The sequence below is a fragment of the Myxocyprinus asiaticus genome, chromosome 38 (assembly GCF_019703515.2).
Source record: "Myxocyprinus asiaticus isolate MX2 ecotype Aquarium Trade chromosome 38, UBuf_Myxa_2, whole genome shotgun sequence".
NCBI classification, from domain to species: domain Eukaryota; kingdom Metazoa; phylum Chordata; class Actinopteri; order Cypriniformes; family Catostomidae; genus Myxocyprinus; species Myxocyprinus asiaticus.
This window is the reverse complement of record NC_059381.1, coordinates 7,003,939-7,076,027: the sequence shown is the minus strand read 5'-3', so window position 1 is coordinate 7,076,027 and position 72,089 is coordinate 7,003,939. Positions and strand designations below refer to the sequence as shown.

The window sequence follows — 72,089 nt, the reverse complement described above, 5'->3', positions numbered from 1 at the left end:
TCTATGTTTAAGTTGATTTATGTCATTAAAGTTATGTTGACCATCTGTGAACCCTGTTACATTGGTGCCGAAACCCGGGAAGGAGGAGGGATGCACTATCGTGGAGTTCTCGCTGCTGCCGGCCGCCGGTAGTTAGTAAATAATAAAGAAAAGCAGCCAGTAAGTGCCCAACATAGATGGGAACTCCTTCAATACAGTTTAAAAAGCATCCCAGGGTGATACCTCAAGAAGTTGGTTGAGAAAATGTCAAGAGTACATGTCTGCAAATTCTAGGCAAAGAGTGACTACTTTGAAGATGCTAAAATATAACACAGTTTTGATTTATTTTGGATTTTGTTGTCACAACATAATTCCCATAGTTCCATTTATTTTATTCCATAGTTTTGATGACTTTACTATTATTCTAAAATGTGAAAAAAAAACAAAACAAAAAAAAAAAAAAATTATAATAAAGAATGAGTAAGTGTTTCAAAACTTTTGACTGGTAGCTGGGGTCCAAAAGTCAGACTACTAGTGAAAATGCTTCTATTCTGTATGTTTTCTAATTTAATACCAACTTCAGTACAACAATATATCATCAACATAACAATTTGAATGAGAAGTTTAATGAAACGTCAACATCAATTTCGAAGTAGCCTATTTGTTACACCATGACCCCTTTTTGTTTTAATGGCAGAATGCCTGCATGGCCAAACTGACGTAAGCCAAAAAGGAAAGGTGAACTAGGTTTTTCTTTATTTGTAGTAACATCCATTAATGAATTAGTCACAACTGAACGAAAAGCATTAATTAAATCGTGTAGATTTTGATTTCATGTTGACTTCAAACAGAACCATTTTATGATTATCCTGTTTGTGATTAAAGAAACTTACAGAAACAAAAGAAAGGTGTTGTAATATGCTACTTTATTTAGATAGATAGATAGATATGTCATATTTCCAGCTTTGGCATATCATTTATGATATTTGCATATCTCGTGTAGAATGTAGTCTTATATGGCTTATCTTGATAACAGCTGTTTAGTGTCTACAAAACATAACCAGAGATTTACAAACCCAATATCTAGATAGTTTGGGCATTAATACAGGTGAAGTACTTTCTATACAATTTTATTCTCTGTTCTTGCTTTTATAGAATTACCATGATATACCAAGACTATCAAGCATTTTCTATTATCTAACATACAATCTTGCCTAACTATACTGTTATCATGCATTTTGACTTGATGCAGTTGATTGAGATTTAGCATTTGGTGTCCTATGTTCATACCAAGTGTTTGAATTGAAGAGGTCAAGAAAGATATGTTTGGATGGTCCCCAAATATTTTTGTAGTAAATATTATAATGACAAAATAACTTTTTGTCTTGCTTTAAGCGCTAAAAGACACTGTACATTTTTTGAATGTTACAATAATTTATGTGTCTTGACAGGGTACATATTCTGTCCCTTTAAAATCCTCAAAGAAAAAATTAAAAGCGCCCCACGCAACCCTGCACAGAGGATGTTGTTACAGAACCCTGTTAGCCATGCAATAATGTTATTGGAAGAAGTATTAAAGGAATAGTCCACCCACAAATGAAAATTCTCTCATTATTCACTTACCCTGATGGCATCCAGATGTGTATGACTGTCTTTCTTCAGCAGAACACAAATGAAGATTTTTAGAAGAAGATAGAGCTCTGTCAGGTCCTTATAATGGAAGTACATGGGTACCAGCACTTTGACGGTTCAAATGTTGTGTTTAGGCAGCATAAAAGTAATCTACACATCTCCAGTCGAACAATGAATGTCTCCTGAAGCAAATTGATATGTTTGTGTAAAAAATAAATAGATAATTAAAACGGTATTAACTTTTAAAAAGCGCTTCCTACCAGCAGCTGACGCATATTGTAGCTGTTGCATGACTTAAGCGTATTGGTGAGTTCACGCAAGAATTCGGAAGCAGTGCTTATTTGCAACAGAAGAACGAATGTCACACGAGTGTTCGGCCATTTCAAACAGCATCAGAGCACTGAATGGAAGTTTTTTTACATAAGCCTATCGATTCGCTTCTGAAGAAATTCGTTTATTGACAGGAGTCGCTTGAATTACTTTTATGCTGCCTAAATAGGACGCATATCCTATGCAAATAGGACTGTCAAAGTGCTGGGACCCGTTTACTTCCATTATAAGGACCTGACAGAGCACTTTCTTCTTCTAAAAATCTTCATTTGTGTTCTGCTGAAGAAAGACAGTCATACACATTTGGGATGGCATCAGGATAAGTGAATAATGAGAGAATTTTAATTTTTGGGTGAACTATTCTTTTAAAGTATTTTGAAAAATTACAAGGAAAATCTAGGGAGGCAATGCCCCCACCAGCCCCCCTTTAGACACAGCCATGTGAGTGTACCATATTACTGTCAGCTGTTTAGAATCAGCTCTAGCAATGCCCAGTTCACAATTCAGTCTGAATTATTCGGATGGCTCACACACGCACTGAATCATAACGGAATACTTTACAACACAGAGAACAAACAGCGCAGGATGAAGTGAAATATTTACATTCAATCAATTAAAACTGATTAAAGAGATAGTCCACCCATTTACTTACCCTAATGCTATCCAAGATGTGAAGGACTTTCTTTCTTCTGCTGAGCACAAACAAAGATTTTTAGAAGAATATTTCAGTTCTGTAGGTCCTTACAGTGCAAGTGAATGGTGGCCAGAACTTTGTAGCTCCAAAAATCACATAAAGGAAACATAAATGTCCCCACGGACCGCCCACTCCACGGTACGCTCGTTTGCACCCGTCCAGTTCTGGGATGAGACAGGCAGCTCGCCTCAGTGCCAGCCTAATGATTATAGCGCAATCTCGAGAGTTACTGTGTGCTCACGCACCTCAGCCGTTTAGGGCTTCGGGTCAACTGGTAAAAGAGCAAGCATCTCTTTTCTCGGCATGGAGTTAGACTCGGTGTCAATAATAGCGCAATGAATGCTAGCAGACATCTGTAGAGCAGCGGGCTGGGCAACACCCAATACCTTCGCGAGATTTTACAATCTCTGGGTTGAGCCGGTTTCGTCCTGTGTTCTTTCAGGTACGGACAGGTAAGTTTCATTACGCGGGGCAGCTTACCGGGTGTACAGCTTGTGTATAGCGCCTTTCCCCTCCACGAAGTGAAGCCGTGAGCTCTTCTCTCCCATGCGTGTTCACGACCTGTGAACCCTGGATTTCCTTCCTCCTAGCCCTCTGGCTCATGAATTCAGTGGAGGAATTCGTAGTCAGACCTAGTACATGTGCTAATGTGCCCTGTACTGGGGTAAGTGCTCCACAGGTCTCGGTTACCCCGGTAACCTCCTTTGATGTATCTTCCGTGGTACGGTCTCCCTTTTTCAGTAGACCTGCGTCTCCCTTTGCAGAGCCTTCTCTGCCCCAGTCGCTGTGTTTGTAGAGCTCCTCCCCTACAAAGGGCAGGACCTACCACCGCGCATCTTCCATGTGCGGCCTTAGGCCCAAATGATGTATTCGCCACTTTTTTACCCTCCCCTTCAGGGCAGGGTGTGGCCTCCGTGGGGTCTTTTCCCCCTGAAAGAATAGGAATGGAAAAGAACGCCTTCCCCAGTGCATTTTATAAGCATTTAAAGGCCCCAGCCGAATCGTCATGGTTACTTGTGTAACCTCCATTTCCTGATTCCCACTTGGGCATGCAGTGCAATTAAATGCAAAAGGTAACAAAAAGATGGAGAGATCTGCTTACCAGCTCCAGAGCAGCGGGTTTTGTTGTCCCTGGTTGGCCCGTCTCAAGGGCACTTTGAGGCCTTTCACGGGTTCTGGGCGGCCACAAGACGGGTGGCGTCTGCTTCCTGCGGTGGGCTCCACGCCGGGGCCGGGCCGAAGGGGCGGGCTGCGGCGGAGCTGGTGCAGTCACCGCAGGGGGATGCCCTTGGCGATGAGTAGACCGGGTGTGGGATCTTGAGCCACGCCGGGGTAGGATATGCTGGCTAGCATCCGTCTACTGCTCTACCATCGAGAACTGCTGGGCAAAGTCCTCGACGGTGTCACCGAATAGGCCCGCCTGGGAAATGGGGGCAGCAAGGAACCGTGTCTTGTCGGCCTCGCCCATCTCGACCAGGTTGAGCCAAAGTTGGCACTCCTGGACCACTAGTGTGGCCATCGTCCGCCCGAGAGACCGTGCCGTGACCTCTGTTGCTCGGAGAGCGAGGTCGGTCGCTGAGTGCAGTTCCTGCATCAATCCCAGGGCGGAACTACCCTTGTGCAGTTCCTTTAGCGCCTTGGTGGACTTGCAGGAGAGCCATGGCATGCAGGGCAGAGGCGGCTTGTCCAGCGGCACCATAGGCCTTGGCCGTCAGAGGTGACGTAAACCTACAGGCCTTGGATGGGGGCTTTGGGCACCTGCGCCAGGTGGCGGCGCTCTGCAGGCATAGGTGCACCGCGAGCACCTTTATCCACCGGGGGATTGCCGAATAGCCCTTGGCCGCCCCACCATCGAGGGTAGTGAGGGCGGGGAAGCTGAAAAGATCGGGACCGGGCAGTAAAAATTGCCTCCCGCGACCTTGTCAGCTCTTCATGCACTTCCGGGAAGAAAGGAACGGGGGCGGGGCATGGCTTTGAGTGGCGCCGTGAGCCCAGGAACCAATCACCGAGCCGCGAGGGTTCAGGGAAGAGCAGAGGGTTTCACTTTAGCCAACACTCGCGGCTGCCCGGGAAAGCATGTCCGTCAGCCTGTGACTGGGCAATTGTCCCCAAAGGGAGGAGCCCAGCTGAGGCTTCCGACTGGACGAGCCCGCTCTCCGATGCTGCGCTCGAGAGCTCATCACTTTCGCGGGCTCCGATTAAGAGGTCGAACTCGCTGTGAGACGAGCCGGTGGACACATCCGGAAGCCCGATCGGGACAGACGAGCGTGCTGGGGAATGGGAGGTCCGCGGGGGGATACCCGGTGGAGGCGGTCCCATTGAGGTCCCCAAATCACCCCCAGTGCTAGCCGCGCTGGCCTCATACCCGTGGGTAAAAGGACCGAGGCGGGGAGCCTCTGGGGTGGCTTGCTTTCTTACGAAGGCGAGCTGCAACCGCAACGTTGCCATGGACGTGTCCTCGCAATGAGAACATGACCATCCACGAACGCTGTCTCCACGTGAGCAGTGCCCAGACATGAAAGACAGTGATCGTGACCGTCAGAAGGCGAGAGATAATGAGCGCAACCAGGAATAACACACAATCGGAAAAGCATCTTTAGAAAGACACGTCTTTAAAAAGACGTTCCGTGTGTGCCGCTCTTTTAGAGAAATATACTCTTTTATTTCTGCCGAAGCGCCCAGGGGCATTCTCTGCAGTGCACCAGTGCAGAGGGGGGTGAAGCCGCTGAAATGCGCCATCAGATCCAGCAGAGATGAATGAACAGTCGTGGGAATTCAGCTCAGTAAGCATGACCGTTCGGCTCCAAAGAGAAAATCTGAATGAGTGGTTGCATACCAGCTCCTTTTATACCCGTATGTCTGGGGGAGTGGCATGCAAATACTACTCGCCAATTTTCATTGGCCTTTTATCAAAGACCAGAGGTGTCTCGGGCTCCCAAGAGTGACCCCTAGTGTCACTACATCGACACAACGTCGAGTGAGTGACAGATAGGGAACTCATTTTCTGTGGAGAGAAAAACTTAGAGAGAAAAGGCCGCGGCTGGTGCGGCCTGCTCCCATACTAGATATGTCTCCTTCCCCCCTCAGGGTTGTTGGGAATTACATGACGTTTTGGGGCATCTGGGGAGGCTACGTGCAGTCCGAGTGCATCTGTTCCTACGCTCACAGTAGCTTGCCTACACATGCATCAGCAGTTCACGTAACACAGTTCAGCCATTGTGGTGTTTCATATAGGGACCACTAGTGTCACTACATCGACACAACGTCAAGTGAGTGACCGAAGGGGAACATCTCGGTTACTGAGACGTTGTGTCCCTCTTGCCACAGGCTGAACTACATTGCTGTAATGGCCGGGACCTTGTCTCAGCTCCTCAGTGCAAAAACCTGAATGAATCCACATTCCAGCCTCCCTTTTATACCCGTATGTCGGGGGGAGTGGCATGCAAATTCTACTCGCCAATTCTCATTGGCCTTTTCTCAAAGATCTGAAGGTGACTCAGGCTCTCAAGATTGACTACTAATGTCACTACATCGACACAATGTCTCGTTCCCTCCATCAGGGAACGGAGGTTCTGACAGTAACTGAGATGTTTTTCTTGGGCAACAACAGTGGACATGTTTAATAGCTGTTTTGTAACCAAAACTTTAAACCAAACTGTAAGGGGGTTTAGTGGAAAGGAGGAGGTGAGAACCGGCTTGACAACTTAAATAATAATTTATTAACCCAAAAACCCACCCAAAAACACACAACTAAAAACACAGCACAGCTGTCTGTAATTCTCTCTCTCTCGAACTGTCGTCCCCGGCCGCCTTTATCCCTCGCGCGCCCCATCAGGCTGATTGGGGACCGGGTGTGTCTCATTCCAGCCCGGCCCCGCCCTCCTCAGCTCTACACAAACATAAACCTAACCATAAAGTCTAACCCCTTATCCTAAACCTAATGTAAAACCTGTGTGTCACTAATGTAGTTCTTAAGGTAAAAGTGTAACAGTAGATAGCACCACACTAAAAAACATTTACCTATGGGCCATCAGAAGATTAGGTCAAGTGGAGGAAGAAGGAAGGAAAATGAATTGATATTGACAGAACAATAAATGTTAACAAATATAAAATGTTTCCCTGTACAGTCTGTTTCTCTGAATGCAATGTAATAAAATGAAATACAAAAGGAAAATAAAGTTTCAAATAGTTCAATAGATAATTAGTAATAATCCTCTTTGTTATTTAAACTTTGTTTTCATTCCCATTTAAGTATTTGTTTGGTTTGAACTATTTTAGGTCCTATTTTTAGTTCCTATTTAGTTTAGTTTTAATTTGACTAAATCCAGTTTTTCAGTATTTTTGTATCTCTAGTTTATACAGCTAGTGTTTTAACTTGTTTCAGTGTTTTTTCACCTTGGTGCAGTAAATTTCAGGCAATCATCTTACAGCAAAATCAATAGAAATGAAGAATGAACATTAATTTAATACAGTCACAGAAAGAACAAAAGTACAAAAATGTTTCCACGCTTCTCAAGACTCAGTCTCTGGTGTGAATGTATAAATCACTCAAAAATAGTTCAAATGCTTATTAAAATAATTTTTAAGATACTTTTTCAGTTCAGTTTCAAGTTCAACTCTTGTACCAAGAGGGAAAGAAAAACCCAAAATATCCAAACCATTAAAGCAGGGGTGGGCAACTACTTTGGTAAAGGGACCACTTCGGGCTTTAAGTAGTGCATAGGGGGTCACATTGTATTCCTTTTGAGATACAATGTTCCGCATTGATTTGGTTTTTGTGTCTTTTAAGCCCAGAAATAGTTGTGTACTCACTTTTCTGAAGTGTATATGTGACTAATGAGACTATTCTGCAATTGCCTGAAGTATTTTATTGCTCTACAAAGGTAGATATTTTTCTATCAGGCATTAAAAAACTGAATAAAAGCTTATTATAAATTATTTATTTTAATCTACTTCCAAGTTAATTTATTATTCAGTTTAACACTCTCTACATCAGGGGTCTGTTTTAATAAAAACAAATGGAAAATTATAGAACTTTTAATGTTTATCGCAAAGTGGGTGAGTTTACTTATTTTATTCTCAAAACATTACCCGTACACACGCTAAAATGGTCATGATGCGGGTCTCATCAATGGTTTGACATTCCATTCTGCACACAACTGAATAAAACAGGCTGCATGATTATGATAAATGATTACTGCAAGAGTTAGATTAACATACAGGTGTGAGGGGACTTCAGATGCACAAATAAAAAATACATATACATATTAATCTCTCGCTTGCTTTTGCTCGCGTGTCAGTGATTACCCCTCCACGTCAATGATGCCGAGATATAGTTTTATATTTAATTTTATCACTGAGAAGTTTTATCTGCAAACGTAATAGCACCAAACATCACAAGCAGCCTCAAGAGTAGCCGTGTAACACTTAACCTTGCAGTGCAGTTCAGTTGTTCTATTGGTAAACTTTTGCTGCAATATTTTACAAGTTAAATTAATTTGAATAAAATATATATGCGGGGGTCATGTGTCTGTCTGTGGGAGAGGGAGAGCGGTAAGGCTCGTCACCTGGGTTGTGATTACTCTAACACCTGTCTCTCATTATAGTGATGGTGGAGGGAGACTTGATAAGGCACGCCAGAGGGTCAGTGTGGAGGAGAGACAGCAGATAGATTTGTGGCTGCATGTACTCGCTTGACTAAAGACTCGTTTGTGTGTATTTGGCCACAAAGTGCCCTTTTTTGTTAAAGATTTTGTGTGAAGCTGAAGAGTAATAAAATACTCATGCTGATAGTTTGCTGGCATTTCCAGGTGGCAGCGAAGCAGTGATTTTTTTCTTCTTCTCCCTCTTCTCTCTCTTCTCTTTCTCCAACCCCTGTGTCTCATTCACCACCCCCCCCATCCCTGGGAGGTGCACTCAACTACGCGAATTCGCACAGGGAGATAGAGTGCTTGTATTGCTGCACATTAGAGCTCCAAATTACTCGCCAAATGGCAAGGACCCTTTGAGGTCACACGATGAGTTGGAGATCTCGATAATGAGGTTAAGCGAATGGATAGGGGAGGGGCACATCAAATCTACCACCTCAACCCCCTCAAACCATGGATGGAGGTGGTGCCTGTAGCTTTGGCGATGGTAGTTAAAGCAAAGGCGGAGCTCGGGCCGGAGGTGACTCCCAAACCAAATTCATTCACCCTGATCCCTTGTGGAGACCACCTTTCACCATTGCAGCTTACAGACATAGCCCGGTTGCAAGCGGAATTTGCTGATGTGTTGTCACCCCTTCCCGGCTGCACAAACCTCGTAGAGCACCATATCGAGACCACCCCGGGGGTGGTGGTTCGTAGCCACCCCTATTGTCTTCCTGAACACAAGAAACAGGTTGTTAAGGAAGAATTAGAGGCAATGCTCCAGATGGGCGTACTACAAGAGTCTCACAGCAATTGGGCCAGCTGGTGGTTTTGGTTCCTAAAAGCATCGGGTCGGTCCTGTTCTGTGTGGACTACCGGAAAGTGAACATGGTGTCCAAATTTGATGCTTACCCAATGCCGCGAATTGACGAGTTACTTGATCAGTTGGGTGCGGTTCAATTTTACTTGATGCTGGACTTGACCAAGGGTTATTGGCAGATCCCTTTAACTCCAATATCCCAAAAAAAAAATATTTTTACACTCCGTTCGGATTACACCAATTCGTGACTCTTCTGTTCGGTTTGTTCGGGGCCCCAGCCACGTTTCAGCACCTCACTGACAAGATCCTCAGACCGCATACAGCATATGCCGCCGCATATCTAGATGACATTATTATTTATAGCAATGAATGGCGGAGGCATATGCAACGTCTGAGGGCTGTCCTGAGAGCACTGCAACAGGCGGAAGTCACGGCCATCCCGAAGAAGTGCGCAATTAGGCGGGTGGAAGTTAGGTATCTGGGGTTCCACTTGGGTCATGGGTAGGTGCGATCACGGCCTGCCTGATGCCAAACACCAAAAAGGATGTAAGGCAGTTTCTGGGGCTGGCTGACTTCTACCAGATGTTTGTGCCTAGCTATTCTGATGTCACCAGCCCACTGACTGACCTTGCTAAAAAGGGGGCCCCCGATCCGGTCCAGTGGACAGAGTCGTGCCGACAGGCTTTCCTTAAGGTAAAGTCCGCACTTTTGGGGGCCGTTTTTACATGCTCCTGACTTCACTTTCCCCTTTATTTTGCAGACGGATGCATCTGACAGGGGGCTGGGGGCGGTGCTCTCACAGGAGGTGGGAGGGGAGGAAAGGCCAGTGCTGTTTATTAGTCTCAAACTCTCCTTCAGTGAGACACAGACTGGGGCGCAAATGGTTGTGGCTGACTTTCTCTCCAGAAACTGGGGGGGTGGGGGTTGGCAGGCCGGATGTTGCCCCAGCCTGAGTCGGCAGTGGGGGTATGTGGCATGGGGGTGTGTGGTCATGTGTCTGTCTGACGCTGAAGAGTAATAAAATACTCACACTGACAATTCATTGCCTCCTGACTCCTCCATTGCCCACAAACTTAAAAATATCACAATAGGATAATAGCATTTTTGTACCATGGAAGAAAGAGAAAAATCTGAGTTTGGAACATGAGAGAAGCATATTACTTTTTTTTTTTTTTTTTTTTTTTAAATAAAGGATAGTCTGTATCAAATATGTATTGATTTGTTGGTGTTTTTGGGAATCAAATTTGTATGATATCTTACGATTTTGCCATCTCTAACAAACTGTCATGAGAAAAGTAATTTTGATAAATGTTGCTTAAAATGGCAATTTCAAAATCAAGTCATCTCAAATAAGCCGGTCAACTTTTCTACTCTTCACTGTTTTGATTTGTGGCCATTCTATCAAATTGATTTTCAAAATTACATGTTTTGCACTCATGTAAATTAAGGATCATGAGCTGTCAAATGAAAATTTTCCACATAAAAGTGACACTTATTTTTCTCTATTAATATGACTCAGATTAGACTGACTTTATTTATGAAGCTCCTGTTTTGTATTTTAAACATTTGCATATTTGGTGATTTATGACATACAGTATTGCATATAAAGCCATTCATATATATCCAGACCACAAAATACAACACAGACATTTTTTATACATCCAGAGTGACTGGACATTTAATTTTCAGGTAACAAACTACTCTTTGACATTGTATTAATTTTCTTTCTTTTTTTTCTGCTGCATGATATACCAATTTTACTGTGGATATTTGACATAACATAAGGCTTAGAGGCAGAGCTTTATTTCTTTTATTAAATACAATAAGCAGTACAGTTAAACTGAAACCCATTTAAAGTTTCCATATGAATTTAAATTATGCATGTAAACACTACTTTATTTGATTTAGTGGAAGTCTGTGTAGACCTACACACTGCAGTGTATTAAAATTGTATTTGTTAATATCACCTGTGCATGTAAGTCATTTAATGTTGGAGTGTTCTGGTTATTTGAATTTAACCTAAGAATGTTAAAATACAGCCTAGAACGGATACCTTTAAACCTGGCTTGTATTGACATGTTTCATGCAGTCTGATTTACCTGCAAATGTACACTTTTCACTTCCAATAGATCACAGTTGCAATATAATTTATGCTTTTGTGAGCTTCGAGAAGATGATCAAAGAGGAAATGAATAACTTTACAGTAAACTTTACATCTGAAGCATCCACCAACTCCACGACACATTAACTTCACTAGGCAATCTGGAAATTTGTATGATGATCATCAGTTTCCTATTTGGTTTTCCTACACACTCCTATGTTACATGGCTCATTGTCACCGGAACAGAAAGTGGAATTGCATCAGGATTTTTAAACCTCAATCTCTCTTTCTGTGAAACTGGTATCTGTCTGCTTGGTTTTTTCTTTGTACTGACAGTTTGGTTTTCACATCTTGTAGCATTGGCACCATTTTTACAAGGACTAGCCCTCACTGGTCGTCCTTTGTTTCAGTGTCTGATCTGTGTCGAGCGTTACCTGGCAGTGGTTCATCCTGTAACCTTTCTGAAATTCAAACCTCTCAGATATAGAGTTCCCTATCTGTCACTCACTCGACGTTGGTGTCGATGTAGTGACACTAGGGGTCACTCTTGGGAGCCCGAGACACCTCTGGTCTTTGATAAAAGGCCAATGAAAATTGGCGAGTGGTATTTGCATGCCACTCCCCCGAACATATGGGTATAAAAGGAGCTGGTATGCAACCACTCATTCAGATTTTCTCTTCGGAGCTGAACGGTCATGCTTATTGAGCTGAATACTACTGTTCATTCACCTCTGCTGGATCTGATGGCGCATTTCAGTGGCTTCTCCCTCCTCTGCACTGGTGCACTGCAGAGAACGCCCCTGGGCGCTTCGGCAAAAAAACTAGAGTGTATTTTTTCTGAAAGAGCATTTTTCCCCTCTAAAAAAGTATATATTTCTCTAAAAGAGCGCACACACGGAACGTCTTTTTAAAGACGCGTCTTTTTAAAGATGCTTTTCCGATTGTGTGTTATTCCTGGTTGTGCTCGTTATCACTCGCTTTCTAACAGTCACGATCACTGTCTTTCGTGTCTGGGCACTGCTCACGCAGAGACAGCGTTCGTGGATGGTCATATTCTCATTGCGAGAATATGTCCGTGGCAACGTTGCGGTCGCGGCTCGCCTTCGTAAGAAATCGAGCCACCCCAGAGGCTCCCGCCTCGGTCCTTTTACCCACGGGTTTGAGGCCAGCGCGGTTAGCACTGGGGGCGATTTGAGGACCCCCAATGGGACCGCCACCGCCGGGTATCCCCCCGCAGACCTCCCATTCCCCAGCACGCTCGTCTGCCCCGATCGGGCTTCCGGGTGAGTCCGCCAGCTCGTCTCACGGGGAGTTCGATCTCTTATTTGGAGCCCGCGAAAGTGATGAGCTCTCGAGCGCAGCATCGGAGAGCAGGCTCGTCCAGTCGGAAGTCTCAGCTGGGCTCCTCCCTTCGGGGTCGATTGGCCAGTCACACAACGTGGAGATGATGACATGCTTCCCCGGGCAGCCACGAGCGTCGGTTAGAATGGATTTCACCGCTCTTCCCTGAACCCTCGCGGCTCGGTGATTGGTTCCTGGGCTCGCGCTGCCGCTCAAAGCCACGCCCCGCCCCCGTTCCTTTCTTCCCGGAAGTGCATGAAGAGCTGACAAGGTCGCGGGAGGCAATTTTTACTGCCCGGTCCTGATCTTTTCAGCTTTCCTGCCCTCACTACCCTCGATGGTGGGGCGGCCAAGGGCTATTCGGCAATCCCCCGGTGGATAAAGGCGCTCACGGTGCACCTATGCCTGCAGAGCACACCCGTCCAAGGCCTGTAGGTTTACGTCGTCTCTGACGGCCAAGGCCTACGGTGCCGCTGGACAAGACGCCTCTGCCCTGCACACCATGGCTCTCCTGCAAGTCCACCAAGGTGCTAAAGGAACTGCACGAGGGTAGTTCCGCCCCGGGATTGATGCAGGAACTGCACTCTGCAACCGACCTCGCTCTCCGAGCGACGGAGGTCACGGCGCGGTCTCTCGGACGGACGATGGCCACACTAGTGGTCCAGAAGCGCCACCTTTGGCTCAACCTGGTCGAGATGGGTGAGGCCGACAAGACACGATTCCTTGCTGCCCCCATTTCCCAGGCGGGCCTATTCGGCGACACCGTCGAGGACTTTGCCCAGCAGTTCTCGATGGTAGAGCAGTAGATGGATGCTAGCCGGCATATCCTGCCCTGGCGCGGCTCAAGATCCTGCACCCCGTCTACTCATCGCCAAGGGCGTCCCCCTGTGGTGACTGCACCGGCTCCGCCGCAGCTCGCCCCTTCGGCCCGGCCCCGGCGTGCAGCCCACTGCAGGAAGCAGACGCCACCCGTCTCACGGCCGCCCAGAACCCGTGACAGGCTTCAAAACGCCCTTGAGACAGGTGACCCAGGGACAACGCAACCCGCTGCTCTGGAGCTGGTAAGCAGATCTTCATCTTTTTGTTACCTTCTGCATTTAATTGCGCTGCATGCCCAAGTGGATGCAGTACTCAAGAGCTCAGCAAGAGTGGTTTCCTTATTCCCTGGGTCACGTATCCGGTGTGTACGGCTGGCATCACGACCACCGTCCACCACTCCATTTGGCAGGTTGGCGCTCCAGTGGTGTTGTCCCGCCCCTGAGCGCCCAGCTGTGGCACAAATCCGCCCCCGATGTGACAGTCTCCACAGGTCACGAGGACAGGCCTCTTCCTCCCCCGTCCCAGGCTGTTCCGGGGGTGGTCACAAGGAACCAGGTAAGTGCTTCGATGTCCTTAGACTCAGCACAGACACGACGTGGTGTGGCACCCCGAGCTCCACCCCGCTGCAAGGCCCCACCTGCCGGTACATCCAATGACATTGTCCCTTTGGTCCCCCTTGCGCATAACTTGGACGCATGGCTTGCGCCTTCCAATCCGTCACGAGGGCTGGTCCGGACCATCCAACTCAGCTCCTCTGGAGTCAGCAGCACCTCAAGTCGCTGCAAGCCACTCACATCTCTGGCAACCTCAACACTATGGTGGACACGCCGTCACAACAGGTTACCCTCAAGGAAGAGTGGAGACTCCACCTTCAGGTGGTCCAGCTGATCTGGAGTCAATTTGACAGGCACAGGTGCACCTGTTCGCCTCCCAAGAATCCTCCCAACTGCCCGCCTTGGCATAGACGTGCTGGCACACAGCTGGCCCCCTGGCATTTGCAAATATGCGTTTCCCCCAGTGAGCCTGCTTGCACAGACCCTGTGCAAGGTCAGGGAGGATGAGGAGCAGGTCGTCCTGGTAGCACCCTACTGGCCCGCCCAAACGTGGTGCTCGGACCTCACGCTCCTTGCAACAGCTCCCCCCTGGCAAATTCCCCTGAGGAAGGACCTTCTTTCTCAGGGAAGGGGCACCATCCGGCACCCGCGCCCAGACCTCTGGTATCTCCATGTCTGGCCCCTGGATGGGACGCGGAAGACCTAAGCTGTCTCCCACCTGCGATGTTAGACACGATCCCTCAGGCTAGGGCTTCCTCTACGAGGCACCTGTATGCCTTTAAGTGGTGTCTGTTCGCTAAGTGGTGTTCTTCCCGTCGGGAAGACCCCCAGAGATGCGCAGTCAGATCAGTGCTTTCCTTCCTGCAAGAGAGGTTGGAAGGTAGGCTGTCCCATTCCACCTTGAAGGTGTACGTTGCTGCCATAGCAGCACACCACGATGCAGTCGACGGTAAGTCCTTAAGGAAGCATGACCTGATCATCAGATTCCTAAGAGGCGGCAGGAGGCTGAATCCCTCCAGGCCATGCCTCGTTCCCTCATTGGACCTCTGTAGTGCTTCAGGGTCTACAGAGAGCCCCCTCTGAGCCTTTGCAGTCAGCCGAGCTTAAGGCACTCTCCTTGAAGACTGCCCTCCTGACTGCGCTCACTTCCATCAAGAGGGTAGGTGACATGCAAGGGTTCTCTGTCAGCGAAACGTGCCTGGAGTTTGGTCCAGGTTACTCTCACGTGATCCTGAGACCCTGACCGGGCTACGTGCCCAAGGTTCCCACCACCCCTTTAGGGACCAGGTGGTGAACCTGCAAGTGCTGCCCCAGGAGGAGGCAGACCTAGCCCTGTCATTGCAGTGTCCGGTGCGTGCTTTACGCATCTATTTGGATCGCACGCAGAGCTTTAGAATCTCTGAGCAGCTCTTTGTCTGCTTTTGGTGCACAGCGGAAAGGAAGCGCTGTCTCCAAGCAGAGGATTGCCCACTGGCTCGTTGATGCCATAACTATGGCATATCTCGTCCAAAACATGCCGCCCCCGGTAGGGCTACGAGCCCATTCTACCCGTGGTGTAGCGGCTTCTTGGGCCTTGGCCAGAGGTGCCTCTCTAACAGACATTTGCAGAGCAGCGGGCTGGGCAACACCCAACACCTTTGCAAGGTTCTACAACCTTCGGGTGGAACCGGTTTCATCCCAGGTAGTGGCACGCAACAAGCGGATAAGCCCGGGATAGCCGGCCGGGTGTATCGCTTGCACATAGCGCCTTCCACCTCCTTTTGAGCTGAAGACGTGCGCCATTAATTCCCAGTAGTGTTCACAAGCTTTGTTCCCTGGTTGACTTCCTCCGAGCCCTGTGGCAGTCGAGTTTTCGGAGAGACTCGCTGCCGGCCCAGTACACGCGCTAACTAAGAGCCCGGTTCTGGGGTAGGTGCTCCGCATGTGGCGGTTCCCTGTAAGGATAACCCCATGCGATCTATATCTTCCGCTAATTCGTTTCCTTGCTGGCAAACTGCATCTTCCTTGGGCAGAGCCCCTCTGCCCCAGTCTCCATGTTGTAGTAACTCCTCCCCCATTGGGCAGGATCTACCTTGAAGGCTCTCCACATGGTTGGAAAGACCATGTGACATATTCTTCCACTTAAATACACCCCCCTCTCTTGGGGCGAGGTGTGGTGTCCGCGGTGTCCTCCCCTTGGGAGGGACACCCCCCGACTAGACCTGGCAGCCCATTCGGATAATCCCCCTTCTTTTTTAGGGAGTGGAAAAAGAGAAGGGGAAAAGAGGCCACGACTGGGTTAAGCCTGTCTCTATCTTTGGGTAGTCGACTTGTCCCCAAAAAGGGCCGTTCGACACTCATAACTGTGTTGGGGGAGGTTACGTCTCGACCTGGTGTGCTGGCTATGAGGCACACAGCAAGTCTGCCCACCACACACCGCCAGTTCACGTAAAACAGTTCAGCCTTGTGGCGTTTTGTATAGGCACCCCTAGTGTCACTACATCGACACCAACGTCGAGTGAGTGACAGATAGGGAACGTTATGGTTACTGGTGTAACCTCCATTCCCTGATGGAGGGAACGAGATGTTGGTCCCTCCTGCCACAACGCTGAACTACCCGCTGAAATGGCCGGACCTTATATTGGCTCCTCAGCGTAAAACCTGAATGAGTGGTTGCATACCAGCTCCTTTTATACCCGTATGTTCGGGGGAGTGGCATGCAAATACCACTTGCCAATTTTCATTGGCCTTTTATCAAGACCAGAGGTGTCTCGGGCTCCCAAGAGTGACCCCTAGTGTCACTACATTGACACCGTCTCGTTCCCTCCATCAGGGAATGGAGGTTACACCAGTAACCATGACGTTTTTACATATGTTTAGAGTATGTCTACTGTTTATAATTACAAAAATGCCATAGTTTGTTTAACAGAAATCATGTTATATCTAACCATGGTAGTGAAGAAAATCCATGCTTCCATGTGCTTACTATGGTCTTGTTACAAATACCACTATTAAAACTATACAAATAAATAATTTATGAATAAATACAATTTTTCAAAAAGGCAAATGTAAAATATATTAACAATATCACTTTTATTATTAGTTTGTCTTCGCATTTTCATTTTATAGGCCCCAGATATAGCCCTCCATCTGCTTGAATTCAAGAAATGCAAGGTTTGGTCTCACATTAATGAGTTTATTAACAAAATGTCCTGGTTACTTTCGTAACCTCCGCTCCCTGATGGAGGGAACGAGACGTTGTGTTGATGTAGTGACACTAGGGGTCAGGTCAGGTCGTGCTTCTCTAAGGACTTACTGTCGACTGCGTCGTGGTGTGCTGCTATGGTGGCAACGTACACCTTCAAGGTGTAAGGGGACAGCCTCCCTTCCAACCTCTCCTGCAGGAAGGAAAGCACTGATCCGACTGCGCATCTCTGGGGGTCTTCCCGATGGGAAGAACACCACTTAGCGAACAGACACCACTTAAAGGCATACAGGCGCCTCGTAGAGGGGGCCCTAACCTGAGTGATCGTATCTACCACCGCAGGTGGGAGACAACTTAGGTCTTCTGCGTCCCGTCCAGGGGCTAAACATGGAGATTGCAGAGGTCTAGGGCGCGGGTGCCAGATGGTGCCCCTTCCCTGTGCCCATTCCTCAGGGGAATTTGCCAGGGGGGAGCTGTTGCGAGGAGCGTGAAGTCCGAGCACCACGTCTGGGTGGGCCAGTAGGGTGCTACCAGGACAACCTGCTCCTCGTCCTCCCTGACCTTGCACAGGGTCTGTGCAAGCAGGCTCACTGGGGGAAACGCATATTTGCGAATGCCAGGGGGCCAGCTGTGTGCAAGCGCGTCTATGCCGAGGGGGGCCTCGGTCAGAGGCCAGCGGCTGCGTGCCCATTGCAAACAGCGCCCCAGCCCATTTTGAAGGCATCTGTCGTGACCACAACGCACCTGGGGACCAGTTCTAGAGGAACACCTGCCTGTAGGAACGAGAGGTCGGTCCAAGGGCTGAAAAGACGGTGACAGACCAACGTAATGGCCACGCGGTGTGTCCCGTGGCGCCATGGCCGTCTCGGGACTCGAGTCTGGAGCCAGTGCTGAAGCGGCCTCATATGCTGAGGATGCCATATGCCCCAGGAGCCTCTGAAGAAGTTTCAGTGGAACCGCTGTTCCCTGTTTGAACGCCTTCAAACAGGCCAGCACCGACTGGGCGCGCTCGTTCGTAAGGCGCGCCGTCAAGGAGACTGAGTCCAACTCCAAACTGAGAAAAGAGATGCTCTGAACCAGGAGGAGCTTGCTCTTTTCCCAGTTGACCCGAAGCCCTAGTCGGCTGAGGTGTGAGAGCACCAGGTCCCTGTGTGCGCACAACACATCTCGAGAGTGAGCTAGGATTAACCAGTCGCAAATGCCCACCTCCCTTAACAGGGCAAGGGCAGCCTCTGCGACCTTCGTAAAAGACGTGAGGGGACAGGGACAGGCCGAAAGGGAGAACTTTGTACTGATACGCCTGACCCTCAAACGCGAACCGCAGGAAGGGTCTGTGTTAAGGAAGGATCGAGGCATGGAAGTACGCATCGTTCAGGTCTACCGCCATGAACCAATCTTGATACCGGACGCTCGCCAGAATGCGTTTTTGCGTCAGCATCTTGAATGGGAGTCTGTGTAAAGCCTAGTTCAGAACGCACAGGTTCAAGATTGGCCTCAACCCACCGCCTTTTTTTGGTACGATGAAGTAGGGGCTGAAAAACTCCATCTCGGCTGGAGGGACAGGTTCTATCGCGCCCTTCCGTAGGAGGGTAGCTATCTCCACGCAAGGTAGCAGTGTTTTCATCTTTCACCAAGGTGAAGTGAATCGCGCAGCCGAGTCGGAAGGTCCGGACCAGCCCTCGTAACGGATTGGAAAGAGCAAGCCATGCATCCAAGTTCCACACAAGAGGGATCAAAGGGACAACGTCATCGGACGTACCGGCAGGTGGGGCCTCGCGGTGGGGCGGAGCTCGAGGTGCTATACCACGTCGTGGCCATGCTGAGTCTAAGGACATCGAAGCACTTATCTGGCTCCTTGTGACCACCCCTGGAACAGCCTGGGACAGGGGAGGAAGAGGCCCGTGGAGACTGTCACATCGGGGGCGGATTTGTGCCACAGCTGGGCGCTCAGGGGCGGGAGACCGCCGCTGGAGCGCAAAACCTGCCAAATAAAGTGGTGGACGGTGGTCGTGATGATGGCCGTACACACCGGATACGTGACCCAGGGAACAAGGAAACCGCTCTTGCTGAGCTCTTGAGTACTGCAGCCACTTGGGCATGCAGCGCAATTAAATGCAAAAGGTAACAAAAAGATGGAGATCTGCTTACCAGCTCCAGAGCAGCGGGTTTTGTTGTCCCTGGGTCGCCCATCTCAAGGGCGCTTTGAAGCCTTTCACGGGTTCTGGGCGGCCGCGAGATGGGTAGCGTCTACTTCCTGCGGTGGGCTCCACGCCAGGGCCGGGCTGAAGGGGCGGGCTGCGGCGGAGCCGGTGCAGTCACCGCAGGGGGACGCCCTTGGCGATGAGTAGACGGGGTGCGGGATCTTGAGCCGCGCCAGGGCAGGATATGCCGGCTAGCATCCATCTACTGCTCTACCATCGAAAACTGCTGGGCAAAGTCCTCAATGGTGTCGCCGAATAGGCCCGCCTGGGAAATGGGGGCAGCAAGAAATCGTGTCTTGTCGGCCTCACCCATCTCGACCAGGTTGAGCAAAAGGTGGCACTCCTGGACCACTAGTGTGGCCATCGTCCGCCTGAGAGACCGCGCCGTGACCTCCGTCGCTCGGAGAGCGAGGTCGGTTGCAGAGTGCAGTTTCTGAATCAATCCCGGGGTGGAACTACCCTCGTGCAGTTCCTTTAGCACCTTGGCGGACTTTCAGGAGAGCCATGGCGTGCAAAGCGGAGGCGGCTTGTTCAGCAGCACCGTAAGCCTTGGCCGTCAGAGACGACGTAAACCTACAGGCCTTGGATGGGGGCTTTGGGCACCCGCGCCAGGTGGCGGCGCTCTGCGGGCATAGGTACACCACGAGTGCCTTTCTCCACCAGAGGATTGCCGAATAGCCCTTGGCCGCCCCACCATCGAGGGTAGTGAGGGCAGGGAAGCTGAAAAGATCAGGACCGGGCAGTAAAAAGTGTCTCCTGCGACCTTGTAGGCTCTTCATGCACTTCCGGGAAGAAAGGAACGGGGGCGGGGCGTGGCTTTGAGCGGCGCCGCGAGCCCAGGAACCAATCACCAAGCTGCGAGGGTTCAGGGAAGAGCAGTGAAATCCACTCAAACCGACGCTCGCGGCTGCCCGGGAAAGCATGTCGTCATCTCCACGTCAGCCTGTGACTGGGCAATTGACCCCGAATGGAGGAGCCCAGTTGAGGCTTCCGACTGGACGAGCCCGCTCTCCGATGCTGCGCTCGAGAGCTCATCACTTTCACGGGCTCCGAATAAGAGGTCGAACTCGCCGTGTGACGAGCCGGCGGACTCACCCGGAAGCCCGATCGGGGCAGACGAACGTGCTGGTGAATGGGAGGTCCGCGGGGGGATACCCGGCGGAGGCGGTCCCATTGGGGTCCCCAAATCGCCCCCAGTGCTAGCCACGCTGGCCTCAAACCTGTGGGTAAAAGGACCGAGGCGGGAGCCTCTGGGGTGGCTCGCTTTCTTACGAAGGTGAGCCGCGACCGCAACGTTGCCATGGACATATTCTTGCAATGAGAACATGACCATCCACGAATGCTGTCTCCACGTGAGCAGTGCCCAGACACGAAAGACAGTGATCGTGACCGTTAGAAGGCGAGTGATAACGAGCACAACCAGGAATAACACACAATCGGAAAAGCATCTTTAAAAAGACGCGTCTTTAAAAAGACGTTCCGTGTGTGCGCTCTTTTAGAGAAATATATACTTTTAGAGGAGAAAAATGCTCTTTCAGAAAATATACTCTCTAGTTTTTCTGCCGAAGCACCCAGGGACGTTCTCTGCAGTGCACTAGTGCAGAGGGGGGAAGAAGCCGCTGATATTCACCGTCAAATCCAGCAGAGGTGAATGAACAGTAGTATTCAGCTCAATGAGCATGACCGTTCGGCTCCAAAAAAAAAATCTGAATAAGTGGTGGCACACCAGCTCCTTTTATACCCGTATGTCCGGGGGAGTGGCATGCAAATACCACTCACCAATTTTCATTGGCCTTTTATCAAAGACCAGAGGTGTCTCGGGCTCCCAAGAGTGACCCCTAGTATCACTATATCGACACCAACGTCAAGTGAGTGACAGATATGGAACTACACACACACACACACACACACACACACACACACACACACTATAAACACATGTACATGTACGCATTTAATATTGGAATGGTTCTGTTATTTGGATTTAAATTTGGAACTGTGTAGTTGGAATGCATTGAAAATGTGAAAAACCTGGTTCCTTTACACATCTCTCCTCCCATAGTTCACAGCTGCAATATTATTTACATGTTCCGTGAGCTTTTGAGCTTAGAAGAAAAAAGAGAGGGAATGAACTCTACAGTGAACTCCACCACACCTGAAGCATTCACAAACATCATCATTGGTCTAAATGACAGTCTGGATATTTGTTTGTACAGCATCAGTTTCCTATTTGGTCTATACACTCTTATGTTTCATGGCTCATCATGGAAGTGGAGTTGCATCAGAGTTCTTTAACCTCAATCTCTCTGTTTGTGAGATTGGTAACTAAATACAGTAGTTTGATATATGTACTGTCAATTTGTTTTTCAGGTTTCAAGATATTAGCACTGTCTTTCTTTGGACTTGGCATTACCGGTCATCCTATGTTTCAGTGGCTGATTTGTGTTGAGCATTAACTGGCAGTGGTTCATCCTGTAACCTTTCTGAATTTCAAACCTGTCAGATATAGAGTGATCTGTTCCACTGTGGCTTGGATAATTTGTCTAGGATCCTGTTTGCATTGCATGTTTATTTTTGTCTCACTCAGCATTAATGCACACATATTCTTTATATGCACCGCACTGGCAAACTCTCCTGCCTTTGAATGGAGCATTTATAAATTGCTGTTTTAATTTGTAATTCTTTTTTTTTATTATTTATTTATTTATTTTTTTTTACCTGAATAGTCTTTTTTCTTTATTTTAGGGTTTATAATACTATAACTTACAATAATGAACATTAGTGCATAACATTGCTGATTAATTATTTACATAACTGTAATGCAAAATAAATGCAAAGACATCATTTTAGCAGTATGAGCAGACACGGCTCGTCTATATGGGGCAGAGCCCCACCTAAATATTTGTCCACTTGAAAACAGACCCATACTATAAACTGCCAATCATTTAATTTGTTTGCCCATAAATGTGTTCAAAATGCTGACATTTGTATTTAAAAGCAGGCATAGTATATGAATATGACATTGTTTTTATTCCATCCTTTCACAAACAGTAGCCTTTGAGCTGTGATAGGAGACAGGGTCCCATTCTTCATTAGACCTACAATGGGGTTTGTTCATCTAAGATAATTGTTAGATCATATTTTACCTCATATCTGTCATAGCAATTGGACTTTGGAAAATTAAATACGTTCGTTTGTGATCAGAGTTTGTGCGATTTTTTAAAAAAAACATTTTTTTTATGAAAGTTCAGATCCAACAACAGCAGCTGCGGGTCAGTTGAGCAGACTCAATAATAATGATGGTGATCCGTAAAATATCATGATTTATGTCAAATCCTGAATTTTTCCTGATCCATCAATCCAGATGGAAATTTAAAGAAGTTTTCAATCCCACAAACAATATTTTTGGGGCACTTTCAGCTCAATTTGTGCGTAGCGCCCATTGAATGCAGCGCTTTTCTAGCTATCAAAAACACCTGAAAGAGGCGGGGCAGTGCATTTGTTTGTATCTTCAACTATAAAACTTCAAACTGAATTGAATTCAGTGGTCAGTGTACCCAGGTTAACAGCATAAAACAAAATATAGACACTTGCACAAAACTAAAACATGTTAATAATCTAAAATAAACATAAAACAATTATCAAAAAGGATGGAGCAAATAACAAATAATGTAAATCAGATAAATTTCAAAATTGTACCCAGTCTCTTTAAAAAATGCAGGGTAAAAGTTGTGTGATTAACCAATCACGAAAAAGCACACAGAAAGGTGGAGACTTTGAGCTGTCACTGAAGCTTTTGATGAGAGAAAAAAAAGTTTTAGTTCAGAAATGGACAAACATTTGAGACAAAGTTGTTTATTTAATTTGGTAACGTCGATGAACGTTGTATATTTTACCTTATGAGTGAAATTAATAACACAAAGACAATGAAGTTGGTGGAGTTCGCTTAGGACTTATCTGCATACTGTACGTATTCCTGCCATGGATCCAAGATGGCGAGCCACCCAGAGCAAACTACAGCATACAATAGTGACTGGAAGGACACTTATTTCATCTGATTACTTTCTACAAATGAAGATTAGTTTGTTTCCTCGATGATGAGGGAAATTTTGCTTTCAATCTGTTTCATGGTTGGATTGAACTTCTAGTGTTGAGACATTTAAGGATGCACTCAGTGATGTTTTTCACACTGTAATGTTTTTCCTCATTGAAAAAAGTTTAACACCCTGTCTACATCGGTCATTTGTTCACGTCAACGCTTCCAGTGTAGACAGTATCAATGGCCTTTCACATCGCATACATTTTGTGTTCGTCTGAGCTCGTTTTCCATTGTTTTTCATGTTAACATGCACTAGATGGATGTCTTTGACCATTGCGGCGTCTCGCCACATCTGCGTTCTGTTACATGCGTGCCGCTGCATCTAGCTTTTATTTATTTTTTTTGGCGTAATAACGTGTTCTGTTTGAACGGCCCTCAAGCTGTTGCATCTGGTGTTGATAAGGTGTTAAACAAATGAAAAGTGCTTTTAAAGTTTTTTTTCAAAATATGTACAACGGTTGCATACCAGCTCCTTTTATACCCGTATGTCCCGGGGAGTGGCATGCAAATACCACTCGCCAGTTTTCATTGGCCTTTTATCAAAGACCAGAGGTGTCTTGGGCTCATAAAAGTGACCTCTTGTGTCACTACATCGAAGCAACGTCGAGTGAGTGACAGATAGGGAACCCATTTTACCTGATGGTTTGTGATTATTTTTATTTATTTTATTCTCCATAGGACAGAGTTGCATTATTTACATGTTTGTGAGCCTCTAGGCTGTGAAGACAAACAAAGAAGGAATGAATAATCCTACAGTGAACCTCACCACACCTGAAGCATTCACAAACTCCACAAGTAGTTCTATTGGGATAATCTCCAGCACTGAGATTTTTGTGTTCATCAATTTCCTGTTTGGTCTTCCTGCAAACTACTATGTTATATGGTTCATCATCACAGGAACAGGTCTTCAACCTCAATCTATCTGTTTGTGAGATTTTTAACTGTCTGAATAGTTTCTTGTCTGTAATGTATTTTTATTTTATTTATTTATTTATTTTTTTGCTTGTTTTCTGGTCTCAATGATTTAATATGCTTCATTTGGGGACTAGCCATCACTGGTCATCCTCTGTTTCAGTGTCTGATCTGTGTTCAGCATTACCTGGCAGTGGTTCATCCTGTAACATTTCTGAAATTCAAACCTCTCAGATATAAAGTGATGTGCTCCACTGCTGCCTGGATCATTAGTTCTGGCACCTGTTTGTTCAGTTGCATAGTATAATGCCACAAAACAGTACTCGATGCAGTTTCTAATATTCCCCGCTGTTCAGTTGTTTTGCCTTTCGGCTGTTCTCAGATCTCTGAAGCAGTCAGTCAGGAAGCAGTCAGGACCAGGAGAGAGAGAGAGAGAGAGAGAGAGAGAGAGAGAGAGAGGAGGAAAACAACACGAAGAAAAGAGCGCTTTATCTCATTCTAATAATTACTGTGAGTGTGGTTGTCATATATGTACTGTTTACAGTGTCAGGGTTGTTTTACATTCTAACACAACAGTATATTACAGATTTGTTGTTGTTGTTGGATTTATTTGTTTTGTTCTGGATGATGATGTATGCCTACAACCTGTTCTTTATCTTCAGTGGGCTGGAAAACTTTTATTGCAGTTGTTCACCATAAAACCTGATAATGTGATATTTTTTATTTTTTTGTTCTGTGTATTATATCTTCCCATTATTTAAAAAAAAAATAATAAAATAAAAGTTTTGTAAGATGCATTTGTCTGTTCCATTGTTTACTCAGTTAAGATGATCTGTCTTTCATAACCGTAGTTTTATTTTAAATATTTGCATATATGGTGTTTTATATGACATATATCTATGACGTACATATGAAGCCAAGCACATATAACCTTGTGTCTGTTTTGTTGTCAGTCTACAAAACACAGCTCGGAGATTCACAGTATATACTGTACAACCAGAGACACTAGGCATTCACTCCTCAGGTGACAAACTTTTTATCAATTTTCTTGTTCTCCCCTCAATAATATGCAAAAATGTTGCTACAATTATTAGGTACTGTAAAAGGCTAGTAAGTTAAATGGGGCTCTTTTTGTTTTATGGAACAGAGAACACTACTTTGAATGAGTCAATAGAATCATTTCATGTTCATTTCAAGTTGTTTATCATTGTAATGCAATTCTATTGTGGGTAATTTGGATATTGTGCAGATATTGTGTTTTTTTTTTTTTTTTAAATGAATACACCTGTATATGTAAGTCATTTCATGTTGGCATGGTCTATTTTTGAGCTGTTGTTGAGCTGTGTTGAAATACAGGACTCATTGTCTTGCTTGATTCACTCAGTACCAACATTTTTACTTTTATCTTCCCATAGATTGTTGTAATGTTATTAATAGTTTGTGAGTTTCTGAGCTAAGAAGACAGACACAGAGGAAATGAATAACACTATGGTGAACTTTACCACACCTGAAGAATCCATGGACTCCACAACTTTTTCCATCGGGCAAATGGACAGTCTGAAAATGTGTATCTTCATCATCATTTTCCTGTTTAGTCTTCCTTCAAACTCCTATATTGTATGGCTCATCGTCACAGGAAGAGAAAGTGGAGTTGCATCAGGATTCTTCAATCTCAATCTCTCTGTTTGTGAGATTGGTTGCTGCCTGAGTGCTTTTTTCTATCTACTGTCAAATTTGTTTTTAAGTCTCAAGGCAATAACAAATTTTTTACAAGGACTATCCATCACTGGTCGTCCTCTGTTTCAGTGTCTGATCTTTGTTGAGCGTTACCTGGCAGTGGTTCATCCTGTAACCTTTCTACAGTTCAAACCCCTAAGATATAAAGTGATCTGTTCCACTCCAGCCTGGATCATTACTCTTGGATCATGTTTGGTCTGCTTGTATTGTGCAGTTTCATTGAACACTAAAATGTATACATGGTTCTACTTGCTGCAGTTCCTTCTCTACCTCTCCATTCAGTTGTTTTGCCTTTTGGCTGTTCTCAGAGCTCTAAAGCAGTCACGACCAGGAGAGAGGGAGAGAAAGAGAGAGGAGGAAAACCAGATGAAGAGAAGAGCGTTTTATCTCATTCTAATAACTACTGTGAACATCGTTATCCTATACATCCCATCTACATTCATAGGATTCGTAACCATTCTGACAGAATTGAATATCGATGCACTTCGGTTTACTGCTTTGATTTGTTATGGTCTGAGTAGTTTTGTGCAGCCTTTTCTTTATCTACACCGTGAAATTGGAAAATTCTCCTGCCTCCATTTTTTTTTTTTACCATAAAATCTGCTATTGTAACATTTAACTAAAACGTAATTTACTTGGTGATAACTTGTATGAATGGATGTGAAAATTTAAAACTGATTTTGCTTTCCCTTCTGTTATCTCTGTTTATTTAGAGAGGTCAACCACATGTGTGTTTAATAGGTGTAGCAAAATAAATAGTGGATAAATAATTATTTGATGCAATATATATATATATATATATATATATATATATATATATATATATATTTATTTATTATATTTTTTTATTTTACAATAAAATGTTTTCTTTCAAGCTATTCAAATGTTTTATATACTGTATGTAAAGACTTGCTGTAAAATTGAAATACTATGAATTAACAGAATCATGTAATTTTCTAAGTCATTCATATTAGATTGCAATTTTTAGTAAATCTACACACACACACACACATATAAACACATGTACATGTACACATTTAATATTGGAATGGTTCTGTTATTTGGATTTAAATTTGGAACTGTGTAGTTGGAAAGCATTGAAAATGTGAAAAACCTGGTTCCTTTACACATCTCTCCTCCCATAGTTCACAGCTGCAATATTATTTACATGTTCCGTGAGCTTTTGAGCTTAGAAGAAAAAAGAGAGGGAATGAACTCTACAGTGAACTCCACCACACCTGAAGCATTCACAAACATCATCATTGGTCTAAATGACAGTCTGGATATTTGTTTGTACAGCATCAGTTTCCTATTTGGTCTATACACTCTTATGTTGCATGGCTCATCATCAGAGGAAAGGGAAATGGAGTTGCATCGGAGTTCTTTAACCTCAATCTCTCTTTTGTGAGATTGGTAACTAAATACAGTAGTTTGATATATGTACTGTCAATTTGTTTTTCAGGTTTCAAGATATTAGCACTGTCTTTCTTTGGACTTGGCATTGCCGGTCATCCTATGTTTCAGTTCTATGTTGCATTGCATGTTTATTTTTGTCTCACTCAGCATTAATGCACACATATTCTTTATATGCACCGCATTGGCAAACTCTCCTGCCTTTGAATGGAGCACTTATAAATTGCTGTTTTAATTTGTAATTCTTTTTTTTATTTTTTTTTACCTGAATAGTCTTTTTTCTTTATTTTAGGGTTTATAATACTATAACTTACAATAATGAACATTAGTGCATAACATTGCTGATTAATTATTTACATAACTGTAATGCAAAATAAATGCAAAGACATCATTTTAGCAGTATGAGCAGACACGGCTCATCTATATGGGGCAGAGCCCCACCTAAATGTTTGTCCACTTGAAAACAGACCCATACTATAAACTGCCAATCATTTAATTTGTTTGCCCATAAATGTGTTCAAAATGCTGACATTTGTATTTAAAAGCAGGCATAGTATATGAATATGACATTGTTTTTATTCCATCCTTTCACAAACAGTAGCCTTTGAGCTGTGATGGGAGACAGGGTCCCATTCTTCATTAGACCTACAATGGGGTTTGTTCATCTAAGATAATTGTTAGGTCATATTTTACCTCATATCTGTCACAGCAATTGGACTTTGGAAAATTAAATACATTCGTTTGTGATCAGAGTTTGTGCGATTTTTAAAAAAAAAGTTTTTTTATGAAAGTTCAGATTCAACAACAGCAGCTGCGGGTCAATTGAGCAGACTCAATAATAATGATGGTGATCCGTAAAATATCATGATTTATGTCAAATCCTGAATTTTTCCTGATCCATCAATCCAGATGGAAATTTAAAGAAGTTTTCAATCCCACAAACAATATTTTTGGGGCACTTTCAGCTCAATTTGTGCGTAGCGCCCATTGAATGCAGCGCTTTTCTAGCTATCAAAAACACCTGAAAGAGGCGGGGCAGTGCATTTGTTTGTATCTTCAACTATAAAACTTCAAACTGAATTGAATTCAGTGGTCAGTGTACCCAGGTTAACAGCATAAAACAAAATATAGACACTTGCACAAAACTAAAACATGTTAATAATCTAAAATAAACATAAAACAATTATCAAAAAGGATGGAGCAAATAACAAATAATGTAAATCAGATAAATTTCAAAATTGTACCCAGTCTCTTTAAAAAATGCAGGGTAAAAGTTGTGTGATTAACCAATCACGAAAAAGCACACAGAAAGGTGGAGACTTTGAGCTGTCACTGAAGTTTTTGATGAGAGAAAAAAAAAGTTTTAGTTCAGAAATGGACAAACATTTGAGACAAAGTTGTTTATTTAATTTGGTAACGTCGATGAACGTTGTATATTTTACCTTATGAGTGAAATTAATAACACAAAGACAATGAAGTTGGTGGAGTTCGCTTAGGACTTATCTGCATACTGTACGTATTCCTGCCATGGATCCAAGATGGCGAGCCACCCAGAGCAAACTACAGCATACAATAGTGACTGGTAGGACACTTATTTCATCTGATTACTTTCTACAAATGAAGATTAGTTTGTTTCCTCGATGATGAGGGAAATTTTGCTTTCAATCTGTTTCATGGTTGGATTGAACTTCTAGTGTTGAGACATTTTGAGGATGCACTCAGTGATGTTTTTCACACAGTAATGTTTTTCCTCATTAAAAAAAGTTTAACACCCTGTCAACATCGGTCATTTGTTCACGTCAACGCTTCCAGTGTAGACAGTATCAATGGCCTTTCACATCGCACACATTTTGTGCTCGTCTGAGCTCGTTTTCCATTGTTTTTCATGTTAACATGCACTAGATGGATGTCTTTGACCATTGCGGCGTCTCGCAACATCTGCGTTCTGTTACATGCGCGCCGCTGCATCTAGCTTTTATTTATTTTTTTTGGCGTAATAACGTGTTCTGTTTGAACGGCCCTCAAGCTGTTGCATCTGGTGTTGATAAGGTGTTAAACAAATGAAAAGTGCTTTTAAAGTTTTTTTTTCAAACGATGTACAACGGTTGCATACCAGCTCCTTTTATACCCGTATGTCCCGGGGAGTGGCATGCAAATACCACTCGCCAATTTTCATTGGCCTTTTATCAAAGACCAGAGGTGGCTCACAATAGTGACCTCTTGTGTCACTACATCGAAGCAACGTCGAGTGAGTGACAGATAGGGAACCCATTTTACCTGATGGTTTGTGATTATTTTTATTTATTTTATTCTCCATAGGACAGAGTTGCATTATTTACATGTTTGTGAGCCTCTAGGCTGTGAAGACATACAAAGAAGGAATGAATAATTCTATAGTGAACCTCACCACACCTGAAGCATTCACAAACTCCACAAGTAGTTCTGTTGGGATAATCTCCAGCACTGAGATTTTTGTGTTCATCAATTTCCTGTTTGGTCTTCCTGCAAACTACTATGTTATATGGTTCATCATCACAGGAACAGGTCTTCAACCTCAATCTATCTGTTTGTGAGATTTTTAACTGTCTGAGTAGTTTCTTGTCTGTAATGTATTTTTATTTTATTTGTTTATTTTTTTTTTTGCTTGTTTTCTGGTCTCAATGATTTAATATGCTTCATTTGGGGACTAGCCATCACTGGTCATCCTCTGTTTCAGTGTCTGATCTGTGTTCAGCATTACCTGGCAGTGGTTCATCCTGTAACATTTCTGAAATTCAAACCTCTCAGATATAAAGTGATGTGCTCCACTGCTGCCTGGATCATTAGTTCTGGCACCTGTTTGTTCAGTTGCATAGTATAATGTCACAAAACAGTACTCGATGCAGTTTGTAATATTCCCCGCTGTTCAGTTGTTTTGCCTTTCGGCTGTTCTCAGATCTCTGAAGCAGTCAGTCAGGAAGCAGTCAGGACCAGGAGAGAGAGCGAGAGAGAGAGAGAGAGAGAGAGAGAGAGAGGAGGAAAACAACATGAAGAAAAGAGCGCTTTATCTCATTCTAATAATTACTGTGAGTGTGGTTGTCATATATGTACTGTTTACAGTGTCAGGGTTGTTTTACATTCTAACACAACAGTATATTACAGATTTGTTGTTGTTGTTGGATTTATTTGTTTCGTTCTGGATGATGATGTATGCCAACAACCTGTTCTTTATCTTCAGTGGGCTGGAAAACTTTTCTTGCAGTTTTTCACCATAAAACCTGCCAATATGATATTTTTTATTTTCTTGTTCTGTGTATTATATCTTCCCATTATTTAAATAAAAAAAAAAAAGTTTTGTAAGATGCATTTGTCTGTTCCATTGTTTACTCAGTTAAGATGATCTGTCTTTCATAACGGTATTTTTATTTTAAATATTTGCATATGTGGTGTTTTATATGACATATATCTATGACGTACATATGAAGCCAAGCACATATAACCTTGTGTCTGTTTTGTTGTCAGTCTACAAAACACAGCTCGGAGATTCACAGTATATACTGTACAACCAGAGACACTAGGCATTCACTCCTCAGGTGACAAACTTTTTATCAATTTTCTTGTTCTCCCCTCAATAATATGCAAAAATGTTGCTACAATTATTAGGTACTGTAAAAGGCTAGTAAGTTAAATGGGGCTCTTTTTGTTTTATGGAATAGAGAACACTACTTTGAATGAGTCAATAGAATCATTTCATGTTCATTTCAAGTTGTTTATCATTGTAATGCAATTCTATTGTGGGTAATTTGGATATTGTGCAGATATTGTGTTTTTTTTTTTTAAATGAATACACCTGTATATGTAAGTCATTTCATGTTGGCATGGTCTATTTTTGAGCTGTTGTTGAGCTGTGTTGAAATACAGGACTCATTGTCTTGCTTGATTCACTCAGTACCTACATTTTTACTTTTATCTTCCCATAGATTGTTGTAACGTTATTAATAGTTTGTGAGTTTCTGAGCTAAGAAGACAGACACAGAGGAAATGAATAACACTATGGTGAACTTTACCACACCTGAAGAATCCATGGACTCCACAACTTTTTCCATCGGGCAAATGGACAGTCTGAAAATGTGTATCTTCATCATCATTTTCCTGTTTGGTCTTCCTTCAAACTCCTATATTATATGGCTCATCGTCACAGGAAGAGAAAGTGGAGTTGCATCAGGATTCTTCAACCTCATTCTCTCTGTTTGTGAGATTGGTTGCTGCCTGAGTGCTTTTTTCTATCTGCTGTCAAATTTGTTTTTAAGTCTCAAGGCAATAACATATTTTTTACAAGGACTATCCATCACTGGTCGTCCTCTGTTTCAGTGTCTGATCTTTGTTGAGCGTTACCTGGCAGTGGTTCATCCTGTAACCTTTCTACAGTTCAAACCCCTAAGATATAAAGTGATCTGTTCCACTCCAGCCTGGATCATTACTCTTGGATCATGTTTGGTCTGCTTGTATTGTGCAGTTTCATTGAACACTAAAATGTATACATGGTTCTACTTGTTGCAGTTCCTTCTCTACCTCTCCATTCAGTTGTTTTGCCTTTTGGCTGTTCTCAGAGCTCTGAAGCAGTCACGACCAGGAGAGAGGGAGAGAAAGAGAGAGGAGGAAAACCAGATGAAGAGAAGAGCATTTTATCTCATTCTAATAACTACTGTGAACATCATTATCCTATACATCCCATTTACATTGGTAGGATTCGTAACCATTCTGACAGAATTGAATATCGATGCACTTTGGTTTACTGCTTTGATTTGTTTTTCTCTGAGTAGTTTTGTGCAGCCTTTTCTTTATCTACACCGGGAAATTGGAAAATTCTCCTGCCTCTTTTTTTTTACCATAAAATCTGCTATTGTAACATTTAACTAAAACGTAATTTACATGGTGATAATTTGTATGAGTGGATGTGAAAATTTAAAACTGATTTTGCTTTCCCTTCTGTTATCTCTGTTTATTTAGAGAGGTCAATCACATGTGTGTTTAATAGGTGTAGCAAAATAAATAGTGGATAAATAGTTATTTGATTCAATATATATATATATATATATATATATATATATATATATATATATATATATATATAATTTTTTTAAATTTGACAATAAAATATTTTCTTTCAAACTATTCAAATGTTGGAACTTTCTAAACCTTATACATTTGACACTCATGTTGTTTAGGAAGACTGGACATGCACTGTTTAGATGAATGAAAGTACGCATGAATGAGTGAATGAATGAATGAACGTTACACTTTTATAGCACTTTTCTGACACTACATTCAAAACGCTTTACATAGTAAACAGGGGAATCTCCTCAACCACCACCAGTGTACAGCATCCACCTGAATGATGCGACGGCAGCCATAGTACGCCAGTATAATCACCACACACCACCAGTTGATGGAGAGGAGAGAGTAGCGTGATATAGCCATTTCATGGATGGGGATTATTAGGAGGCCATGAAGGGCCAATGGGGGGAATTTGGCCAGGACTAAGGGGTTACACCCCTATTCTTTATGAGAAGTGCTCTGGAATTTTTAATGACCACGGAGTGTCAGGAAATGAAAATGTCTTATTTAAAGATTTTACTGACGATTATGTAATCCTAAAACAAGAAGTATGTAGAACACAATTTAAAGGGCTTCCACTAATTATGACATTGATTTTATTCCGTGCATCATATGCCTCAAAATGTGCATTAATATAAAGTATTGTGACCATTTGACTTAAAATTTTCCACAGAACTAAAATGCATTTGTTGTGTTCCAATGTTTACTCAGAAAAGACTGTTTGTCTTTCAGAAACTTTATTAAAATAACTTTAATATTTGCAGATTTGGTGTTTTAAATGATAGCACATTTGATTAACACATATATCTTCATGACGGCGTTGAAGTCAGTCTCCAGAACACAGCAGATACATTTATAGACATCTAGAGAGACTAGTCATTTGCTCTTTAGGTGACAAACTCATTTATTTTATTTATTTATTTTTGTTCATTTTCTTGTATTTCAGAATCAGAATGAGCTTTATTGCCAAGTATGCTTACACATACAAGGGATTTGTCTTGGTGATAGGAGCTTCCAGTACACAACAATACAAAAACAGCAACAAGACTTTTAAAAAATAATTAAAATTGAATAAAAAAATAGATCAATATTGAAAAGAAAAAAGTATATATAGAATACACAATAGACTAATACACACACACACACACACACACACACACACACACACACACACACATACATAAATACACACATACGTAGTGCAAATCTAAATCGGTTATGTACAGTGCAAGGGAATGTAATGGCAGAAGAGGTAGGATGTGTTGGATAATATAAAAAGACTAAGCTGTGTATTGCACATTGCTATTGCTCAAAGGGGCAGTTTTAACTGTTCATGAGATGGATAGCCTGGGGGAAAAAACTGTTCCTGTGCCTGACGGTTCTGGTGCTCAGAGCTCTGAAGTGTTGGCCAGAAGGCAACAGTTCAAAAAGGTAGTGGGCAGGGTGAGTGGGGTCCAGAGTGATTTTTCCAGCCTTTTTCCTCACTCTGGAAGTGTATAGTTCTTGAAGGGAGGGCAAGGGGCAACCAATAACCCTCTCAGCAGTCCGAACTTTCCACTGATTTGCTGCAATTATTAGGTATGGTACAAGGCCTATGAGCATGTTAGATCTATTAGCTATAAAGTAAAATGGGAATAAGCACTATCTGTTTTATGTAACTGATGTAACTAATTATGTGACATCTATATAAAGGACATATGATTGAAATTGATTCAATGTTTTATATACTGTATGTAAAGACTGGCTGTAAAATTTAAATACTATGAATTAACAGAATCATGTAATGTTCCAAGTCATTCATATTGGATTGCAATTTTTAGTAAATCGTCATGGTTACTGGTGTAACCTCTGTTCCCTGATGGAGGGAACGAGACGTTGGTGTCGATGTAGTGACACTAGGGGTCACTCTTGGGAGCCCGAGACACCTCTGGTCTTTGATAAAAGGCCAATGAAAATTAGCGAGTGGTATTTGTATGCCACTCCCCCGGACATACGGGTATAAAAGGAGCTGGTATGCAACCACTCATTCAGGTTTTAGGAGCCGATATAAGGTCTGGCCATTTCAGCGGGTAGTTCAACGTTGTGGCAGGAGGGACCAACGTCTCGTTCCCTCCATCAGGGAACGGAGGTTACACCAGTAACCATGACATTCCCTATCTGTCACTCACTCAACGTTGGTGTCGATGTAGTGACACTAGGGATCCCTATACAAAACGCCACAAGGCTGAACTGTGTTACGTGAACTGGCGGTGTGTGGTGGGCAGACTTGCTGTGTGCCTCATAGCCAGCACACCAGGTCGACACGTAACCTCCCCCAACACAGTTATGAGTGTCGAACGGCCCTTTTTGGGGACAAGTCGACTACCCAAAGATAGAGACAGGCTTAACCCAGTCGTGGCCTCTTTTCCCCTTCTCTTTTTCCACTCCCTAAAAAAGAAGGGGGATTATCCTACTGGGCCGCCAGGTCTAGTTGGGGGGTGTCCCTCCCAAGGGGAAGACACCGCGGAGACCACAACTCGCCCAAAGAGAGGGAGGGGGATATTTAAGTGGAAAAATATGTCACACGGTCTTTCCAACAATGTGGAGAGCCTTCAAGGTAGATCCTGCCCAATGGGGAAGGGTTACTACAAACATGGAGACTGGGGCAGAGGGGCTCTGCCCAAGGAAGACGCAGTTTGCCAGCAGGGAAACGAACTAGCGGAGGATATAGATGGCATGGGGTTTAGCCTTACAGGGAACCACCACATGCGGAGCACCTACCCCAGAACAGGGCTCTTAGTTAGCATGTGTACTGGGCCGGAAGTGAGTCTCTCCGAAAACTCGACTGCCACAGGGCTCGGAGGAAGTCAACCAGGGAACAAATTTTGTGAACACTACTGGGAATTAATGGCGCACGTCTTCAGCTCAAAAGGTGGTGGAATGCGCTATGTGCAAGCGATACACCCGGCCGGCTATCCGGGGCTTATCCGCTTGTATTACGTGCCACTACCTGGGATGAAACCAGTTCCACCCGGAGGTTGTAGAACCTTGCAAAGGTGTTGGGTGTTGCCCAGCCTGCTGCTCTGCAAATGTCTGTTAGAGAGGCACCTCTGGCCAGGGCCCAAGAAGCCGCTACACCACGGGTAGAATAGCCCTACCGGGGGCGGCATGTTTTGGGCAAGATATGCCATCATGAGGGCATCAATGAGCCAGTGGGTGATCCTCTTCTTGGAGACAGCGCTTCCTTTCCGCTGTGCACTAAAGCAGACAAAGAGCTGCTCAGAGATTCTAAAGCTTTGCGTGCAATCCAAATAGATGCGTAAAGCACGCACCAGACACAGTGACGACAGGGCTGGGTCTGCCTCCTCCTGGGGCAGCGCTTGCAAGTTCACCACCTAGTTCCTAAAGGGGTGGTGGGAACCTTGGGCACATAGCCCAGTCAGGGTCTCAGGATCACGTGAGAGTAACCTGGACTGAACTCCAGGCACGTTTCGCTGACAGAGAACGCTTGCAGGTCACCTACCCTCTTGATGGAAGTGAGCACAGTCAGGAGGGCAGTCTTCAAGGAGAGTGCCTTAAGCTCAGCTGACTGCAAAGGCTCAAAGGGGACTCTCTGTAGACCCTGAAGAACTACAGAGGTCCGATGAGGGAACGAGGCACGGTGTGGAGGGATTCAGCCTCCTGGTGCCTCATAGGAACCTGATGATCAGGTCGTGCTTCCCTAAGGACTTACCGTCGACTGCTACGGCAGCAATGTACACCTTCAAGGTGGAAGATAACAGCCTCCCTTCCAACCTCTCTTGCAGGAAGGAAAGCACTGATCCGACTGCGCATCTCTGGGGGTCTTCCCGACGGGAAGAACACCACTTAGTGAACAGACACCACTTAAAGGCATACAGGCGCCTCGTAGAGGGGGCCCTAACCTGAGTGATCGTATCTACCACCGCAGGTGGGAGACAACTTAGGTCTTCTGCGTCCCATCCAGGGGCTAAACATGGAGATTCCAGAGGTCTAGGGCACGGGTGCCAGATGGTGCCCCTTCCCTGTGCCCATTCCTCAGGGGAATTTGCCAGGGGGGAGCTGTTGCGAGGAGCGTGAAGTCCGAGCACCACGTCTGGGTGGGCCAGTAGGGTGCTACCAGGACAACCTGCTCCTCGTCCTCCCTAACCTTGCACAGGGTCTGTGCAAGCAGGCTCACTGGGGGAAATGCATATTTGCGAATGCCAGGGGGCCAGCTGTGTGCCAGCGCGTCTATGCCGAGGGGGGCCTCGGTCAGAGGCCAGCGGCTGCGTGCCCATTGCAAACAGCGCCCCAGCCCGTTTTGTAGGCATCTGTCGTGACCACAACGCGCCTGGGGACCAGTTCTAGAGGAACACCTGCCTGTAGGAACGAGAGGTCGGTCCAAGGGCTGAAAAGACGGTGACAGACCAACATAATGGCCACACGGTGTGTCCTGTGGCGCCATGGCTGTCTCGGGACTCGAGTCTGGAGCCAGTGCTGAAGCGGCCTCATATGCATCAACCCGAGCGGGGTGGCAACCGCTGAGGATGCCATATGCCCCAGGAGCCTCTGAAGAAGTTTCAGTGGAACCGCTGTTCCCTGTTTGAACGCCTTCAAACAGGCCAGCACCGACTGGGCGCGCTCGTTCGTAAGGCGCGCCGTCAAGGAGACTGAGTCCAACTCCAAACTGAGAAAAGAGATGCTCTGAACCAGGAGGAGCTTGCTCTTTTCCCAGTTGACACAAAGCCCTAGTCGGCTGAGGTGTGAGAGCACCAGGTCCCTGTGTGCGCACAACACATCTCGAGAGTGAGCTAGGATTAACCAGTCGCAAATGCCCACCTCCCTTAACAGGGCAAGGGCAGCCTCTGCGACCTTCGTAAAAGACGTGAGGGGACAGGGACAGGCCGAAAGGGAGGACTTTGTACTGATACGCCTGACCCTCAAACGCGAACCGCAGGAAGGGTCTGTGTTAAGGAAGGATCGAGGCATGGAAGTACGCATCATTCAGGTCTACCGCCATGAACCAATCTTGATACCGGACGCTCGCCAGAATGCGTTTTTGCGTCAGCATCTTGAATGGGAGTCTGTGTAAAGCCTAGTTCAGAACGCACAGGTTCAAGATTGGCCTCAACCCACCGCCTTTTTTTGGTACGATGAAGTAGGGGCTGAAAAACTCCATCTCGGCTGGAGGGACAGGTTCTATCGCGCCCTTCCGTAGGAGGGTAGCTATCTCCACGCAAGGTAGCAGTGTTTTCATCTTTCACCAAGGTGAAGTGAATCGCGCAGCCGAGTCGGACGGTCCGGACCAGCCCTCGTAACGGATTGGAAAGCGCAAGCCATGCATCCAAGTTCCACGCAAGCGGGACCAAAGGGACAATGTCATCGGGCGTACCGGCAGGTGTGGCCTCGCGGTGGGGCGGAGCTCGAGGTGCTACACCACGTCGTGGCCATGCTGAGTCTAAGGACATCGAAGCACTTACCTGGCTCCTTGTGACCACCCCTGGAACAGCCTGGGACAGGGGAGGAAGAGGCCCGTGGAGACTGTCACATCGGGGGCGGATTTGTGCCACAGCTGGGCGCTCAGAGGCGGGAGACCGCCGCTGGAGCGCAAAACCTGCCAAATAAAGTGGTGGACGGTGGTCGTGATGACGGCCGTACACACCGGATACGTGACCCAGGGAACAAGGAAACCACTCTTGCTGAGCTCTTGAGTACTGCAGCCACTTGGGCATGCAGCACAATTAAATGCAAAAGGTAACAAAAAGATGGAGATCTGCTTACCAGCTCCAGAGCAGTGGGTTTTGTTGTCCCTGGGTCGCCCATCTCAAGGGCGCTTTGAAGCCTTTCACGGGTTCTGGGCGGCCGCGAGATGGGTAGCGTCTACTTCCTGCGGTGGGCTCCACGCCAGGGCCGGGCTGAAGGGGTGGGCTGCGGCGGAGCCGGTGCAGTCACCGCAGGGGGACGCCCTTGGCGATGAGTAGACGGGGTGCGGGATCTTGAGCCGCGCCGGGGCAGAATATGCCGGCTAGCATCCATCTACTGCTCTACCATCGAAAACTGCTGGGCAAAGTCCTCAATGGTGTCGCCGAATAGGCCCGCCTGGGAAATGGGGGCAGCAAGAAATCGTGTCTTGTCGGCCTCACCCATCTCGACCAGGTTGAGCAAAAGGTGGCACTCCTGGAGAGACCGCGCCGTGACCTCCGTCACTCGGAGAGCGAGGTCGGTTGCAGAGTGCAGTTTCTGAATCAATCCCGGGGCGGAACTACCCTCGTGCAGTTCCTTTAGCACCTTGGTGGACTTTCAGGAGAGCCATGGCGTGCAGAGTGGAGGCGGCTTGTCCAGCAGCACCGTAAGCCTTGGCCGTCAGAGACGACGTAAACCTACAGGCCTTGGATGGGGGCTTTGGGCACACACGCCAGGTGGCGGCGCTTTGCGGGCATAGGTACACCACGAGTGCCTTTCTCCACCAGAGGATTGCCGAATAGCCCTTGGCCGCCCCACCATCGAGGGTAGTGAGGGCAGGGAAGCTGAAAAGATCAGGACCGGGCAGTAAAAAGTGTCTCCTGCGACCTTGTAGGCTCGTCATGCACTTCCGGGAAGAAAGGAACGGGGGCGGAGCATGGCTTTGAGCGGCGCCGCGAGACCAGGAACCAATCACCGAGCTGCGAGAGTTCAGGGAAGAGCAGTGAAATCCACTCAAACCGACGCTCGCGGCTGCCCGGGAAAGCATGTCGTCATCTCCACGTCAGCCTGTGACTGGGCCTGTGACGAGCCCGCTCTCCGATGCTGCGCTCGAGAGCTCATCACTTTCATGGGCTCCGAATAAGAGGTCGAACTCGCCGTGTGACGAGCCGGCGGACACACCCGGAAGCCCGATCGGGGCAGACGAGCGTGCTGGGGAATGGGAGGTCCGCGGGGGGATACCCGGCGGAGGCGGTCCCATTGGGGTCCCCAAATCGTCCCCAGTGCTAGCCACGCTGGCCTCAAACCTGTGGGTAAAAGGACCGAGGCGGGAGCCTCTGGGGTGGCTCGCTTTCTTACGAAGGTGAGCCGCGACCGCAACGTTGCCATGGACATATTCTTGCAATGAGAACATGACCATCCACGAATGCTGTCTCCACGTGAGCAGTGCCCAGACACGAAAGACAGTGATCGTGACCGTTAGAAGGCGAGTGATAACGAGCACAACCAGGAATAACACACAATCGGAAAAGCATCTTTAAAAAGACACGTCTTTAAAAAGACGTTCCGTGTGTGCGCTCTTTTAGAGAAATATATACTTTTAGAGGAGAAAAATGCTCTTTCAGAAAATATACTCTCTAGTTTTTCTGCCGAAGCACCCAGGGGCATTCTCTGCAGTGCACTAGTGCAGAGGGGGGAGAAGCCGCTGAAATGCACCGTCAAATCCAGCAGAGGTGAATGAACAGTAGTATTCAGCTCAATGAGCATGACCGTTCGGCTCCAAAAAAAAAATCTGAATAAGTGGTGGCATACCAGCTCCTTTTATACCCGTATGTCCGGGGGAGTGGCATGCAAATACCACTCACCAATTTTCATTGGCCTTTTATCAAAGACCAGAGGTGTCTCGGGCTCCCAAGAGTGACCCCTAGTGTCACTATATCGACACCAACGTCAAGTGAGTGACAGATATGGAACTACACACACACACACACACACACACACACACACACATATAAACACGTACATGTACGCATTTAATATTGGAATGGTTCTGTTATTTGGATTTAAATTTGGAATGCATTGAAAATGTGAAAAACCTGGTTCCTTTACACATCTCTCCTCCCATAGTTCACAGCTGCAATATTATTTACATGTTCCGTGAGCTTTTGAGCTTAGAAGAAAAAAGAGAGGGAATGAACTCTACAGTGAACTCCACCACACCTGAAGCATTCACAAACATCATCATTGGTCTAAATGACAGTCTGGATATTTGTTTGTACAGCATCAGTTTCCTATTTGGTCTATACACTCTTATGTTGCATGGCTCATCATGGAAGTAGAGTTGCATCAGAGTTCTTTAACCTCAATCTCTCTGTTTGTGAGATTGGTAACTAAATACAGTAGTTTGATATATGTACTGTCAATTTGTTTTTCAGGTTTCAAGATATTAGCACTGTCTTTCTTTGGACTTGGCATTATCGGTCATCCTATGTTTCAGTGGCTGATTTGTGTTGAGCATTAACTGGCAGTGGTTCATCCTGTAACCTTTCTGAATTTCAAACCTGTCAGATATAGAGTGATCTGTTCCACTGTGGCTTGGATAATTTGTCTAGGATCCTGTTTGCATTGCATTGTTTATTTTTGTCTCACTCAGCATTAATGCACACATATTCTTTATATGCACCGCATTGGCAAACTCTCCTGCCTTTGAATGGAGCACTTATTAATTGCTGTTTTAATTTGTAATTCTTTTTTTTTTTTTTTTTTACCTGAATAGTCTTTTTTCTTTATTTTAGGGTTTATAATACTATAACTTATAATATTGAACATTAGTGCATAACGTTGCTGATTAATTATTTACATAACTGTAATGCAAAATAAATGCAAAGACATCATTTTAGCAGTATGAGCAGACACGGCTCGTCTATATGGGGCAGAGCCCCACCTAAATATTTGTCCACTTGAAAACAGACCCATACTATAAACTGCCAATCATTTAATTTGTTTGCCCATAAATGTGTTCAAAATGCTGACATTTGTATTTAAAAGCAGGCATAGTATATGAATATGACATTGTTTTTATTCCATCCTTTCACAAACAGTAGCCTTTGAGCTGTGATGGGAGACAGGGTCCCATTCTTCATTAGACCTACAATGGGTTTTGTTCATCTAAGATAATTGTTAGATCATATTTTACCTCATATCTGTCACAGCAATTGGACTTTGGAAAATTAAATACATTCGTTTGTGATCAGAGTTTGTGCGATTTTTTTAAAAAAAACATTTTTTTTTATGAAAGTTCAGATCCAACAACAGCAGCTGCGGGTCAGTTGAGCAGATTCAATAATAATGATGGTGATCCGTAAAATATCATGATTTATGTCAAATCCTGAATTTTTCCTGATCCATCAATCCAGATGGAAATTTAAAGAAGTTTTCAATCCCACAAACAATATTTTTGGGGCACTTTCAGCTCAATTTGTGCGTAGCGCCCATTGGACGCAGCGCTTTTCTAGCTATCAAAAACACCTGAAAGAGGCGGGGCAGTGCATTTGTTTGTATCTTCAACTATAAAACTTCAAACTGAATTGAATTCAGTGGTCAGTGTACCCAGGTTAACAGCATAAAACAAAATATAGACACTTGCACAAAACTAAAACATGTTAATAATCTAAAATAAACATAAAAAAATTATCAAAAAGGATGGAGCAAATAACAAATAATGTAAATCAGATAAATTTCAAAATTGTACCCAGTCTCTTTAAAAAATGCAGGGTAAAAGTTGTGTGATTAACCAATCACGAAAAAGCACACAGAAAGGTGGAGACTTTGAGCTGTCACTGAAGCTTTTGATGAGAGAAAAAAAAAGTTTTAGTTCAGAAATGGACAAACATTTGAGACAAAGTTGTTTATTTAATTTGGTAACGTCGATGAACGTTGTATATTTTACCTTATGAGTGAAATTAATAACACAAAGACAATGAAGTTGGTGGAGTTCGCTTAGGACTTATCTGCATACTGTACGTATTCCTGCCATGGATCCAAGATGGCGAGCCACCCAGAGCAAACTACAGCATACAATAGTGACTGGTAGGACACTTATTTCATCTGATTACTTTCTACAAATGAAGATTAGTTTGTTTCCTCGATGATGAGGGAAATTTTGCTTTCAATCTGTTTCATGGTTGGATTGAACTTCTAGTGTTGAGACATTTAAGGATGCACTCAGTGATGTTTTTCACACAGTAATGTTTTTCCTCAATAAAAAAAGTTTAACACCCTGTCTACATCGGTCATTTGTTCACGTCAACGCTTCCAGTGTAGACAGTATCAATGGCCTTTCACATCGCACACATTTTGTGTTCGTCTGAGCTCGTTTTCCATTGTTTTTCAAGTTAACATGCACTAGATGGATGTCTTTGACCATTGCGGCGTCTCGCAACATCTGCGTTCTGTTACATGCGTGCCGCTGCATCTAGCTTTTTTTTTTTTTTTTTTTTGGCGTAATAACGTGTTCTGTTTGAACGGCCCTCAAGCTGTTGCATCTGGTGTTGATAAGGTGTTAAACAAATGAAAAGTGCTTTTAAAGTTTTTTTTTTTCAAACGATGTACAACGGTTGCATACCAGCTCCTTTTATACCTGTATGTCCCGGGGAGTGGCATGCAAATACCACTTGCCAGTTTTCATTGGCCTTTTATCAAAGACCAGAGGTGTCTTGGGCTCACAAAAGTGACCTCTTGTGTCACTACATCGAAGCAACGTCGAGTGAGTGACAGATAGGGAACCCATTTTACCTGATGGTTTGTGATTATTTTTATTTATTTTATTCTCCATAGGACAGAGTTGCATTATTTACATGTTTGTGAGCCTCTAGGCTGTGAAGACATACAAAGAAGGAATGATTAATTCTGTAGTGAACCTCACCACACCTGAAGCATTCACAAACTCCACAAGTAGTTCTATTGGGATAATCTCCAGCACTGAGATTTTTGTGTTCATCAATTTCCTGTTTGGTCTTCCTGCAAACTACTATGTTATATGGTTCATCATCACAGGAACAGGTCTTCAACCTCAATCTATCTGTTTGTGAGATTTTTAACTGTCTGAGTAGTTTCTTGTCTGTAATGTATTTTTATTTTATTTGTTTATTTTTTTTTTTGCTTGTTTTCTGGTCTCAATGATTTAATATGCTTCATTTGGGGACTAGCCATCACTGGTCATCCTCTGTTTCAGTGTCTGATCTGTGTTCAGCATTACCTGGCAGTGGTTCATCCTGTAACATTTCTGAAATTCAAACCTCTCAGATATAAAGTGATGTGCTCCACTGCTGCCTGGATCATTAGTTCTGGCACCTGTTTGTTCAGTTGCATAGTATAATGTCACAAAACAGTACTCGATGCAGTTTCTAATATTCCCCGCTGTTCAGTTGTTTTGCCTTTCGGCTGTTCTCAGATCTCTGAAGCAGTCAGTCAGGAAGCAGTCAGGACCAGGAGAGAGAGAGAGAGAGAGAGAGAGAGAGAGAGAGAGAGGAGGAAAACAACATGAAGAAAAGAGCGCTTTATCTCATTCTAATAATTACTGTGAGTGTGGTTGTCACATATGTACTGTTTACAGTGTCAGGGTTGTTTTACATTCTAACACAACAGTATATTACAGATTTGTTGTTGTTGTTGGATTTATTTGTTTTGTTCTGGATGATGATGTATGCCTACAACCTGTTCTTTATCTTCAGTGGGCTGGAAAACTTTTCTTGCAGTTTTTCACCATAAAACCTGCCAATGTGATATTTTTTATTTTCTTGTTCTGTGTATTATATCTTCCCATTATTTAAATAAAAAAAAAAAAGTTTTGTAAGATGCATTTGTCTGTTCCATTGTTTACTCAGTTAAGATGATCTGTCTTTCATAACCGTAGTTTTATTTTAAATATTTGCATATGTGGTGTTTTATATGACATATATCTATGACGTACATATGAAGCCAAGCACATATAACCTTGTGTCTGTTTTGTTGTCAGTCTACAAAACACAGCTCGGAGATTCACAGTATATACTGTACAACCAGAGACACTAGGCATTCACTCCTCAGGTGACAAACTTTTTATCAATTTTCTTGTTCTCCCCTCAGTAATATGCAAAAATGTTGCTACAATTATTAGGTACTGTAAAAGGCTAGTAAGTTAAATGGGGCTCTTTTTGTTTTATGGAACAGAGAACACTACTTTGAATGAGTCAATAGAATCATTTCATGTTCATTTCAAGTTGTTTATCATTGTAATGCAATTCTATTGTGGGTAATTTGGATATTGTGCAGATATTGTGTTTTTTTTTTTAAAATGAATACACCTGTATATGTAAGTCATTTCATGTTGGCATGGTCTATTTTTGAGCTGTTGTTGAGCTGTGTTGAAATACAGGACTCATTGTCTTGCTTGATTCACTCAGTACCAACATTTTTACTTTTATCTTCCCATAGATTGTTGTAACGTTATTAATAGTTTGTGAGTTTCTGAGCTAAGAAGACAGACACAGAGGAAATGAATAACACTATGGTGAACTTTACCACACCTGAAGAATCCATGGACTCCACAACTTTTTCCATCGGGCAAATGGACAGTCTGAAAATGTGTATCTTCATCATCATTTTCCTGTTTGGTCTTCCTTCAAACTCCTATATTGTATGGCTCATCGTCACAGGAAGAGAAAGTGGAGTTGCATCAGGATTCTTCAACCTCAATCTCTCTGTTTGTGAGATTGGTTGCTGCATGATTGCTTTTTTCTATCTACTGTCAAATTTGTTTTTAAGTCTCAAGGCAATAACATCTTTTTTACAAGGACTAACCATCACTGGTCGTCCTCTGTTTCAGTGTCTGATCTTTGTTGAGCGTTACTTGGCAGTGGTTCATCCTGTAACCTTTCTACATTTCAAACCCCTAAGATATAAAGTGATCTGTTCCACTCCAGCCTGGATCATTACTCTTGGATCATGTTTGGTCTGCTTGTATTGTGCAGTTTCATTGAACACTAAAATGTATACATGGTTCTACTTGCTGCAGTTCCTTCTCTACCTCTCCATTCAGTTGTTTTGCCTTTTGGCTGTTCTCAGAGCTCTAAAGCAGTCACGACCAGGAGAGAGGGAGAGAAAGAGAGAGGAGGAAAACCAGATGAAGAGAAGAGCGTTTTATCTCATTCTAATAACTACTGTGAACATCGTTATCCTATACATCCCATTTACATTCATAGGATTCGTAACCATTCTGACAGAATTGAATATCGATGCACTTCGGTTTACTGCTTTGATTTGTTATGGTCTGAGTAGTTTTGTGCAGCCTTTTCTTTATCTACACCGGGAAATTGGAAAATTCTCCTGCCTCCATTTTTTTTTTTTACCATAAAATCTGCTATTGTAACATTTAACTAAAACTTAATTTACTTGGTGATAACTTGTATGACTGGATGTGAAAATTTAAAACTGATTTTGCTTTCCCTTCTGTTATCTCTGTTTATTTAGAGAGGTCAACCACATGTGTGTTTAATAGGTGTAGCAAAATAAATAGTGGATAAATAATTATTTGATTCAATATATATATATATATATACAGGTGCATCTCAATAAATTAGAATGTCGTGGAAAAGTTCATTTATTTCAGTAATTCAACTCAAATTGTGAAACTCGTGTATTAAATAAATTCAGTGCACACAGACTGAAGTAGTTTAAGTCTTTGGTTCTTTTAATAGTGATGATTTTGGCTCACATTTAACAAAAACCCACCAATTCACTATCTCAACAAATTAGAATACATCATAAGACCAATAAAAAAAACATTTTTAGTGAATTGTTGGCCTTCTAAGTATGTTCATTTACTGTATATGTACTCAACACTTGGTAGGGGCTCCTTTTGCTTTAATTACTGCCTCAATTCGGCGTGGCATGGAGGTGATCAGTTTGTGGCACTGCTGAGGTGGTATGGAAGCCCAGGTTTCTTTGACAGTGGCCTTCAGCTCATCTGCATTTTTTGGTCTCTTGTTTCTCATTTTCCTCTTGACAATACCCCATAGATTCTCTATGGGGTTCAGGTCTGGTGAGTTTGCTGGCCAGTCAAGCACACCAACACCATGGTCATTTAACCAACTTTTGGTGCTTTTGGCATTGTGGGCAGGTGCCAAATCCTGCTGGAAAATGAAATCAGCATCTTTAAAAAGCTGGTCAGCAGAAGGAAGCATGAAGTGCTCCAAAATTTCTTGGTAAACGGGTGCAGTGACTTTGGTTTTCAAAAAACACAATGGACCAACACCAGCAGATGACACTGCACCCCAGATCATCACAGACTGTGGAAACTTAACACTGGACTTCAAGCAACTTGGGCTATGAGCTTCTCCACCCTTCCTCCAGACTCTAGGACCTTGGTTTCCAAATGAAATACAAAACTTGCTCTCATCTGAAAAGAGGACTTTGGAACACTGGGCAACAGTCCAGTTCTTCTTCTCCTTAGCCCAGGTAAGACGCCTCTGACGTTGTCTGTGGTTCAGGAGTGGCTTAACAAGAGGAATACGACAACTGTAGCCAAATTCCTTGACACATCTGTGTGTGGTGGCTCTTGATGCCTTGACCCCAGCCTCAGTCCATTCCTTGTGAAGTTCACCCAAATTCTTGAATCGATTTTGCTTGACAATCCTCATAAGGCTGCGGTTCTCTCGGTTGGTTGTGCATCTTTTTCTTCCACACTTTTTCCTTCCACTCAACTTTCTGTTAACATGCTTGGATACAGCACTCTGTGAACAGCCAGCTTCTTTGGCAATGAATGTTTGTGGCTTGCCCTCCTTGTGAAGGGTGTCAATGATTGTCTTCTGGACAACTGTCAGATCAGCAGTCTTCCCCATGATTGTGTAGCCTAGTGAACCAAACTGAGAGACCATTTTGAAGGCTCAGGAAAACTTTGCAGGTGTTTTGAGTTGATTAGCTGATTGGCATGTCATCATATTCTAATTTTTTGAGTTAGTGAATTGGTGGGTTTTTGTTAAATGTGAGCCAAAATCATCACAATTAAAAGAACCAAAGACTTAAACTACTTCAGTCTGTGTGCATTGAATTTATTTAATACACGAGTTTCACAATTTGAGTTGAATTACTGAAATAAATGAACTTTTCCACGACATTCTAATTTATTGAGATGCACCTGTATATATATATATAATCATTTTTTTTTTTTTTTTTTTACAATAAAATCTTTTCTTTCAAGCTATTCAAATGTTTTATATACTGTATGTAAAGACTGGCTGTAAAATTGAAATACTATGAATTAACAGAATCATGTAATGTTCTAAGTCATTCATATTGGATTGTGATTTTTAGTAAATCTACACACACACACACACACACACACACACATATAAACACATGTACATGTACACATTTAATATTGGAATGGTTCTGTTATTTGGATTTAAATTTGGAACTGTGTAGTTGGAATGCATTGAAAATGTGAAAAACCTGGTTCCTTTACACATCTCTCCTCCCATAGTTCACAGCTGCAATATTATTTACATGTTCCGTGAGCTTTTGAGCTTAGAAGAAAAAAGAGAGGGAATGAACTCTACAGTGAACTCCACCACACCTGAAGCATTCACAAACATCATCATTGGTCTAAATGACAGTCTGGATATTTGTTTGTACAGCATCAGTTTCCTATTTGGTCTATACACTCTTATGTTGCATGGCTCATCATGGAAGTGGAGTTGCATCAGAGTTCTTTAACCTCAATCTCTCTGTTTGTGAGATTGGTAACTAAATACAGTAGTTTGATATATGTACTGTCAATTTGTTTTTCAGGTTTCAAGATATTAGCACTGTCTTTCTTTGGACTTGGCATTACCGGTCATCCTATGTTTCAGTGGCTGATTTGTGTTGAGCATTAACTGGCAGTGGTTCATCCTGTAACCTTTCTGAATTTCAAACCTGTCAGATATAGAGTGATCTGTTCCACTGTGGCTTGGATAATTTGTCTAGGATCCTGTTTGCATTGCATTGTTTATTTTTGTCTCACTCAGCATTAATGCACACATATTCTTTATATGCACCACATTGGCAAACTCTCCTGCCTTTGAATGGAGCACTTATAAATTGCTGTTTTAATTTGTAATTCTTTTTTTTTTTTTTTTTTTACCTGAATAGTCTTTTTTCTTTATTTTAGGGTTTATAATACTATAACTTACAATAATGAACATTAGTGCATAACGTTGCTGATTAATTATTTACATAACTGTAATGCAAAATAAATGCAAAGACATCATTTTAGCAGTATGAGCAGACACGGCTCGTCTATATGGGGCAGAGCCCCACCTAAATATTTGTCCACTTGAAAACAGACCCATACTATAAACTGCCAATCATTTAATTTGTTTGCCCATAAATGTGTTCAAAATGCTGACATTTGTATTTAAAAGCAGGCATAGTATATGAATATGACATTGTTTTTATTCCATCCTTTCACAAACAGTAGCCTTTGAGCTGTGATAGGAGACAGGGTCCCATTCTTCATTAGACCTACAATGGGGTTTGTTCATCTAAGATAATTGTTAGATCATATTTTACCTCATATCTGTCACAGCAATTGGACTTTGGAAAATTAAATACGTTCGTTTGTGATCAGAGTTTGTGCGATTTTTTAAAAAAAACATTTTTTTTTTATGAAAGTTCAGATCCAACAACAGCAGCTGCGGGTCAGTTGAGCAGACTCAATAATAATGATGGCGATCCGTAAAATATCATGATTTATGTCAAATCCTGAATTTTTCCTGATCCATCAATCCAGATGGAAATTTAAAGAAGTTTTCAATCCCACAAACAATATTTTTGGGGCACTTTCAGCTCAATTTGTGCGTAGCGCCCATTGGACGCAGCGCTTTTCTAGCTATCAAAAACACCTGAAAGAGGCGGGGCAGTGCATTTGTTTGTATCTTCAACTATAAAACTTCAAACTGAATTGAATTCAGTGGTCAGTGTACCCAGGTTAACAGCATAAAACAAAATATAGACACTTGCACAAAACTAAAACATGTTAATAATCTAAAATAAACATAAAAAAATTATCAAAAAGGATGGAGCAAATAACAAATAATGTAAATCAGATAAATTTTAAAATTGTACCCAGTCTCTTTAAAAAATGCAGGGTAAAAGTTGTGTGATTAACCAATCACGAAAAAGCACACAGAAAGGTGGAGACTTTGAGCTGTCACTGAAGCTTTTGATGAGAGAAAAAAAAAGTTTTAGTTCAGAAATGGACAAACATTTGAGACAAAGTTGTTTATTTAATTTGGTAACGTCGATGAACGTTGTATATTTTACCTTATGAGTGAAATTAATAACACAAAGACAATGAAGTTGGTGGAGTTCGCTTAGGACTTATCTGCATACTGTACGTATTCCTGCCATGGATCCAAGATGGCGAGCCACCCAGAGCAAACTACAGCATACAATAGTGACTGGTAGGACACTTATTTCATCTGATTACTTTCTACAAATGAAGATTAGTTTGTTTCCTCGATGATGAGGGAAATTTTGCTTTCAATCTGTTTCATGGTTGGATTGAACTTCTAGTGTTAAGACATTTTGAGGATGCACTCAGTGATGTTTTTCACACAGTAATGTTTTTCCTCATTGAAAAAAGTTTAACACCCTGTCTACATCGGTCATTTGTTCACGTCAACGCTTCCAGTGTAGACAGTATCAATGGCCTTTCACATCGCACACATTTTGTGTTCGTCTGAGCTCGTTTTCCATTGTTTTTCATGTTAACATGCACTAGATGGATGTCTTTGACCATTGCGGCGTCTCGCCACATCTGCGTTCTGTTACATGCGTGCCGCTGCATCTAGCTTTTTTTTTTTTTTTTTGCCGTAATAACGTGTTCCGTCTGAACGGCCCTCAAGCTGTTGCATCTGGTGTTGATAAGGTGTTAAATAAATGAAAAGTGCTTTTAATGTTTTTTTTTTTTTTTTCAAACGATGTACACTCAGATGACACAAAGCCTTCAGTCATATCTTTGGCCTATTAAAGGCTGTTACATCTAACTGTGGTAATGAAAAGCCATGCATTGTTTTCTGTGTTTGGTTTTAGTACAAATACTATCAATGCAACTATTGATACTATGCAATAACTATTTTCAAAATGGCAAATACAAAGCAGAATCAGGTGCTTTAATACGATAAATCAATGTAAAGAAAATATTTTTAAATGTACAAACATTTATTGCTTCATTGTTTTTCTGTGCATGATCTGTCGCTGAAAATGTCAGCAAAATGCTGTGCCAGCAAATTAGAACACACTGATTTGCAAAATCATAAATATATGTTTTGATGCAGGGATTTTGTGTGCTCGCTGGGATTCAAGAAAATCTGCTTTGCCAATATACAGGCTTACATAGCCTATTCAACTGAGCAGGGGTATGCATTTATTTTTGCACAGGGGACACATCCGCCTTTAAGTAGAACATGGAAGATAGAAGATAAAAAGATCTGCACAGTTCTTGCATCTTTTAAGCCCAGAAATAGTTGTGCACTCATTCTAATGCATGATGCACAATTTGTGTATACAGTGTATATAGTACGTGACTTTATGGGACTATTCTGCAATTGCCTAAAGTTTTTCTCTACAAATAATTATTTTCTATTAGGTGTTACAAAAACTGAATATAATTAATAATAATCTGTAGGCTATACTTCAATGCATTGGTAATTTATTATTCAATTTAACACTCTCTACATCAGGGGTCGATTCTAAAAGCTTCTTTTAATGTTTGACACAAAGCCAAACTTGCTTTAATTTCAAAACATTACCTACCCATTTACGTGCTCAGTGGGTCATGATGCGGGTTTCATCAATGCAAATGCAAATGGTTTGGCATCTAATTCAGCACACAATTGAATAAAAGTCACTGCATGATGATGATTAATGATTACTGCCAGAGTAACATTCGCATATAGGTGTGAGGGACTTCAACATTTCACTAGTTTTACACAAATAAAAAACATATTCCTCTCTCGCTTGCTTTTGCTTGCGTGTCATAAATGACCCCTCCGCATGCGAATGATCTGAAGATCTACTTGGATTTTAATAAAGTTCATCACTGAAAAGGTTTCCTCGCAGACTTAGTAGCACTAAACAGCACAAGGAGTCTCATGAATGGGAACAGAGTGGCTGTATCACACATTTCATCGAGCAGAATATCGTACTACCAATAGTTACCGAAGTTTTGTCAAAGAGGAGAGAGTGCGCACTCGTGCATGGTTTCCAGGTAGCGCAAATTAAGTATAACATTAGGCAGAATATTTCCAATTTGTGCATGAATAAATCTCTGATTGGGGGGGTCACATCTATTATCTGGCAACCCTGAGCATATTAATTGCATATTAAATGCTTAGCACCCTCAAGCACCCCTGTAAATCTGGGCCTGCTGTATACAACGAGAGTCGACGCATCTGGTGTAGACAGGTTGTGAGTATTAACAGTTGCGCTTGAGATGAACAATTTAATATATTCAGATGCAATGTGTTGTATGTGTGTTATGTGTAACCCCTGAAATTCAGTATTATAATGTTGTGGAGCTTGTTCATTCTCTTCAGATTTAGTTGGAAAATGGCTGAATTTAAGGGGCTGCACGATCAAAACAGTGGGCGTTTACGTTGAAGTTTAAAGGAGGCGTTTATGCCAAAACCAAACATTCCAGGCAGATGGCCAGAGAAAGGGTGGAAAATAATCATATTACTAAATTATGACTGTTTTAATGAAAAAAAAAATAGAAAAAAAGATAAAGAGAAAACAGTACTAACATTATCATTGGACCTCCGGGAAGAAAATAAAACTATAAAAAAAAAAAAATAGCATTTCATGACCCCTTTAAATAAATAAATCAGCATGCGCTGCAAGCACCACAAAAAAATTAAAGGCATTTTTCTCAGAGTGTCTTTTTTTTAAACCTCATGATTTACACTTTTAATATTTACATACAGTAGCTTATGCCCAGTGTGATATTTAGAATATGAAACCAGACACACATGCACACTCGTGACAACTGTGAAGTCAATCTATAAAACAGCAGAAAGATTTATTCTAGTGCAGAGGGACTGAGCATTCACTCTTCAGGTGACAAACTCTCTTTCAGTTTGATTTATTTTTGGCTAAATTATATATAGCTTAAGTTAAAGAGGGCTTTGAACAATTTAACAAGCTTTTTAAAAGGGACAAACAGCAAATTTCCTTAAAATAGTGAGATTTTAAACATGAAAAATAACATTATTTAAATCAGTAAAACTGATATTAAGAAAAGCCCTGTGATGGACTTGCCACCTGTCCAGGGTGTTTTCTTGCCTTCGGCCCGAGACTGCTGGGACAGGCTCCAGCACTACCTGCGACCCTACATGGGACAAGTGGCTTTAGAAGATGGATGGATGGATATTAAGACATTTGAATTTTAGATTATTTGAATTTTCTGGGTTGTAATGTGTCGATGAGTCTTTAGATTTTAAATCGACTGCTTGTGATTTTGATTTCCATGCAGTTTGACCACTTTCTCCTAACTGTTACATTTACACTTTGTTTCTACAGATCGCAATTGCAACATTATTTATTCCTCTGTTCTGTGTGCTTCTGGCCTGATAAAATGGATATGGCAGAACTTAAGAACTCTTCAGTGAACTTTACCACAATTTATTCATCTGCCAACCTGGTAACATGCATTTTAGCATATTGGCAATACATGCTATAAATGTCATTTGTAATGTATTCCGTTAGATTACTCAAGGTCAGTAACGTATTCTAAATACTTTGGATTACTTCTTCAGCACTGGTAGATTTTTTCACTTGTTTTGACTATAAAAACTCTGCCAGTACAGTAAGACAAAATACACATGTTAAATATACATTCTCTGAAAAACCTAAATATCTTATGCAGTGTTGTTTCTAAAACAAGATACGTGAATTTTCTTGATAAAAAAATATGATCGTGCCTGGTAACGTGCATGTAAATGGCTTGAAATAGCATTTTAGCTTAGCGTAAAGCTAACAATTTATTCTTCTGCTCCAAACTTACTTCTCTGTCTGCTCGTATGAATGTAACACATCATAAGAAAGTGTTTCACCGCTGTTCAAATGCACTTTGGATTGCATCATTTATATGTCTACATTTTTCCATCTGAAAGGACTAAATATTAAATGAAACAAATGACAGTAAAATGCAAATTAATCTCTTCAGTAATCAAAATACTTTTTGAATGTAACTGTATTCTAATTACCAATGATTTAAATTGTAACTGTAGTGGAATACAGTTACTTATATTTTGTATTTTAAATACGTAATCCCGTTACATGTGTTCCGTTACATGTATTCCATTGCAAGGAGAGTTTTTCAGTCTGCCCATTAAGCTAAAGTTGCTGTGCGGTATCATGAAGTAGGATGGTACATTCTACATCATCCAGAATAGCATATGTCAAAGAATTTTTGCCATTGTGCAACAGCACTTTACTGATTTTCAGAAGAACTTGGTTGCACACTACTGGGCGGTCTAGGTAAAGCATTTGGCTCTCCTGTCCTTCATCTCTGTGGACTGGCCATTAATGTTGTGCAAGACAGTCAGGTGTTTGCCCTTGCAAGTCTTACATGTGGCTTTCAATCTGCATTGGGCAGCATGATGTTTCCGTCTACACCTCCAACACCTCTTTTTTATTTGATCTAGTTAGTTTTTAGTTCACTGGTTAGTTGTGTGAAATTAGTGCATTGGTTAAGATAGTGCTGGTTATTGTCACAATAATGACAGTACACAGTCTTCACAGGGGTTTGAATCACTGAGGTTATGGCAGCTGAAGTTTTTGTAGACTGATCTACACCATGCAAAATGGCTGCTGTCAGAGGTGTGTGCTTACGCTAATGTTGAGCTTCTTTCTGCTGACCAACACGTCCCCTCATTTCACTTGTATTGACTTAACAGTCATTAGGCTGTACCTGCAGCTCGAAATCGAGACAGTGTGAGAAGTCTAGCAGGTTCGGAATGTGATTTCTGAAGGGGTGAACATATCTTTTGAAGTTAGCCTTAAGATAATAAGAGAGTATGGTCAAGAGTCTTGACACATGTGAGCCACACTGTAATTCAATAGCTCCCTTTTCACCCAGCTGATCAAACATACCCACCAATGCTCAGACTCTGAAGGCAAACCTCCGAAAAGCCTGAGTGTCCCCACTGCGAATATTTGGCCCATCCATCAGTTCAGTGATTCTGTGTAATGCCAATTGATGAGGCTGCCCATAATGTTCAGTCAATGATTGCATGGTTTGGGTGTATGGATAACAGGAGTTGCTATATGAATTTACAATTAAGAGGGCCTCCTCAAATTTCAAATGCTCTAGCAGAATTTGGTATTTAAACTGTTATGTGGCATCATGTGGCGGAAAACTGTACAGAGATATTTTCAGTCTAGCAAACTGCCATGGGTCCTCCATCCTGAAATCTGATGTTGAGGGGGTAGGACCTCTGTAACTGCTTTCTCTGGTGGGGGGTGAAGGAGAATGGGGAACAAAGTCTCTTGGCTGATAGTAAGGACTTGAAGGATATTCAGGTTGTTCTCTGAATCTAGAATCAATCTAGTTAAGTGTGCCATTCAGTCGACTCATATTAAATGATACCCTCATATTAAACGATTTATTCCTTATATTCTCTTCTGCTTTACCTTCTAGAAAAATGACAGAACAGGGTGGGTCTTTGCAGGTGAGTATCATATCATAAGTATGCACCTAATGTAAAATTATCCTTATGAGAATTTACCATGGTCAGAAAACCATGGATACCATGTTTTTTTTTTCTTATTGTTTGTTTTGTTTTGTTTGTTTTTGGTGGATAGTAATTTTTATAGGAATACCATAGTAAAGTAAAGGGATGTCAGAGTTTGCACTACAGTAGGCAATTTCCCCAGTAATTATTACTCTCATAGGGAAGCAGTCCCAAAATTGGAAGCTATAAATAACACAATCTTGATCCCATAGGTAACCAGGAATTGAGCCTAACCAAGTAATCTAAGGGGGCTGGAAGCACCTGCTTCCAAGTGATTAAGCCTCTGTTGCAGGTCAGCAGACGTGATTTAGTGGTACACTGCAGGGCACATGGGAGTGAGATAACTTACTATTTTTAGACTATGTAAATATTGATTTTATATTATATGGAACACCTATTTGCAGTGACGTTAGATGAAAAACATGCTTTAAATCTCCTATAGGCTTTATAAAATGTTAATTAACCCGCTCTGTGCCTCAGTGCAGCTTCCAATTTCGGGACTGCTTCCCTATGGGAGTAATAATTACTGGGGCCGCTAGAGGCCGCTGCCTCTACAGATGCTCCATATTTTACAAAGATATGTGGTGCAAAAGGGAGAGCGTGTGAAACTTGTCATTTGCAAGCGAAAAACAGTGTTTGAGGCTCGTAGCAGCAGATTCAAGCAGTTGTAGTTATGTACTTGTGTTTGTGCTAGAAAAATAACCAAGACATTTTTTTATTTGTGAGAAAATATTCTACAAGTGTGCAACTCTCACTGGATGAATTGACATACTGATTTGTGGATGAGCAAAATTTGTCCGTGACGTCACGTTTTTTGATGCGGGTGTGTGAATGTGTTCTGCACCATATTCACTGCAGCAACTGTAGCAAAAATATGAGCGTGTGAGTTTCTTAATTTGTCATTCGTAGAATAGGATTTGTGCACCTGCAATGAAGATTTTGAGAAGGCGTAACTGTTGTGTTGTGTTTGTGGGAGAGAAAAAAAAAATCTACAAGTTTGCAACTCTTAAAAAAATTGTCACTGTGACTTTAAATTTACTGATACACCTGTGGCTAATCTCTACAACTACAAATTTCACTGTCACAGGCGCTCAGTTGATTTGCTCCAAAAATACCTTCATAGTGTTTGTGCTACTGTGGGTGTATTGTATGTAAATGAAGTGGCGCAAACTGCAGTTTGTAGTTTTCCTAAGAATTTGGTCGTTGTGCTAAGATGTTTCAATACCATCTCTTAACTCGTTAAGTCTAAATTCAGTTCCTGCATTTGCAGTATGGAGATTTCACCAGCAGGTGGTAATAAAGTTCATGTCCAAATTATTAAAGTACAGAACATCAAATAATATCCTTGAAGATCGCTGTTGGAGCCATTTGTTAGAAGAAAAAAAAAAAAAAAAAAAACAATTAGATTTGTTTGACATTTTATAGAGGTCATGGTTTATTTTATCAATTATTATTATTATTATTATTATTAGTTTTATGTTTAAGTCACTACAAAAAGGGCCAGTGTAAGAAGGAGAGAGTAAAATATTTTAATTTGGCATGATTTTTAGACCACTTCGTTATTTTGATTAGATTTTCATTTCGTTTGAAGTGTAATTTGAATTCAGAAATATTTTTGGTTTAATTTAATTTTTAAAATCAGTGTCAAATGGTAAGTGAAGTGCGTTCCAAAACAATCACTGTTAAAATGATTTATGTGTCGGTAGATGAAAATGATTAATGATACTTACTTGTACATTCAATTAACGGAGCCTACATCCATATACTGATTCACATTTTCCATGCATATAAAAAGGAACACATCCCATTTAACAAGGACACACAAAATAATGTAAATCCATATTTGTATTCTTTCAGTTCATTGCATACAAGTCCATTTACACTACCAACTTCTTATGAATGTGCTTGATAGGGAATGGACTGTATAATAGGACGGAGATGGTGCCGGAGAAGAACCTCCATTGATCTAATAAGTGCCTTGCACATGTGATTTTGTTAAACCACTTGCGCCTAGACTTAGCGTACGTATGCGCAAAAATACCAGCACTTCAAGGCCATGCCTATTGACTTTGCGCTCATGAGCCACACATTTTAGGAGAACCCCAGCAAAAACACTTGGTGACAGAATTACTATGTATCAGCATTTATGATGATATGTGGCTGAGTGTGGTCACTGATGATGTCTTCATTGTTCTACAGTAAAAAAAGAAGCTCTCACAAGAGCCCAGCCCAGTGACTGAACCTTTTTAAACAAGTTTGATGTGCTTTCCCAGTTGTCATAGCCATTAACTCAGCATGGAGTCCAGACAGTCCTCCCACTGGCAGACGCTAATCCGAGCTCAGTCTCCTTCCTACTGGCTGATGATTTATGTAAATTAAGCTTATGACTAAAAATCTGGGAAAAATCTGCTATTGTGATGCCAGCATTAGTAAAATAACTAAACCTTTTTATTTTTTATTTTACTTAACTTTTTATAACTGGATATATAGATTATATATATATATACACAGGTGGATCTCAAATTAGAATGTCGTGGAAAAGTTCATTTATTTCAGTAATTCAACTCAAATTTATCAACTAAATAAATTCAATACACACAGACTGAAGTAGTTTAAGTCTTTGGTTCTTTTAATTGTGATGATTTTGGCTCACATTTAACAAAAACCCACCAATTCACTATATCAAAAAATTAGAATATGGTGACATGCCAATCAGCTAATCAACTCAAAACACCTGCAAAGGTTTCCTGAGCCTTCAAAATGGTCTCTCAGTTTGGTTCACTAGGCTACACAATCATGGGGAAGACTGCTGATCTGACAGTTGTCCAGAAGACAATCATTGACACCCTTCACAAGGAGGGCAAGCCACAAACATTCATTGCCAAAGAAGCTGGCTGTTCACAGAGTGCTGTATCCAAGCATGTTAACAGAAAGTTGAGTGGAAGGGAAAAGTGTGGAAGAAAAAGATGCAAAACCAACCGAGAGAACCGCAGCCTTCTGAGGATTGTCAAGCAAAATCGATTCAAGAATTTGGGTGAACTTCACAAGGAATGGACTGAGGCTGGGGTCAAGGCATCAAGAGCCACCACACACAGACGTGTCAAGGAATTTGGCTACAGTTGTCGTATTCCTCTTGTTAAGCCACTCCTGAACCACAGACAACGTCAGAGGCGTCTTACTTGGGCTAAGGAGAAGAAGAACTGGACTGTTGCCCAGTGGTCCAAAGTCCTCTTTTCAGATGAGAGCAAGTTTTGTATTTCATTTGGAAACTAAGGTCCTAGAGTCTGGAGGAAGGGTGGAGAAGCTCATAACCCAAGTTGCTTGAAGTCCAGTGTTAAGTTTCCACAGTCTGTGATGATTTGGGGTGCAATGTCATCTGCTGGTGTTGGTCCATTGTGTTTTTTGAAAACCAAAGTCACTGCACCCGTTTACCAAGAAATTTTGGAGCACTTCATGCTTCCTTCTGCTGACCAGCTTTTTAAAGATGCTGATTTCATTCTCCAGCAGGATTTGGCACCTGCCCACACTGCCAAAAGCACCAAAAGTTGGTTAAATGACCATGGTGTTGGTGTGCTTGACTGGCCAGCAAACTCACCAGACCTGAACCCCATAGAGAATCTATGGGGTATTGTCAAGAGGAAAATGAGAAACAAGAGACCAAAAAATGCAGATGAGCTGAAGGCCACTGTCAAAGAAACCTGGGCTTCCATACCACCTCAGCAGTGCCACAAACTGATCACCTCCATGCCACGCCGAATTGAGGCAGTAATTAAAGCAAAAGGAGCCCCTACCAAGTATTGAGTACATATACAGTAAATGAACATACTTTCCAGAAGGCCAACCATTCACTAAAAAATGTTTTTTTATTGGTCTTATGATGTATTCTAATTTTTTGAGATAGTGAATTGGTGGGTTTTTGTTAAATGTGAGCCAAAATCATCACAATTAAAAGAACCAAAGACTTAAACTACTTCAGTCTGTGTGCATTGAATTTATTTAATACACGTGTTTCACAATTTGAGTTGAATTACTGAAATAAATGAACTTTTCCACGACATTCTAATTTATTGAGATGCACCTGTATATATTAATCTGTATTGAACCTTTTCTCTAAGTCAGAGTTTATGATCCCAATACATGTATGTGTAGGCCTCTACTATTTATTGTTGTGTTATTTAGAGAGGTTAATCATATCAGACTGACGCATAAGTTTTGCATAAAATCCTTGACTTTTTTATTTATTTATATAAATATTTAAGCTTTCTCTGTGTGTGTGTTTCAGATATGGTTGTTATACATGGTTAATTATTTGTGGTTTGTTTTTCCATTAAAACACTTTGTTGATGAACCTGTGTCACCTTTTTAAGGTGTTTAATTAGAAATAGTTTAATTCGAAAGTCCTGTAGTACATCTAGTTTTTCTCTCTGATATTTTTCAAAACATATGTCTTCCTTAACTTTACATTTGGCACTCTAAAAATATACTGACAGTATGGTGCAGTTTTACCATACTGTATATACAGTGCGTGCTGGACATACAGGTGATTACAATGACCATATGTAGGGCCATATGAAATCTGTTGTATTTTTATTTTATTTATTTTTTCTAAATTTTGTTTTATTTCAAATTCAAACCGCAATTATGGCCAATTGTGATTATTATACCACAAAAGGATGTGATTTTAATAATATGTAAATGCACCACAAGAAATTAAAGGCATTTTTCTATTCATATTTCCTATTCAAGATGGTCTTTTTTTTTTCTTTACCTCATGATTTTCACTTTTAAAAATTTACATAACTGGTGTCTGGTGTGACGTTTAGAATATGAAACCATACACGCATACATACTTATGACAACTGTGAAGTCAATCTATAAAACAGCAGCAAGATTAATTCCAGTGCAGAGGGACTGAGCTTTCACTCTTCAGTTTGATTCATTCTCAGCTGAAGGATATATAACAAAGTTGCTGTGGTTATCAGGTGTAGGACAGTGGTTATGGGCAAGTTTGGTGGATTAGTTGAGGAAAACAAGTGAACAAGCACTGAAAAGGAACAAACGGCAAACTTACTTAACATAAGGGATCGAAAATAGTGAGATTATGAATAGATAAATATAGACATTAAGATGTTTGCATTTTGAATTATATCTTTAGATTTTAATTCGACTGCTTGTGACTGCTTGTGAACTGATTTCCATGCAATATGACCACTAACTCCTAACTCTGTTGCATTTACATTTCTCTGTTTCTATAGGTCACAACTGCAACATTTATTCCTCTGTTCTGTACTTCTGGCTTGAGAGGATGGATATGGTGGACACTAAAAACATTTTAGTGAACTTCACCACAACTTATTCATCCACCAACCTCACAACATCAGCAGTTTGGCAATTTGGCACACTAGAAGCTTGTATGTTTATCTTTAGCTTCATTTCTGGGCTATCTACACACTCCTATATTATATGGCTTATCATCAAAGGAACCAGAAGTAAAATTGCATCTGAGTTTTTCAACCTCAATCTTTCTGTCTGTGAGATAATATTATCTGTGAATTCTTTGTTCACTCTATCGATAAAATGGTTTCCGAATCTCACAACATTAGTACAACTCTTATTCGGCAACGGCATCACTGGTCGTCCTCTGTTTCAGTGTCTTATGTGTGTTGAGCGTTACCTGGCAGTGGTTCATCCTGTAACCTTTCTGAAGTTCAAACCTCTCAGATATCGAGTTATCTGTTCCACTACTATTTGGATTGTTAATTTTGGCTCTTGTTTGTTCTGCATGTTTACTTTTCTCTCATTAACAATTTACATTTATGTATGGTTCTACTTACTACAATTTATACTATTCTTCTCCATTCAGTTGTTTTGCCTTTTGGCTGTTCTCAGAGCTCTTAAGCAGCCAAGACCAGGAGAGAGAGGGAGAGAGGAGGAAAACAACATGAAGAGAAGGGCGTTTTATATCATTCTAATAACCACCGTGAGCATGATTATCACATATGTTCCACATACTATCACTGGAGTCCTTGTTGTTGTGACACAACAGTCTATTCAGGTCCTTTGGTCAATAAGTTTTATTTGTTATATGCTGGGTAGTTTTATACAGACTGTTCTTTATCTGCAGCACCAGACTAGAAAGCTGTCCTGCCTCTGTTCTCTATAAAACCTGCAAATTTTACATTTTGTTGAGTTACTTATCATTTCACTTGTCAATAACAATAATTTATTATACTGAATGTGAAATTTGAATTTTTTCTTCACTTAATTTAGTTTCCTCTGAATTAAAGTTTATGACACCGAAACATGTTCATGTCATTGAATGGTCTGTTTATTTAGGAAGGTCCACCTCAAATGGACTTGTGTTGAAAATCCTTGATTGTCTTATTTATGTACACATATTTGTAATGTCTTTGTATGGTTGTGTATGTAAAATGGGGTTTAGTAAATTATGGTTATTCTGTTTTTCCAGTAAAATAATTTATCTCTAATAAAGTTCCTGACAAGGTCTTCTGCTGTTGTAGCCTATCTACCTCAAGGCTCCACGTATTGTGCATTCTGAGATGCTATTCTGCTCAATAAAATTGTACAGAGTGGTTATCTGAATTACCATAATCTTTCTGTTTGCTCAGAACCAGCCTGGCCATTCTCCGTTGACCTCTTTCATCAACAAGCATTTCCGTCTGCAGAACTGCCACTCACTGTAATTTTGTTTTTGTTTTTGGCACCATTCTGAGTAAATTCTAGTGACTGTTGTGCGTGAAAATACCAGGAGATCAGCAGTTACAGAAATACTCACTTGTCCGTCTGGCACCAACAATCATGCCACCGTCGAAATCACTGAGATCACTTTTTTTCACATTCTGATGGTTTACGTGAACATTAACTGAAGCTCCTGGTCAATATCTGCATGATTTTATGCATTGCACTGCTGCCACACAATTGGCTGATTAGATAATCGCATGAATAATTAGGTGAAAAAGGTGTTCCAAATAGCGTGCTTAGTGAGTGAATGCTGAACATGAATTTGGAGATTGGTAAGCGTGCTCATCCGCCAAACTTTGGGCACTCATGACTCAATTACCTGTGACACAATTACGAGGTTGTATTTTAAATGTACACAATACAATTATGAAGGTGAAATTACATACATGAACAAATATTTAATTTTAAAATATATTTAAAAGTCTGTATGATTGTTTCCCTTTCATGAACATTATGGATGAAATATAATTATTACAAACAAAGTTTATTTTATAGACAGAAAATAAGGCTTTGACTTTATAAATGTATACTTACATAAGGGGAACATAATGAGCAATGATGCTCACTGGTTTTTGACCCTGCATTTTGGCAATTTTTAACTCCACCTCTTCTCAGTCCACACTTTTTCTACTTCTTTATTTTTTCTTACTGTCTATCCAGGATCCTTTTGACATATGGCCTCTTGTATGTATCACTAACAAAATTCAATCATAATTTATTCACCTTCATATTGTTCCAAACTCACTTGATTATCTTTTTTTTTTTTTTTTTCATGGAACATGAGAAGACTGTTTTAAGAATGTCAAAGTTGCTCTTGTTGTCTGTACAATAAGTGAATGGTGACTAATGCAGTCAGTCCCTGACATTTTGCTTAACATCCCCTTTTGTGTTCCATAGAAGAGAGAAAGTCATAAAATATGCTAGCCAGAATGTTAGGTGCTGACAGCCTTATTCACTAATAGTGTGAATATTTGCACTGACTTCGATTACAATTATTTACCTCACGATAACGATGCATTGTGAAATCTGAAATTTGCTCACTATTTGATTTAATTTTTTTCTTTAGAACGATTATAAAAAAAGAAGAAAAAAAAAAAAAAGACGCAAAACAATATTCAAAGTTCTTAAAATGTTTAATTAAGACAACAGCACAGACATGCACCAGACCTGAGCAAGGAAGTGTGGCTTATGTGTGGCTGCAATTATAAATTGTAAAATAATACTAATGTTACATGCATTATAGATCTGATATGAATAAAGGATAACATAATGCAACATAATGATTTGATGAAAACACACACACAAACAAACAGAGGGTATGCAAACTGTGGAATTAGCATTATAGATTTGCATATCATTTAATGTTTACATGTATTAAACCAATAATTGAAAATGAAATATGTCATGTGCAGACAGATTTGGTGCATGTTTAAATTAAGCAGGGTAATGTAATTAAAAACTATCTATTAGTAGCATATATTGTTCTACCTGTATGTTGTACCTGTTCCCTATTCATTTTTTAATGGGAGAGGTGGCAGAACAGAGATGGCACTACTTGTCAAACATGTTTATGAGAATGTTTTATCTTTTTGTGGCTGCAGTGTGTCATTGATCAATCAGAGGTAACTTTAATCAACCGACATGTACCTTTTAACTGGTTATTTTTCTTCAGAACAGTCTGAAATCAACCCCTTATCCCTATATGCTGCACTATTTGGCATTCACTATTTAAATAGTTAAAATATTTTAAGGAGAAATAACCCATTTTATGGTGATATAAAACAATGTACAGTATGAAAGTTGACTTTGGTCATGTGGGGACAGTCATGAAATATGACACAAAAAGCCCATCCATCCATCTATCCATCTTTCCTTCCTTCCTTCCTTCCTTCCTCATATTTTTACATCCAACTTAGTCACCATTTACTTTTAATTCATACAGAAAACAAGAGCTCATCTTCACTGATTTAATCTGTGTCTAGAATAATTTAAGTGTCAAAATGTCCACATATGAAAAATAGTGATTTCTTTTTTCCATTCAAATGATAGAAACCACTTCAATACAAGACCATCTATCATGCTGTACCTCTTGTACATTTAACTTCATTTTGCATATGTATTGTTTGCATAAGTAATGTTTTTGTTACATGTCACCTGTGAAGCCATGCTCATATATCCTTGTGACAGCTCATATGTGAGTCTACAAAAACAACACAAATATTTACATCCAGAGATGGCAACGTTGTGGTCGCGGCTTGCTTTCGGCTCGACGATTGGTTAAAAGGCTCAGGGCGCCCCCCACGGCCACGCCCTGCCCTGGTCCCTTTCTTTCCGGAAGTGCATGAGGAGCTGACAAGATCGTGGGAGGCACCTTTTACTGCCCGGGCTTTCAGCTCCCCCACTCTCACTACCCTTGACGGTGGAGCGGCCAGGGGGTATTGAGTGATCCCCCAGGTGGATAAGGCGCTTGCAGTGCACTTGTGTCCGCAGAGCGCCGCCACCTGGCATGGGCGCCCGAAGCTCCCATCCAGGGCCTGTAGGTTTACGTCGTCCCTGACGACTGTGGCTTGCGGAGCTGCTGGACAAGCTGCCTCCACCCTGCACGCCATGGCTCTCCTGCAAGTACACCAAGCCAAGTTGCTAAAAGAACTGCATGAGGGTAGTTCTGACCTGGGATTGATGCAGGAACTGCGCTCGGCAACCGACCTTGCTCTCCTGGCGATGAAGGTCACGGCGCGATCAGAGATGCGCAGTCGGATCGGTGCTTTCCTTTCTGCAGGAGAGGCTGGAGGGGCGGCTGTCCCCCTCTACCCTGAAGGTGTATGTAGCCACTATTTCAGCTCATCACGATGCAGTATATGGTAAGTACTTGGGGAAACACGACTTGATTATCAGGTTCCTGTGCCTCATCCCCTTGTGGGACCTCTCTGTAGTCCTTTGGGGTCTACAGGGAGCGCCTTTTGAGCCCTTGGAGTCAGCTGAGCTTAAGGCACTCTCTTTGAAGACTACCCTCCTGACTGCGCTCACTTCCATCAAAAGGATAGGTGTTGCTGTGTCCGGTGCGAGCTTTACGCATTTATTTGGATCACACACAGAGCTTTAGAAGCTCTGAACAGCTCTTTGTCTGCTTTGGTGGACAGCGGAAAGGAAGAGCTGTCTCCAAACAGAGGCACGACTGGGTCATTGACGCCATCGTGATGGCATATCAGGCTCAGGACATGCCACCCCCTGCGGGGTTACAAGCCAACTCTACCAGGAGTGTGGCGGCCTCCTGGGCCCTGGCCAGTGGCACCTCTTTGGCAGACATCTGCAGAACAGCGGGCTGGGCAGCACCCAACACCTTTGCAAGGTTCTACAATCTCCGGGTTGAGCCGGTCTCGTCCCGTGTATTGGCAGGCATGAGCAGGTAAGTTCCGGGACAGCTGGCCGGGTGTACCACTTGCGCATAGCACCTTTCCCCTCCCTTGAGGTGAAGACGTGCGCTCTTGACACCCAGTCGTGTTCACAGACTGTGATCCCTGGATGACTTTCCTCCTTAGCCCTCTGGCAGTTGAGTTTGTGGAGAAACTCGCTGACCAGCCCAGTATGTGCACTAATGCCCCTGTACTGAGGTAGGTGCTCCACATGTACTGGTCCCCGAAGGCGACCCCATGTGATATCTTCTGCAAAACCGTTTCCCTGTCGGCAAACTGCGTCTTCTTTGGGCAGAGGCCCCTCTGCCCCCGGTCGCCATGCTCAGTAGAAACATCTCCCCCTTTGGGTAGGACCTACCATGGGACCTCTCCACATGACATACTTCCGACAAGACTCGGTAAGACCATGTCATGTATTCCACTCAAAATACCCCCCCCCCCCCATTTTTGGGTGGGGTGTGGTCTCCGCGGTGTCAAGGGATGAGGGACACTCCCCGACGCAGACATTTATGGCTTCCAGTCAGTTAACAAATTCCACTCTTTTTGGGGAGAAAAGAGAGGGAAAGAGGCCTCGGCTGGGCTAGACTGTCCCTATAGTTGGGCAGTCGACTTGTTCCTGATGGACCGTTCGACACTCAAAAGAGCGTTGGGGGAGGTAACGTGATGGCCTGGTGTGCTGGCTACGAGGCACACAGCGGTCCGCCCATCAAACACCACCAGTTCACGTAACACAGTTCAGATAGTTGTGCTGTTTTGTATAGGGACCTCTAGTGTCACTACATCGACACAACATCGAGTGAGTGACAGATAGGGAACATACTGGTTACTTTCGTAACCTCCATTCCCTGATGGAGGGAACGAGACATTGTGTCCCTCTTGCCACAATGCTGAACTACCTGCTGAAATGGCCGGGACCTGGTCTCCTCAGCACAAAACCTGAATGAGTGGTTGCATACCAGCTCCTTTTATACCCGTATGTCCGGGAGAGTGGCATGCAAATTCCACTCGACAGTTCTCATTGGCCTTTTTTCAAAAAAGCAGTGGTGTTTGGGGCTCCCAACAGTGACCCCTAGTGTCACTACATCGACACAACTTCTCGTTCCCTCCATCAGGGAATGGATGTTATGAAAGTAACCAGGATGTTATCCATCTTAAATCTCACTATTTGTGAAACTCACTATTTGTGAACAATCTCAATGAATCGATCTTTCTATTGTCACACGTTTCCAAGTTTGCTGACATTAGAGGTTTTTAAATTGGACTAGCCATCACTGGTCATCCTCTGTTTCAGTGTCTTATCTGTGTTGAGCACTACCTGGCATCCCGTATCCTTTCTGAAGGTCAAACCTCTCAGATATAAAGTGATCGGGGTAGGGTTGAACCAGCTGTGCGTAAGTTCTCACGTAAGTTATGGCGTAAAGTTCACACTAAGGGCTTAGTAACTACTAGTTAGTTTGTAACTAAATCAGTGCTTAATTTGGTAATTTGGTCGTAAGCTCTCCGTAAAGTCATGTGTAGCTGCATAATATGACGTTTACCAGTATTGATCCATTAAGCAGCCTTCAAATTTGTACACAGAAGTATTAAAAAGCCGTGAATTTCAGTTTTATCTCATTATGATTGATGTTCAAACCTTGTTTGCTCACGTAACTGTCAGCTGTAATAAATTATATCCCCATTAAAATATGATACGTAATAAAAGAAGATTTCATTCATGATATATTTAGCTTATGTAAATAACAATATTCAATAACTGTATCTAAAATAAATAAGGGGTGATAAATGAATACTAATACAACAGGCTGGAAAAATAGGCATTTATTCATTTTAATATCTTATATATTTCGTATATGTTGACACCGGGCGACGCACCCTGAAAACGGCACCTTTAGATCGGTTTCATGCTGAAGAGCCACTTTAAAGTAAGTTTTTTTCTCTCTCGTAAATGTAAACGAGTGTAAATGCCAACATCATCATATATGTCGAAAGGACTGAAGCCTGTCATGCAAAACATGAGCTCATTGATGTCTTTAAATGAGTCTGTTTTTTTTTATTCCATCCGTTACTCCTGGTTAGAGGCTTCTGTAAATATTTAGTTCATACGTAGAGTTATGTCCTACCTAAATTTAATGGTGCAATGCTCAAATGTTTAGTAGTGCGTAAATTGTGACTTAGTGCCCATTTACGCCACAACTAGGCTAAGCTGTAACGTACGTATAGCTGGTGCAACCGGCCCCTGTTCCACTGCTATCTGGCTAATCAGTCTTGGCTCCATCTTTAATGATGAGGGTCTGGTGAGTGGGAGTTTAGATCCCAAATGCAGCACGTTAAGTCAATGAAAATAAAAAGCCATACAGGTCAAAACAAAACAAGAGCTGAGCAAAACAAACAAAAACTAAGCAAAACAAGCAAGAACTCACAAAACTACAAAGACACCAAATAATACAATACAAACGACAGGGCTATATATACACAAGAACTAACAAGGGTAAGAGACAGCTGGAATGAATCAAAGGGAATACAGAGAACAGAGACACAACTAAAAACAATCTTCAGACTAAAAGTCTGAAACCTCCTAGCAATCTCTAGTGGCCGCTAGGGAAAATGTCCCAAATAGGTCTGCATGATAACATTAATGTTACCTAGCATGTATGCTACTCACAGCAGTTCCTACTCTTCTTATCCATTCAGTTGTTTTGTCTTGTTGCTGTTCTCAGAGCTCTGAAGCAGTCAGGACCAGGAGAGAGAGGGAGAGAGAGAGAGAGAGAGGAGAAAAACAACATGAAGAGAAGAGCGTTTTATCGCATTCTGATCAATACTGTGACCACGGTTATCATGTTTGTACCTTATACTATCACAGGATTTCTCACTGTGCTGCAACAGCAAGATGCTTCAATTATCTGGTTTATTAGTTTATGTTGTTTGGCTTGTTTTGTGCAGTCTGTTGGCCTGTTGGCCTGTTTGTGCAACCAGACTGAGAAACTCCTCTGTCTATGTTCTCCATAAAACCAGCAACAGTTTTACACAAAAGAAAACTAAAGTGTATCTATTTCTGACTTGTGTTTAACTGATGCCAACTGATAAAAATGAAAATTCATTGAGTCTTTGAACCCAGTTTCTTCATGATGTTACTTTTCTTCAATAAACATGCAATTCTGATGTTTTACTAAGCATAACTTGAATTTTACGTTTATATATATATATATATATATATATATATATATATATATATATATATATATATATATATATATTATTATTATTATTATCAGATTAGGGTTTATGATAGCAGAATATAGTGTTGCCAGCAGTCTGACAATCTATCGTGTACTACCTTAAACTGACATGCTTAAAAAACTCCATAAATCTCCTATTTATTAAGATACAGATCAAAACTATTCTGCATGTTCATCAGATGTTGTTGTTATAACCAGTTTTTATTTGTTTTTTGGTTTGTATTTTGTTTTTGTTTTTTCAATAAAATGCTTGATTAATGACCCATTGTCACATTTTTGTATATTGTGTACCTGCCAAAGTACACCTGTGGAAGCCCAGTGTCAGATTTATAGAGATAATTTGTCAATTTGCTCTTTGGGTGATCATTTATTTATAAACAGTTTTACATTTTATTCCAATTTTAGTCATCCTGAAAAAAATAAAAAATAAAAAAATAAATAAAAAAAAGTGATTTATTTATTCATATTTTTTTCTATTTTATAACTTTTGGGAAAGTTTTTTGTTGTTGTTGTTATTGTTGTTGTTCTCTTCAGAAAGGTACCACTCATTAAAGCAAAACATCACAAACTTTTGTCAATCTTTGTTAGCCTGATTTTATGTGTGTGCATCGTATCCAAAGAGCTCTAAAATAAGATTTGCATTAATGTAAATTAAGCATCTTTCAAATGAATATTTTCCACATTGACATTAACTGCATTTGTTCCCTCATTAAAATATTTTAAATCTTACCCAGAACTTTTAAACATCACGTTTCCAACATTAAAAATTTACATATCTGGAAGTTTATGTAAGGTGAAGAGTATGAAGGCAACAACATGTATCATTGTGACAGTATATATATAAATCCAAGTCAGTAGAAATGTATGTTGATCCAAAGAGACTAGACATTCACTTTTCAGGTGATAAATACCTCTTTAGAATTTTGATTAATTTTCTTTTGAATAATTTGTCAGCCTCAATAATACATTACAACATCTCTGAAGTTGTGTTGCTGTCAGGCACTACTGAGAATTGGGGGTAATTGTTGATACTACCATCAATTGACAATATGGGTACGGGAATGCTGTATGGCAGAAGATGACAAGTTCTGTTTTTAGGCATTGGCAGTTAAATCTAAATTATAGAATCATTGTATGATTGTGTCAAATTTCCATTCTTTAGCATACTTTTTAGTATTTAGTACACCATGTCTTTAAAATGAATGTTGGAAATGTACTGACAATTTACTTTTTCACAATTTTACAATGGTTGACTGAGTGTGATTTCATTGTTTTTTTATCATCCAATCTAAATATTTGGTACTCTACAGTTCTCTCTCATTCCCCCATAGATTACAATTCCACAGATTTATTTGTTTTTGTATTTAACATATTTGTACAATTTTGAACAGATGAACAACTCCGCTGAGAACTTCACCTCACCCGAGGTCCATCCTTCTACCAACTTCACAACAAATGATTTTTCGCCATTTGTTGGTCTCAGGATCGGTGTGCTATGCTTTCATCTACTGTCTGGTGTTCCTATATATGCCTATGTTTTGTGGCTTATTGCAACAAGAAGAAATGGAGTTGCATCAGAGTTTTTCAACTTCAATCTCAATGTTTGCGAGATCTTTTTCTCTCTGACTTCATTGGCCTTTCTACTGTCAGAAAGGTTTCCAGGTCTTATGACATTACAGAGATTTTTACTTGGACTTGCCATCACTGTTCGTCCTCTGTTTCAATGTCTGATCTGCAGTGAGCGTTTTATGGCTGTGCTCCATCCCGTCGACTTTCTGAAGTTCAAGCCGTTTAGATATAAAATTGTCTGTTCTGTTGTTGTCTGGCTGATGGGTCTCGGCTCGTGTTTGTTCTGCATGTTTAGCCTGCTCTCATTTAATATGTATGCATTCACATGGTTCATCCTAATACAGTTCCTACCATTTCTCTTCATTCAGTTGTTCTGCTGTTTGGCTGTTCTCAGAGCTCTGAAGCAGTTAGGTCCAGGAGAGAGAGGGAGAGTTGGAGGCGAGGAAAACCACATGAAGCGAAAAGCTTTTTATCTCATTCTAATAATTACTGTGACAATGGTTATCATGTTTACCCCCTTTATTGTTATGGGATTCCTCTATATTTTGCAACATGATATTTCAGTTGTCTTGCCAATAAGTTTTATCTGTTTTATTCTGGCTGGTTTTGTGCAGCCTATTCTTTATCTGCACCGGGCTGGGAAACTTTCCTGCTTTTGTTCTTCATAAAACCTGAAACTGTTTTTACACGTATTATTGATGGTTATGACACCTTTCTTGCTTTTGCATATTATCGACCTTTATTTTTTGTACTTCATGTTGTATCATCTAAATTAACTGATTTTATTAAAGTCAAAAATGTTATTTCAAATGACTAAATCAAACTGCCTACTGTACATTAAGTTACACCCAAAAACATAATTGTAAGGGTCATATTAAGTATAAATGTATCCCTTAAATACAAGGCTGTAACCACGTCTTGAACATTGGGGGGATCACAAATATATTTAAAAAATACATGTTTTTCTTTTAAGTTCACACAGTAGAACACACTGTGTGAACTGTGTCTGCATTGCTAGCAATTTACCTGTTTTAGTCATTTTTTCTTTCTTTTTTGTGCTGTCTCAAAGAAAAGATGAATATAATTTGAATTTCCTTTCTTTACTTATGTATCTGTAAAATGACATGACTGTGTCAGCAGGCTAGCAAAAAGAAAATACACACAATTATTTACTGTCATCAAGTTGTCCCTCATTGTGTTTTTCCCAAGTAGAGTCTTAACACAAACTTTTCTTCAAGAACTGGAACGCTGCACTTTTCCATACAAAAACAGTTCATATTGACCACTGCTGTAAAGGTCCAAAGGGCAAACAATATTATTAATATACCATCAAATTAGTCCATACAACACAAATCTGTTGTGAGGTCCCAGAAACCTTGGAATATTGTGCATGAGTCATATGGACTACAGTTATGATGTACTGAACCTTTAATACTGCTTTATATTATTTTACCTCTTTGAATCTTGAAAGCTCCTGCTCACTATAAATGATTATTCTACGGAATAGAGCTGCTTAAAATATCTATTTTTATGTTACAAGAAAAAGTAAAAGCATATGGGGTTTAAACAACATAAGGGTGAGTAAATGAGTGAGTAAAAGTACATTTTCCATTTTTAGGTGAACTACTCCTTTAAGTGGTTCTAAATAAATAAATAATTTAGAAAATCTTAAATTGACTAAATTATTATCTAATAATATTTGCATAAACAATATATGACATTGTCCTTGCCACAACCTAAAAGCACAATAGAAGTCACAGGTCTTACCATGTTCTAGTTCTAATCAATGGGTGATAACGCTCTGCTTTGTGTTTTATAGATAATTTTCTTAGACAATGTCAAGTGAATTTTCTAAAAAGCTACTTCAAAAGCCTGCCAGATAACCACATTCATTCAATTCCTTTACAATATACACACATTGGCTCTTTGTCTTGAGCCTGATATGTTGAAAACGGCTCCATTAATGTCAAAATTCACATTCAAATTTAATGACATACGAATCACACACTGTTCGTGACATATTGTCAGTTCAAATATATTGTGAATAATTTGCACCATTGGAAATTACTGTCGGTCTGTACAACATTT

At 41.9% G+C, this 72,089-nt stretch overlaps 5 protein-coding genes across 5 annotated transcripts; all 5 read left to right on the top strand.

The window, feature by feature from the left end:
- The first annotated feature begins 25,772 nt into the window (after positions 1–25,772).
- Positions 25,773–30,019, top strand: LOC127428530 (chemokine XC receptor 1-like). The gene is made up of 2 exons (XM_051676962.1): positions 25,773–26,483; positions 29,804–30,019. Exons 1-2 carry the CDS (start codon positions 25,773–25,775, stop codon positions 30,017–30,019), a joined length of 927 nt encoding a protein of 308 aa, XP_051532922.1.
- A 1,447-nt stretch (positions 30,020–31,466) lies between these two features.
- Positions 31,467–32,677, top strand: LOC127428529 (hydroxycarboxylic acid receptor 2-like). The gene is made up of 2 exons (XM_051676960.1): positions 31,467–32,168; positions 32,654–32,677. Exons 1-2 carry the CDS (start codon positions 31,467–31,469, stop codon positions 32,675–32,677), a joined length of 726 nt encoding a protein of 241 aa, XP_051532920.1.
- Positions 32,678–44,739: 12,062 nt separating this feature from the next.
- LOC127428528 (hydroxycarboxylic acid receptor 2-like) lies at positions 44,740–60,322 on the top strand. Its single transcript, XM_051676959.1, has 2 exons — positions 44,740–45,488; positions 60,277–60,322. The coding sequence occupies exons 1-2, from the start codon at positions 44,740–44,742 to the stop codon at positions 60,320–60,322; spliced, it is 795 nt and encodes a 264-aa protein (XP_051532919.1).
- Positions 60,323–60,326: 4 nt separating this feature from the next.
- Positions 60,327–61,184, top strand: LOC127428527 (G-protein coupled receptor 4-like). Its single transcript, XM_051676958.1, has one exon. It carries the CDS (start codon positions 60,327–60,329, stop codon positions 61,182–61,184), a length of 858 nt encoding a protein of 285 aa, XP_051532918.1.
- An 8,639-nt stretch (positions 61,185–69,823) lies between these two features.
- On the top strand, positions 69,824–70,669 carry LOC127428525 (C-C chemokine receptor 1-like protein 1). The gene has a single exon (XM_051676957.1). The coding sequence runs from the start codon at positions 69,824–69,826 to the stop codon at positions 70,667–70,669; it is 846 nt and encodes a 281-aa protein (XP_051532917.1).
- Positions 70,670–72,089: the final 1,420 nt, after the last annotated feature.

Coding starts and splice junctions, on each gene's coding strand:
- LOC127428530 (XM_051676962.1), top strand. CDS start 25,773: ATGAATAACACTATGGTGAACTTTACCACACCTGAAGAATCCATGGAC. Junction 26,484..29,803: donor CATCTACATTCATAGGATTC/GTAACCATTCTG, acceptor GTGAGCCTCTAG/GCTGTGAAGACATACAAAGA.
- LOC127428529 (XM_051676960.1), top strand. CDS start 31,467: ATGAATAACACTATGGTGAACTTTACCACACCTGAAGAATCCATGGAC. Junction 32,169..32,653: donor TATACATCCCATTTACATTG/GTAGGATTCGTA, acceptor CATGTTGTTTAG/GAAGACTGGACATGCACTGT.
- LOC127428528 (XM_051676959.1), top strand. CDS start 44,740: ATGAATAACACTATGGTGAACTTTACCACACCTGAAGAATCCATGGAC. Junction 45,489..60,276: donor TTGAATATCGATGCACTTCG/GTTTACTGCTTT, acceptor CTGTTTCTATAG/GTCACAACTGCAACATTTAT.
- LOC127428527 (XM_051676958.1), top strand. CDS start 60,327: ATGGATATGGTGGACACTAAAAACATTTTAGTGAACTTCACCACAACT.
- LOC127428525 (XM_051676957.1), top strand. CDS start 69,824: ATGAACAACTCCGCTGAGAACTTCACCTCACCCGAGGTCCATCCTTCT.